The sequence below is a fragment of the Procambarus clarkii genome, chromosome 87, assembly GCF_040958095.1.
Source record: "Procambarus clarkii isolate CNS0578487 chromosome 87, FALCON_Pclarkii_2.0, whole genome shotgun sequence".
Lineage (NCBI taxonomy): Eukaryota > Metazoa > Arthropoda > Malacostraca > Decapoda > Cambaridae > Procambarus > Procambarus clarkii.
The window spans coordinates 22,517,843-22,589,931 of NC_091236.1; positions in this window are offsets into that span (position 1 = coordinate 22,517,843).

Genomic DNA, 72,089 nt, shown 5'->3' on the forward strand with positions numbered 1-72,089 from the left:
GAGAGCCAGAATTTGGCTCCAAAATATGGCTGACGCCTCGAAATTGGGATGTTTGGGATATTTTGAAAACTGCAGGGGGGATTGTGCAAAATGTGACTCACTGCCTCTTTCAGTACTTGGCATATGTTGGGTATAAAAAGTCGTAATTTAAAACTGCGAATACGTGCAGAGATCCAGAATTTGGCTCCAAAATATGGCTCAGGCCTCGAAATTGGGTCTTTTGGGATATTTTGAAAACTGGAGGGATGTTTGGAACAAATGTGACAAAACGCCGCTTTCAGTACTTGGCATATGTTGGGTATAAAAAGATATAATTTCAAACTGCGAATACGTGCAGAGATCCAGAATTTGGCTCCAAAATATGACTCAGGCCTAGAAATTGAGATATTTGGGATATTTCGAAAACTGCAGGGGAGTTTGTGCAAAATGTGACCCACTGCCGCTTTCAGGACTTGGCATATGTTGGGTAAAAAAAGTCGCAATATCAAACTGCGAATACGTGCATAGAGCCAGAATTTGGCTCCAAATTATGGCTCAGGCCTCGAAATCGGGATGTTTAGGATATTTTGAAAACTGCAGGGAGGTTTGGGACAAATGTGACCAAACGCCGCTTTCAGTACTTGGCATATGTTGGTATAAAAAGTCGCAATATCAAACTGCGAATACGTGCAAAGAGCAAGAATTTGGCTCCATAATATGGCTCAGGCCTCGAAATTGGGATATTTGGGATATTTTGAAAACTGCAAGGGAGTTTGGGCAAAATGTGACTAATTGCCGCTTTCAGGACTTGGCATATGTTGGGTATAAAAAGCCGTAATTTAAAACTGCGAATACGTGCAGAGAGCCAGAATTTAGCTCCATAATACGGCTCAGGTCTCGAAATTGGGATATTTGGGATATTTTAAAAACTGCAAGGGAGTTTGTTCAAAATGTGACTCACTGCCTGTTTCAGTACTTTGCATATGTTGGGTATAAAAAGTCGTAATATCAAACTGCGCATCCGTGCAGAGTGACAGAATTTGGCTCCAAAATATGGCTCAGGCCTCGAAATTGGGATATTTGGGATATTTTGAAAACTGCAGGGATGTTTGGAACAAATGTGACCAAACGCCGCTTTCAGTACTTGGCATATGTTGGGTATAAAAAAATATAATTTCAAACTGCGAATACGTGCAGAGAGCCAGAATTGGGCTCCAAAATATGGCTCAGGCCTCGAAATTGGGATATTTGCTTTATTTTGAAAAGTGGAGGGGAGTTTGGGCAAAATTTGACTCACTGCCGCTTTCAGTACTTGGCATATATTGGGTATAAAAAAGTCGCAATTTCAAACTGCGAATACGTGCAGAAATCCAGAATTTGGCTCCAAAATATTGCTCAGGTCTCGAAATTGAGATATTTGGGAAATGTCGAAAACTGCAGGGGAGTTTGGGACAAATGTGACCAAATGCCGCTTACAAGTACTTGGCATATGTTGGTATAAAAAATTCGCAATTTCAAACTGCGAATATGTGCAAAGAGCCAGAATTTGGCTCCATAATATGGCTCAGGCCTCGATATTGGGATATTTGGGATATTTTGAAAAATGCAGGGGAGTTTGTGCAAAATGTGACTCTCTGCCGCTTTCAGGACTTGGCATAAGTTGGGTATAAAAAAGTCGCAATTTCAAACTGCGAATACGCGCAGAGAGCCAGAATTTGGCTCCAAAATATGACTCAGGCCTCGAAATTGGGAAGTTTGGGATATTTTCAAAACTGCAGGGGAGTTTAAGACAAATATGACAAAACGTCGCTTTCAGTACTTGACATATGTTGGGTATAAAAAATTCGCAATTTCAAACTGCGAATACTTGCAGAGAGCCAGAATTAGGCTCCAAAATTTGGCTTAGGCCTCGAAATTGGGATGTTTGGGATATTTTGAAAACTGCAGGGGACTTTGGGACAAATATGACCAAACGCCGCTCTCAGTACTTGGATATGTTGAGTATAAAAAGTCGTAATATCAAACTGCGAATACATGCAGAGAGCCTGAATTTGGCTCCAAAATATGGCTCAGGCCTCGAAATTGGGATATTTGGGATATTTTGAAAACTGCAGGGAGGTTTGGGACAAATGTGACCAAACGCCGCTTTCAGTACTTCGCATATGTTGGGTATAAAAAGTCGTAATTTCAAACTGCGAATACGTGCAGAGAGCCAGAATTTGGCTCCAAAATATGACTCAGGCCTCGAAATTGGTTTGTTTGGGATATTTTGAAAACTGGAGGGAGGTTTGGGACAAATGTGACCAAACGCCGCTTTCAGTACTTGGCATATGTTGGGTATAAAAAGTCGTAATTTCACACTGCGAGTACGTGCAGAGAGCCAGAATTTGGCTCCAAAATATGGCTCAAGGCTCGAAATTGGGATATTTGGGATATTTCGAAAATTGCAGGGGAGTTTGTGCAAAATGTGACTCTCTGCCGATTTCAGGACTTGGCATATGTTGGGTATAAAAAGTCATAATATCAAACTGCGAATACGTGCAGAGAGCCAGAATTTGGCTCCAAAATATGGCTCAGGCCTCGAAATTGATATATTTGGGATATTTTGAAAACTGGAGGGAGGTTTGGGACAAATGTGACCAAACGCTGCTTTCAGTACGTGGCGTATGTTGGGTATAAAAAAGTCGCAATTTCAAACTGCGAATACGTGCAGAAAGCCAGAATTTGGCTCCAAAATATGGCTCAGGCCTCGATTTTGGGATGTTTATGATATTTTGAAAACTGCAGGGGGGGATTGGGACAAATGTGACCAAACGCCACTTTCAGTACTTGGCATATGTTGGGTATAAAATTCGTTATTTCAAACTGTGAATACGTGCACAGAGCCTTAATTTGGCTCTAAAATATGGCTCAGGCCTCGAAATTGGGATGTTTGGGATATTTTGAAAACTGCAGGGGAGTTTGTGCAAAATGTGACTTATTGCCGCTTTCAGTACTTGGCATATGTTGGGTATAATAAGTTGTAATTTCAAACTGCGAATACGTGCAGAGAGCCAGAATTTGGCTCCAAAATATGACTCAGGCCTCGAAATTGGGATATTTAGGATATTTTGAAAACTGCAGGGAGATTTGGGACAAATGTGACCTAACGCCACTTTCAGTACTTGGCATATGTTGGGTATAAAAAAGTCGCAATTTCAAACTGTGAATACGTGCAGAGAGCCAGAATTTGGCTCTAAAATATGGCTCAGGCCTCGAAATTGGGATGTTTGGGATATTTTGAAAACTGCAGGGGAGTTTGTGCAAAATGTGACTTATTGCCGCTTTCAGTACTTGGCATATGTTGGGTATAATAAGTTGTAATTTCAAACAGCGAATACGTGCAGAGAGCCAGAATTTGGCTCCAAAATATGGCTCAGGCCTCGATATTGAGATATTTGGGATATTTTGAAAACTGCAGGGGGGATTGGGACAAATGTGACCAAACACCGCTTTCAGTACTTGGCATATGTTGGGTATAAAAAGTCGTAATATCAAACTGCGAATACGTGCTGAGAGCCAGAATTTGGCTCCAAAATATGGCTCAGGCCTCGAAATTGGGATATTTGGGATATTTTGAAAATTGCAGTGAGGTTTGGGACAAATGTGACCAAATGCCGCTTTCAGTACTTGGCATATGTTGGGTATAAAAAAAGTCGCAATTTCAAACTGCGAATACGTGCAGAGAGCCAGAATTTGGCTCCAAAATATGGCTCAGGCCTCGAAATTGGAATATTTCGAAAACTGCAGGGGAGTTTGTGCAAAATGTAACTCATTGCCGCTTTCAGTACTTGGCATATGTTGGGTATAATAAGTTGTAATTTCAAACTGCGAATACGTGCAGAGAGCCAGAATTTGACTCCAAAATATGGCTCAGGCCTCGAAATTGGGATATTTGGGATATATTGAAAACTGCAGAGGGGATTGGGACATATGTGACCAAACGCCGCTTCCAGCACTTGGCATATGTTGGGTATAGGAAAGTCGCAATTTCAAACTGCGAATACGTGCAGAGAGCCAGAATTTGGCTCCAAAATATGGCTCAGGGCCTCGAAATTGGGATATCTGGGATATTTTGAAACCTACAGGGGAGTTTGACCAAATTGTGACTCTGCCGTTTTCAGGACTTGGCATATGTTGGGTATAAAAAGTCGTAATTTAAAACTGCGAATACTTGCAAAGAGCCAGAATTTGGCTTCAAAATATGGCTCAGGACTCGATATTGGGATATTTGGGATATTTTGAAAACTGCAGGGAGGTTTGAGACAAATGTGACCAAACGCCGCTTTCAGTCCTTTGCATATGTTGGGTATAAAAAAGTCGTAATTTCAAACTGCGAATACGTGCAGAGAGCCAGAATTTGACTCCAAAATATGGCTCAGGCCTCGAAATTGGGTTATTTGGGATATTTTGAAAACTGCAGGGGAGTTAGTGCAAAATGTAACTCATTGCCTCTTTCAGTACTTGGCATATGTTGGGTATAATAAGTTGTAATTTCAAACTGCGAATACGTGCAGAGAGCCAGAATTTGGCTCCAAAATATGGCTCAGTCCTCTATATTGAGATATTTGGGATATTTTGAAAACTGCAGGGGGGATTGGGACAAATGTGACCAAACGCCACTTTCAGTACTTCGCATATGTTGGGTATGAAAAAGTCGTAATTTCAAACTGCGAATACGTTCAGAGAGCCAGAATTTGGCTCTAAAATATGGCTCAGGCGTCGAAATTGGGATGTTTGGGATATTTTGAAAAATGCAGGGGAGTTTGTTCCAAATGTGACTCACTGCCACTTTCAATACTTAGCATATGTTGGGTGTAAAAAGTCGTATTATCAAACTACGAATACGTGCATAGAGCCAGAATTTGGCTCCAAAATATGGCGCAGACCTAGAAATTGGAATGTTTGGGATATATCGGAAACTGCAGGGGAGTTTGTGCAAAATGTGACTCACTGCCGTGTCCAGTACTTGGCATATGTTGGGTATAAAAAGTCGTAATATCAAACTGCGAATACGTGCAGAGAGCCAGAATTTGGCTCCAAAATATGGCTCAGGGCCTCGAAATTGGCATATTTGGGATATATCGGAAACTGCAGGGGAGTTTGTGCAAAATGTGACTCACTGCCGTGTCCAGTACTTGGCATATGTTGGGTATAAAAAGTCGTAATATCAAACTTCGAATACGTGCAGATAGCCAGAATTTGGCTCCAAAATATGGCTTAGGCCTCGAAATTGGGATATTTGGGATATTTTGAAAACTGCAGGGAGGTTTGGGACAAATGTGACCAAAAGCTGCTTTCACTACTTGGCATATGTTGGGTATAAAAAAGTCGCAATTTCAAACTGTGAATACGTGCAGAGAGCCAGAATTTGGCTCCAAAATATGGCTCAGGTCTCGAAATTGGGATGTTTGGGATATTTTAAAAACTGGAGGGAGGTTTGGGACAAATGTGACAAAACGCCGCTTTCAGCACTTGGCATATATTGGGTATATAAAAGTCATAATTTCAAACTGCGAATATTTGCATAGAGCCAAAATTTGGCTCCAAAATATGACTCAGGCCTCGAAATTGGGATATTTGGGATATTTTGAAAACTGCAGGGAGATTTGGGACAAATGTGACCAAATGCCGCTTTCAGTACTTGGCATATGTTGGGTATAAAAAGTCATTATTTTAAACTGCGAATACGTGCAGAGAGCCAGAATTTGGCTCCAAAATATGGCTCAGGCCTCGAAATTGAGATATTTGGGATATTTTGAAAACTGCAGGGATGTTTGGGACAAATGTGACCAAACGCCGCTTTCAGTACTTGGCATATGTTGGGTATAAAAAGATGTAATTTCAAACAGCAAATACGTGCAGAGAGCCAGAATTTGGCTCCAAAATATGGCTCAGGCCTCGAAATTGGGATGTTTGGGATATTTTGAAAACTGCAGGGGAGTTTGTGCAAAATGTGACTCACTGCCGCGTCCAGTACTTGGCATATGTTGGGTATAAAAAGTCATTATTTTAAACTGCGAATACGTGCAGAGAGCCAGAATTTGGCTCCAAAATATGGCTCAGGCCTCGAAATTGAGATATTTGGGATATTTTGAAAACTGCAGGGATGTTTGGGACAAATGTGACCAAACGCCGCTTTCAGTACTTGGCATATGTTGGGTATAAAAAGATGTAATTTCAAACAGCAAATACGTGCAGAGAGCCAGAATTTTTTCTCCAAAATATGGCTCAGGCCTCGAAATTGGGATGTTTGGGATATTTTGAAAACTGCAGGGGAGTTTGTGCAAAATGTGACTCACTGCCGCGTCCAGTACTTGGCATATGTTGGGTATAAAAAGTCGTAATATCAAACTGCGAATACGTGCAGAGAGCCAGAATTTGGCTCCAAAATATGACTCAGGCCTCGAAATTGGGATATTTAGGATATTTTGAAAACTGCAGGGAGATTTGGGACAAATGTGACCTAACGCCACTTTCAGTACTTGGCATATGTTGGGTATAAAAAAGTCGCAATTTCAAACTGTGAATACGTGCAGAGAGCCAGAATTTGGCTCTAAAATATGGCTCAGGCCTCGAAATTGGGATGTTTGGGATATTTTGAAAACTGCAGGGGAGTTTGTGCAAAATGTGACTTATTGCCGCTTTCAGTACTTGGCATATGTTGGGTATAATAAGTTGTAATTTCAAACTGCGAATACGTGCAGAGAGCCAGAATTTGGCTCCAAAATATGGCTCAGGCCTCGATATTGAGATATTTGGGATATTTTGAAAACTGCAGGGGGGATTGGGACAAATGTGACCAAAAGCTGCTTTCACTACTTGGCATATGTTGGGTATAAAAAAGTCGCAATTTCAAACTGTGAATACGTGCAGAGAGCCAGAATTTGGCTCCAAAATATGGCTCAGGTCTCGAAATTGGGATGTTTGGGATATTTTAAAAACTGGAGGGAGGTTTGGGACAAATGTGACAAAACGCCGCTTTCAGCACTTGGCATATATTGGGTATATAAAAGTCATAATTTCAAACTGCGAATATTTGCATAGAGCCAAAATTTGGCTCCAAAATATGACTCAGGCCTCGAAATTGGGATATTTGGGATATTTTGAAAACTGCAGGGAGATTTGGGACAAATGTGACCAAATGCCGCTTTCAGTACTTGGCATATGTTGGGTATAAAAAGTCATTATTTAAAACTGCGAATACGTGCAGAGAGCCAGAATTTGGCTCCAAAATATGGCTCAGGCCTCGAAATTGAGATATTTGGGATATTTTGAAAACTGCAGGGATGTTTGGGACAAATGTGACCAAACGCCGCTTTCAGTACTTGGCATATGTTGGGTATAAAAAGATGTAATTTCAAACAGCAAATACGTGCAGAGAGCCAGAATTTGGCTCCAAAATATGGCTCAGGCCTCGAAATTGGGATGTTTGGGATATTTTGAAAACTGCAGGGGAGTTTGTGCAAAATGTGACTCACTGCCGCGTCCAGTACTTGGCATTTGTTGGGTATAAAAAGTCGTAATATCAAACTGCGAATACGTGCAGAGAGCCAGAATTTGGCTCCAAAATATGACTCAGGCCTCGAAATTGGGATATTTAGGATATTTTGAAAACTGCAGGGAGATTTGGGACAAATGTGACCAAACGCCACTTTCAGTACTTGGCATATGTTGGGTATAAAAAAGTCGCAATTTCAAACTGTGAATACGTGCAGAGAGCCAGAATTTGGCTCCAAAATATGGCTCAGGCCTCGAAATTGGGATATTTGGGATATTTCTAAAACTGCAGGGGAGTTTGTGCAAAATGTGACTCACTGCCGTGTCCAGTACTTGGCATATGTTGGGTATAAAAAGTCGTAATATCAAACTGCGAATACGTGCAGAGAGCCAGAATTTGGCTCCAAAATATGGCTCAGGCCTCGAAATTAGGATATTTGGGATATTTTGAAAACTGCAGGGAGGTTTGGGACAAATGTGACCAAACGCCGCTTTCTGTATTTGGCATATGTTGGGTATAAAAAAGTCGCAATTTCAAACTGTGAATACGTGCAGAAGCCAGAATTTGGCTCCAAAATATGGCTCAGGCCTCGAAATTGGGATATTTGGGATATTTTGAAAACTGTAGGGATGTTTGGAACAAATGTAACCAAACGTCGCTTTCAGTACTTGGCATATGTTGGGTATAAAAAGATGTAATTTCAAACAGCGAATACGTGCAGAGAGCCAGAATTTGGCTCCAAAATATGGCTCAGGCCTCGAAATTGGGATGTTTGGGATATTTTGAAAACTGCAGGGGTTGTTTGTGCAAAATGTGACTCACTGCCGCGTCCAGTACTTGGCATATGTTGGGTATAAAAAGTCGTAATATCAAACTGCGAATACGGGCAGAGAGCCAGAATTTGGCTCCAAAATATGGCTCAGGCCTCGAAATTGGGATATTTGGGATATTTTGAAAACTGCAGGAAGATTTGAGACAAATGTGACCAAACGCCGCTTTCAGGTCTTGGCATATGTTGGGTATAAAAATTCATTATATTAAACTGCGAATACGTGCAGAGAGCCAGAATTAGGCTCCAAAATATGGCTCAGGCCTCGAAATTGGGATATTTGGGATATTTCGAAAACTGCAGGGGAGTTTGTGCAAAATGTAACTCATTGCCGCTTTCAGTACTTGGCATATGTTGGGTATAATAAGTTGTAATTTCAAACTGCGAATACGTGCAGAAAGCCAGAATTTGGCTCCAAAATATGGCTCAGGCCTCGATATAGGGATGTTTGGGATATTTTGAAAACTGCTGGAAGGTTTCGGACAAATGTGACCAAACGCCGCTTTCAGTACTTCGCATATGTTGTGTATAAAAAAGTCGTAATTTCAAACTGCGAATACGTGCAGAGAGCCAGAATTTGGCTCCAAAATATGGCTCAGGCCTTGAAATTGGGATGCTTGGGATATATTGAAAACTGCAGGGGAGTTTGTTCAAAATGTGACTCACTGCTGCGTCTAGTTCTTGGCATATGTTGGGTTTAAAAAGTCGTAATATCAAACTGCGAATACGTGCAGAGAGCCAGAATTTGGCTCCAAAATATGGCTCAGGCCTCGAAATTGGGATATTTGGGATATTTCGAAAACTGCAGGGGTGTTTGTGCAAAATGTGACTCACTGCCGCTTTCAGGACTTGGCATATGTTGGGTATAAAAAGTCGTAATATCAAACTGCGAATACGTGCATAGAGCCAGAATTTGGCTCCAAAATATGGCTCAGGTGTCGAAATTGGGATGTTTGGGATATTTTAAAAACTGGAGGGAGGTTTGGGACAAATGTGACAAAACGCCGCTTTCAGCACTTGGCATATATTGGGTATAAAAAATCGCAATTTCAAACTGCGAAAACGTGCAGAGAGCCTGAATTTGGCTCCAAAATATGGCTCAGGCCTCGAAATTGGGATATTTGGGATATTTTGAAAACTGGAGGGGAGTTTGTGCAAAATGTGACTCACTGCCACTTTCGGTACTTGGCGTATGTTGGGTATAATATTCTTAATATCAAACTGTGAATACTTGCAGAGAGCCAGAATTTGGCTCCAAAATATGGCTCAGGCCTCGATATAGGGATGTTTGGGATATTTTGAAAACTGCAGGAATGTTTGGGACAAATGTGACCAAACGCCGCTTCCAGCACTTGGCATATGTTGGGTATAAAAAATTCGCAATTTCAAACTGCGAATACGTGCAGAGAGCCAGAATTTAGCTCCAAAATATGGCTCAGGCGTCAAAATTGAGATGTTTGGGATATTTTGAAAACTGCAGGGGAGTTTGTGCAAAATGTGACTCACTGCCGCTTTCAGTACTTGGCATATGTTGGGTATAAAAATTCGTAATATCAAACTGCGAATACGTGCAGAGAGCCAGAATTTGGCTCCAAAATATGGCTCAGGCCTCGAAATTGGAATGTTCGGGATATTTTGAAAACTGCAGGGAGGTTTGGGACAAATGTGACAAAACGCCGCTTTCAGCTTTTGGCAAATATTGGGTATAAAAAATTCGCAATTTCAAACTGCGAAAACGTGCAGAGAGCCTGAATTTGGCTCCAAAATATGGCTCAGGCCTCGAAATTGGGATATTTGGGATATTTTGAAAACTGGAGGGGAGTTTGTGCAAAATGTGACTCACTGCCGCTTTCAGTACTTGGCATATGTTGGGTATAAAATTCGTAATATCATACTGTGAATACTTGCAGAGAGCCAGAATTTGGCTCCAAAATATGGCTCAGGGCCTCGATATAGGGATGTTTGGGATTTTTGAAAACTGCAGGAAGGTTTGGGACAAATGTGACCAAACGCCGCTTCCAGCACTTGGCATATGTTGGGTATAAAAAAGTAGCAATTTCAAACTGCGAATACGTGCAGAGAGCCAGAATTTAGCTCCAAAATATGGCTCAGGGCCTCGAAATTGGGATATCTGGGATATTTTGAAAACTACAGGAGAGTTTGTGCAAATTGTGACTCACTGCCGCGTCCAGTACTTGGCATATGTTGGGTATAAAAAGTCATTATATCAAACTGCGAATACGTGCAGAGAGCCAGAATTTGGCTCCAAAATATAGCTCAGGCCTCGAAATTGGGATACTTCGGATATTTTGAAAACTGCAGGGAGGTTTGGGACAAATGTGACCAAACGCCACTTTTAGTCCTTTGCATATGTTGGGTATAAAAAAGTCGTAATTTCAAACTGCGAATACGTGCAGAGAGCCAGAATTTGGCTCCAAAATATTGATCAGGCCTCGAAATTGGGATATTAGGGATTTTTTGAAAACTGCAGGGGAGTTTGTGCAAAATGTGACTCACTGCTACTTTCAGGACTTGGCATATGCTGGGTATAAAAAGTCGTAATATCAAACTGCGAATACGTGCATACAGCCAGAAATTGGGTCCAAAATATGGCTCAGGCCTCGAAATTGAGATATTTGGGATATTTTGAAAACTGCAGGGATGTTTGGGACAAATGTGACCAAACGCCGCTTTCAGTACTTGGCATATGTTGGGTATAAAAAGATGTAATTTCAAACAGCAAATACGTGCAGAGAGCCAGAATTTGGCTCCAAAATATGGCTCAGGCCTCGAAATTGGGATGTTTGGGATATTTTGAAAACTGCAGGGGAGTTTGTGCAAAATGTGACTCACTGCCGCGTCCAGTACTTGGCATTTGTTGGGTATAAAAAGTCGTAATATCAAACTGCGAATACGTGCAGAGAGCCAGAATTTGGCTCCAAAATATGACTCAGGCCTCGAAATTGGGATATTTAGGATATTTTGAAAACTGCAGGGAGATTTGGGACAAATGTGACCAAACGCCACTTTCAGTACTTGGCATATGTTGGGTATAAAAAAGTCGCAATTTCAAACTGTGAATACGTGCAGAGAGCCAAAATTTGGCTCCAAAATATGGCTCAGGCCTCGATATTGAGATATTTGGGATCTTTCGAATACTGCAGGGGAGTTTGTGCAAAATGTGACTCACTGCCGCTTTCAGGACTTGGCATATGTTGGGTATAAAAAGTCGTAATATCAAACTGCAAATACGTGCATAGAGCCAGAATTTGGCTACAAAATATGGCTCAGGTCTCGAAATTGGGATGTTTGGGATATTTTAAAAACTGGAGGGAAGTTTGGGACAAGTGTGACAAAACGCCGCTTTCAGCACTTGGCATATATTGGGTATAAAAAAGTCGCAATTTCAAACTGCGAATACATGCATAGAGCCAGAATTTGGCTCCAAAATATGGCACAGGCCTCGATATTGGGATGTTTGGGATATTTTGAAAACTGCAGGAAGATTTGAGACAAATGTGACCAAACGCCGCTTTCAGGTCTTGGCATATGTTGGGTATAAAAATTCATTATATTAAACTGCGAATACGTGCAGAGAGCCAGAATTAGGCTCCAAAATATGGCTCAGGCCTCGAAATTGGGATATTTGGGATATTTCGAAAACTGCAGGGGAGTTTGTGCAAAATGTAACTCATTGCCGCTTTCAGTACTTGGCATATGTTGGGTATAATAAGTTGTAATTTCAAACTGCGAATACGTGCAGAAAGCCAGAATTTGGCTCCAAAATATGGCTCAGGCCTCGATATAGGGATGTTTGGGATATTTTGAAAACTGCTGGAAGGTTTCGGACAAATGTGACCAAACGCCGCTTTCAGTACTTCGCATATGTTGTGTATAAAAAAGTCGTAATTTCAAACTGCGAATACGTGCAGAGAGCCAGAATTTGGCTCCAAAATATGGCTCAGGCCTTGAAATTGGGATGCTTGGGATATATTGAAAACTGCAGGGGAGTTTGTTCAAAATGTGACTCACTGCTGCGTCTAGTACTTGGCATATGTTGGGTTTAAAAAGTCGTAATATCAAACTGCGAATACGTGCAGAGAGCCAGAATTTGGCTCCAAAATATGGCACAGGCCTCGAAATTGGGATATTTGGGATATTTCGAAAACTGCAGGGGAGTTTGTGCAAAATGTGACTCACTGCCGCTTTCAGGACTTGGCATATGTTGGGTATAAAAAGTCGTAATATCAAACTGCGAATACGTGCATAGAGCCAGAATTTGGCTCCAAAATATGGCTCAGGTCTCGAAATTGGGGTGTTTGGGATATTTTAAAAACTGGAGGGAGGTTTGGGACAAATGTGACAAAACGCCGCTTTCAGCACTTGGCATATATTGGGTATAAAAAATCGCAATTTCAAACTGCGAAAACGTGCAGAGAGCCTGAATTTGGCTCCAAAATATGGCTCAGGCCTCGAAATTGGGATATTTGGGATATTTTGAAAACTGGATGGGAGTTTGTGCAAAATGTGACTCACTGCCGCTTTCGGTACTTGGCGTATGTTGGGTATAATATTCTTAATATCAAACTGTGAATACTTGCAGAGAGCCAGAATTTGGCTCCAAAATATGGCTCAGGCCTCGATATAGGGATGTTTGGGATATTTTGAAAACTGCAGGAAGGTTTGGGACAAATGTGACCAAACGCCGCTTCCAGCACTTGGCATATGTTGGGTATAAAAAATTCGCAATTTCAAACTGCGAATACGTGCAGAGAGCCAGAATTTAGCTCCAAAATATGGCTCAGGGCCTCGAAATTGGGATATCTGGGATATTTTGAAAACTACAGGAGAGTTTGTGCAAATTGTGACTCACTGCCGCGTCCAGTACTTGGCATATGTTGGGTATAAAAAGTCATTATATCAAACTGCGAATACGTGCAGAGAGCCAGAATTTGGCTCCAAAATATAGCTCAGGCCTCGAAATTGGGATACTTCGGATATTTTGAAAACTGCAGGGAGGTTTGGGACAAATGTGACCAAACGCCACTTTTAGTCCTTTGCATATGTTGGGTATAAAAAAGTCGTAATTTCAAACTGCGAATACGTGCAGAGAGCCAGAATTTGGCTCCAAAATATTGATCAGGCCTCGAAATTGGGATATTAGGGATTTTTTGAAAACTGCAGGGGAGTTTGTGCAAAATGTGACTCACTGCTACTTTCAGGACTTGGCATATGCTGGGTATAAAAAGTCGTAATATCAAACTGCGAATACGTGCATACAGCCAGAAATTGGGTCCAAAATATAGCTCAGGCCTCGAAATTGGGATGTTTGGGATATTTTGAAAACTGGAGGGGAGTTTGTGCAAAATGTGACTCACTGCCGCTTTCAGTACTTGGCATATGTTGGGTATAAAATTCGTAATATCAAACTGCGAATACTTGCAGAGAGCCAGAATTTGGCTCCAAAATATGGCTCAGGCCTCGATATAGGGATGTTTGGTATATTTTGAAAACTGCTGGAAGGTTTCGGACAAATGTGACCAAACGCCGCTTTCAGTACTTCGCATATGTTGGGTATAAAAAAGTCGTAATTTCAAACTGCGAATACGTGCAGAGAGCCGGAATTTGGCTCCAAAATATGGCTCAGGCCTCGAAATTGGGATTCTTGGGGTATATTGAAAACTGCAGGGGAGTTTGTTCAAAATGTGACTCACTGCTGCGTCCAGTACTTGGCATATGTTGGGTTTAAAAAGTCGTAATATCAAATTGCGAATACGTGCAGAGAGAAAAAATTTGGCTACAAAATATGGCTCAGGCCTCGTAATTAGGATATTTGGGTTATTTTGAAAACTGCAGGGAGGTTTGGGACAAATGTGACCAAACGTCGCATTCAGTACTTGGCATATGTTGGGTATAAAAAAGTCGCAATTTCAAACTGCGAATACGTGCAGAGAGCCAGAATTGGCTCCAAAATATGGCTGAGGCCTCGAAATTGGGATATTTTGGATATTTCGAAAACTGCAGGGGAGTTTGTGCAAAATGTGACTCACTGCCGCTTTCAGTACTTGGCATATGTTGCGTATAAAAAGTCGTAATATCAAACTGCGAATACGTGCATAGAGCCAGAATTTGGCTCCAAAATATGGCTCAGGCCTCGAAATTGGAATGTTTGGGATATTTTGAAAACTGGAGGAAGGTTTGGGACAAATGTGACCAAACTCCGCTTTCAGGACTTGGCATATGTTAAGTATAAAAAAGTCGCAATTTCAAACTGCGAATACGTGCAGAGAGCCAGAATTTGGCTCCAAAATATGGCTCAGGGCCTCGAAATTGGGATATCTGGGATATTTTGAAAACTACAGGGGAGTTTGTGCAAATTGTGACTCTGCCGTTTTCAGGACTTGGCATATGTTGGGTATAAAAAGTCGTAATTTAAAACTGCAAATACATGCAAAAAGCCAGAATTTGGCTTCAAAATATGGCTCAGGCCTCGATATTGGGATATTTGGGATATTTTGAAAACTGCAGGGAGGTTTGGGACAAATGTGACCAAACGCCGCTTTCAGTCCTTTGCATATGTTGAGTATAAAAAATTCGTAATTTCAAACTGCGAATACGTGCAGAGAGCCAGAATTTGACTCCAAAATATGGCTGAGGCCTCGAAATTGGGATATTTGAGATATTTTGAAAACTGCAGGGATGTTTGGGACAAATGTGACCAAACGCCGCTTTCAGTACTTGGCATCTGTTGGGTATAAAAAGATGTAATTTCAAACAGCGAATACGTGCAGAGAGCCAGAATTTGGCTCCAAAATATGGCTCAGGCCTCGAAATTGGGATATCTGGGATATTTTGAAAACTGCAGGGGAGTTTGTGCAAAATGTGACTCACTGCCACGTCCAGTACTTGGTATATGTTGGGTATAAAAAGTCGAAATATCAAACTGCGAATACGTGCAGAGAGCCAGAATTTGGCTCCAAAATATGGCTCAGGCCTCGAAATTGGGATATTTGGGATATTTTGAAAACTGCAGGGAGGTTTGGGACAAATGTGACCAAACGCCGCTTTCAGTACTTGGCATATGTTGGGTATAAAAAAGTCGCAATTTCAAACTGTGAATACGTGCAGAGAGCCAGAATTTGGCTCCAAAATATGGCTCAGGCCTCGAAATTGTGATATTTGGGATATTTTGAAAACTGGAGGGGAGTTTGTGCAAAATGTGACTCACTGCCGCTTTCAGTACTTGGCATATGTTGGGTATAATATTCGTAATATCAAACTGTGAATACTTGCAGAGAGCCAGAATTTGGCTCCAAAATATGGCTCAGGCCTCGATATAGGGATGTTTGGGATATTTTGAAAACTGCAGGAAGGTTTGGGACAAATGTGACCAAACGCCGCTTCCAGCACTTGGCATATGTTGGGTATAAAAAAGTCGCAATTTCAAACTGCGAATACGTGCAGAGAGCCAGAATTTAGCTCCAAAATATGGCTCAGGGCCTCGAAATTGGGATATCTGTTATATTTTGAAAACTACAGGGGAGTTTGAGCAAATTTTGACTCACTGCCGCGTCCAGTACTTGGCATATGTTGGGTATAAAAAGTCGTAATATCAAACTGCGAATACGTGCAGAGAGCCAGAATTTGGCTCCAAAATATAACTCAGGCCTCGAAATTGGGATATTTGGGATATTTTGAAAACTGCAGGGAGGTTTGGGACAAATGTGACCAAACGCCGCTTTCAGTACTTGGCATATGTTGGGTATAAAAAAGTCGCAATTTCAAACTGTGAATACGTGCAGAGAGCAAGAATATGGCTCTAAAATATGGCTCAGGCCTCGAAATTGGGATATTTGGGATATTTTGAAAACTGCAGGGGAGTTTGTGCAAAATGTGACTCACTGCCACTTTCAGGACTTGGCATATGTTGGGTATAAAAAGTCGTAATATCAAACTGCGAATACGTGCATAGAGCCAGAATTTGGGTCCAAAATATGGCTCAGGCCTTGAAATTGGGATGTTTGGGATATTTTGAAAACTGGAGGGGAGTTTGTGCAAAATGTGACTCACTGCCTCTTTCAGTACTTGGCATATGTTGGGTATAAAATTCGTAATATCAAACTGCGAATACTTGCAGAGAGCCAGAATTTGGCTCCAAAATATGGCTCAGGCCTCGATATAGGGATGTTTGGGATATTTTGAAAACTGCAGGAAGGTTTGGGACAAATGTGACCAAACGCCGCTTTCAGTACTTCGCATATGTTGGGTATAAATAAGTCGTAATTTCAAACTGCGAATACGTGCAGAGAGCCAGAATTTGGCTCCAAAATATGGCTCAGGCCTCGAAATTAGGATGCTTGGGATATTTTGAAAACTGCAGGGGAGTTTGTTCAAAATGTGACTCACTGCTGCGTCCAGTACTTGGCATATGTTGGGTTTAAAAAGTCGTAATATCAAACTGCGAATACGTGCAGAGAGCCAAAATTTGGCTACAAAATATGGCTCAGGCCTCGTAATTAGGATATTTGGGTTATTTTGAAAACTGCAGGGAGGTTTGGGACAAATGTGACCAAACGTCGCTTTCAGTACTTGGCATATGTTGGGTATAAAAAAGTCGCAATTTCAAACTGCGAATACGTGCAGAGAGCCAGAATTTGGCTCCAAAATATGGCGGAGGCCTCGAAATTGGGATATTTTGGATATTTCGAAAACTGCAGGGGAGTTTGTGCAAAATGTGACTCACTGCCGCTTTCAGTACTTGGCATATGTTGCGTATAAAAAGTCGTAATTTCAACCTGCGAATACGTGCAGAGAGCCAGAATTTGGCTCCAAAATATGGCTCAGGCCTCGATATTAGGATGTTTGGGATATTTTGAAAACTGCAGAGGGGAGTAGGACAAATGTGACCAAACGTTGCTTTCAGTACTTGGCATATGTTGGGTATAAAAAGACGTAATTTCGAACTGCGAATACGTGCAGAGAGCCAAAATTAGGGTCCAAAATATGGCTCTGGCCTCGAAATTGGGATATTTGGGATATTTTGAAAACTGCAGGGATGTTTGGGACAAATGTGACCAAACGCCGCTTTCAGTACTTGGCATATGTTGGGTATAAAAAAGTCGCAATTTCAAACTGCGAATACGTGCAGAGAGCCTGAATTTGGCTCCAAAATATGGCTTAGGCCTCGAAATTGGGATGTTTGGGATATTTTGAAAACTGCAGGGGGGATTGGGACAAATGTGACCAAACGCCGCTTTCAGTACTTGGCATATGTTGGGCATAAAAAGATGTAATTTCAAACTGCGAATACGTGCAGAGAGGCAGAATTTTGCTCCAAAATATGGCTCAGGGCCTCGAAATTGGGATATCCGGGATATTTTGAAAACTACAGGGGAGTTTGTGCAAAATGTGTCTCACTGCCGTTTTCAGGACTTGGCATATGTTGGGAATAAAAAGTCGTAATTTAAAACTACGAATACATGCAGAGAGCCAGAAATTGGCTCCAAAATATGGCTCAGGCCTCGAAATTGGGATATTTGGGATATTTTGAAAACAGTGGGGAGGTTTGGGACAAATGTGACCAAATGCCGCTTTCAGTACTTGGCATATGTTGGGTATAAAAAGACATAATTTCGAACTGCAAATACGTGCAGAGAGCCAGAAATTGGCTCCAAAATATGACTCAGGCCTCGAAATTGGGAAGTTTGGAATATTTTGAAAACTGCTGGGGAGTTTGGGACAAATATGACCAAACGCCGCTTTCAGTACTTGGCATATGTTGGGTATAAAAAAGTCGCAATTTCAAACTACGAATACGTGCAGAGAGCCAGAATTTGGCTCCAAAATATGGCTCAGGCCTCGAAATTGGTATGTTTGGGATATTTTGAAAACTGCAGGGGACTTTGGGACAAATATGACCAAACGCCGCTTTCAGTACTTTGCATATGTTTGGTATAAAAAGTCGTAATTTCAAACTGCGAATACCTGCATAGAGCCAGAATTTGGCTCCAAAATATAGCTCAGGCCTCGAAATTGGAATGTTTGGCATATTTTAAAAACTGGAGGAAGGTTTGGGACAAATGTGACCAAACGCCGCTTTCTGCACTTGGCATATGTTGGGTATAAAAAAATCGTAATTTCTAACTGCGAATACGTACAGAGAGCCTGAATTTGGCTCCAAAATATGGCTCATGCCTCGAAATTGGGATATTTGGGATATTTCGAAAACTGCAGGGGAGTTTGAGCAAAATGTGACTCACTGCCGCTTTCAGGACTTGGCATATGTTGGGAATAAAAATTCGTAATATTAAACTGCGAATACTTGCATAGAGCCAGAATTTGGCTCCAAATTATGGCTCAGGCCACGAAATTGGGATGTTTGGGATATTTGGAAACTGCAGGGAGGTTTGGGACAAATGTGACCAAACGCCGCTCTCAGTACTTGGCATATGTTGGGTATAAAAAGTGGTAATTTCAAACTGCGAATACGTGCAGAGAGCCAGAATTTGGCTCCAAAATATGGCTCAGGCCTCGAAATTGGGATATTTTGAAAACTGGAGGGAGGTTTGGGATAAATGTGGGATAAATGTGACCAAACGCCGCTTTCATTACTTGGCATATGTTGGGTATAAAAAGTCGTAATTTCAAACTGCGAATACGTGCAGAGAGCCAGAATTTGGCTCCAAAATATGGCTCAGGCCTCGATATTGGGATATTTGGGATATTTGGAAAACTGCAGGGGGGATTGGGACAAATGTGACCAAACGCCGCTTTCAGTACTTCGCATGTGTTGGGTATAAAAAATTCGTAATTTCAAACTGTGAATACGTGCAGAGAGCCAGAATTTGGCTCCAAAATATGGCTCAGGCCTCGAAATTTGGATGTTTGGGATATTTTGAAAACTGCAGGGGAGTTTGTGCAAAATGTGACTCACTGCCGCGTCTAGTACTTGGCATATGTTGGGTATAAAAATTCGTAATATCAAACTGCGAATACGTGCAGAGAGCCAGATTTTGGCTCCAAAATATGGCTCAGGCCTCGAAATTGGGATGTTTGGGATATTTTGAAAACTGCAGGGATGTTTGGGACAAATGTGACCAAACGCCGCTTTCAGTACTTGTCATATGTTGGGTATAAAAAGATGCAATTTCAAACTACGAATACGTGCAGAGAGCCAGAATTTGGCTCCAAAATATGGCTCAGGCCTCGAAATTGGGATATTTGCGTTATTTTGAAAACTGGAGGGGAGTTTGTTCAAAATGTGACTCACTGCCACTTTCAGTACTTGGCATATGTTGGGTATAAAAAGTCGTAATATCAAACTGCGAATACGTGCAGAGAGCCAGAATTTGGCTCCAAAATATGGCTCATGCCTCGATATTGGGATATTTGAGATATTTTGAAAACTGCAGGGAGGTTTGGGACAAATGTGACCAAACGCCGCTTTCAGTACTTGGCATATGTTGGGTATAAAAAGTCGTAATATCAAACTGCGAATACGTGCAGAGAGCCAGAATTTGGCTCCAAAATATTGATCAGGCCTCGAAATTGGGATATTTGCGATATTTTGAAAACTAAAGGGGAGTTTGTTCAAAATGTGACTCACTGCCGCTTTCAGTACTTGGCATATGTTGGGTATAAAAAAGTCGTAATTTCAAACTGCGAATACGTGCAGAGAGCCTGAATTTGGTTCCAAAATATGGCTCAGGCCTCGAAATTTGGATGTTTGGGATGTTTTAAAAACTGCAGAGGGGATTGGGAGAAATGTGACTAAACGCCGTTTCCAGCACTTGGCATATGTTGGGTATAAAAAAGTCGCAATTTCCAACTGCGAATACGTGCAGAGCGCCAGAATTTGGCTCCAAAATATGACTCAGGCCTCGAAATTGGGAAGTTTGGGATATTTTGAAAACTGCAGGGGACTTTGGAACAAATATGACCAAACGCCGCTTTCAGTACTTTGCATATGTTTGGTATAAAAAGTCGTAATTTCAAACTGCGAATACCTGCAGAGAGCCAGAATTTGGCTCCAAAATATGACTCAGGCCTCGATATTGGGATGTTTGTGATATTTTGAAAACTGCAGGAAGATTTGGGACAAATGTGACCAAACGCCGCTATCAGGAGTTGGCATATGTTGGGTATAAAAAGTCGTAATATCAAACTGCGAATACGTGCATAGAGCCAGAATTTGGCTCCAAAATATAGCTCAGTCCTCGAAATTGGAATGTTTAGCATATTTTAAAAACTGGAGGAAGGTTTGGGACAAATGGGACCAAACGCCGCTTTCAGGACTTGGCATATGTTGGGAATAAAAATTGGTAATATCAAACTGCAAATACCTGCATAGAGCCAGAATTTGGCTCCAAATTATGGCTCAGGCCACGAAATTGGGATTTTTGGGATATTTTGAAAACTGCAGGGAGGTTTGTGACAAATGTGACCAAACGCCGCTCTCAGTACTTGGCATATGTTGGGTATAAAAAGTCGTAATATCAAACTGCGAATACGTGCAGAGAGCCAGAATTTGGCTCCAAAATATGGCTCAGGGCCTCGTAATTGGGATATTTGGGATATTTTGAAAACTTCAGGGAGGTTTGGGACAAATGTGACCAAACGCCGCTCTCAGTACTTTGCATATGTTGGGTATAAAAAGTGGTAATTTCAAACTGCGAATACGTGCAGAGAGCCAGACTTTGGCTGCAAAATATGACTCAGGCCTCGAAATTGGGAAGTTTGGAATATTTTGAAAACTGCAGGGGAGTTTGGGACAAATATGATCAAACGCCGCTTTCAGTACTTGACATATGTTGGGTATAAAAAATTCGGAATTTCAACCTGCGAATACGTGCAGAGAGCCAGAATTTGGCTCCAAAATATGGCTCAGGCCTCGAAATTGGGATATTTTGAAAACTGGAGGGAGGTTTGGGATAAATGTGACCAAACGCCGCTTTCATTACTTCGCATATGTTGGGTATAAAAATTCGTAATTTCAAACTGCGAATACGTGCAGAGAGCCAGAATTTGGCTCCAAAATATGGCTCAGGGCCTCGTAATTGGGATATTTGGGATATTTTGAAAACTGCAGGGAGGTTTGGGACAAACGTGACCAAACGTCGTTTTCAGTACTTGGCATATATTGGGTATAAAAAAGTCGTAATTTCAAACTGCGAATACGTGCAGAGAGCCAGAATTTGGCTCCAAAATATGGTTCAGGCCTCGAAATTGGGATATTTGGGATATTTTGAAAACTGCAGGGAGGTTTGTTCAAAATGTGACTCACTGCCGCTTTCAGTATTTGGCATACGTTGGGTATAAAAAAGTCGCAATTTCAAACTGCTAATACGTGCAGATATCGAGAATTTGGCTCCACAATATGGCTCAGGCCTCGAAATTTTGATATTTGGGATATTTAGAAAACTACAGGGCAGTTTGTGCAAAATGTGACTCACTGCCGCTTTCAGGACTTGGCATATGTTGGGTATAAAAAAGTCGCATTTTCAAACTGCGAATACGTGCAGAGAACCAGAACTTGGCTCCAAAATATGGCTCAGGGCCTCGAAATTGGGATAGCTGGGATATTTTGAAAACTACAGGGGAGTTTGTGCAAAATGTGACTCACTGCCGTTTTCAGGACTTAGCATGTATTGGGTATAAAAATTCGTAATATCAAACTGCGAATACGTGCATAGAGCCAGAATTTGGCTCCAAATTATGGCTCAGGCCTCGAAATTGGGATGTTTGGGATATTTTGAAAACTGCATGTTGAGTTTGTGCAAAATGTGACTCACTGCCGCTTTCAGTAATTGGCATATGTTGGGTACAAAAAGATGTAATTTCAAACTGCGAATACGTGCAGAGAGCCAGAATTTGGCTCCAAAATATTGCTCAGGCCTCGAAATTGGGATATTTGCGTTATTTTGAAAACTAGAGGGGAGTTTGTTCAAAATGTGACTCACTGCCGCTTTCAGTACTTGGCATATGTTGGGTATAAAAAAGTCGCAATTTCAAACTGCGAATACGTGCAGATATCCAGAATTTGGTTCCAAAATATGGCTCAGGCCTCGAAATTTTGATATTTGGGATATTTCGAAAACTACAGGGCAGTTTGTGCAAAATGTGACTCACTGCCGCTTTCAGTACTTGGCATATGTTGGGTATAAAAAAGTCACAATTTCAAACTGCAAATACGTGCAGAGATCCAAAATTTGGCTCCAAAATATGGCTCATGCCTCGAAATTAGGATATTTGGGATATTTCGAAAACTGCAAGGGAGTTTGTGCAAAATGTGACTCACTGCCGCTTTCAGGACTTGGCATATGTTAGGAATAAAAATTCGTAATATCAAACTGCGAATACGTGCATAGAGCCAGAATTTGGCTCCAAATTATGGCTCAGGCCACGAAATTGGGATGTTTGGGATATTTTGAAAACAGCAGGGGAGTTTGTCCAAAATGTGACTCACTGCCGCTTTCAGGACTTGGCATATGTTGGGTATAAAAAGTAGTAATTTAAAACTGCGAATACGTGCAGAGAGCCAGAATTTGGCTCCAAAATAATGCTCAGGCCTCGAAATTGGGATGTTTAGGATATTTTGAAAACTGCAGGGGAGTTTGTGCAAAATGTGACTCTCTGCCGCTTTCAGGACTTGGCATATGTTGGGTATAAAAAGTGGTAATTTCAAACTGCGAATACGCGCAGAGAGCCAGAATTTGGCTCCAAAATAGGATTCAGGCCTCGAAATTGGGATGTTTGGGATATTTTGAAAACTGCAGGGGACTTTGGGACAAATATGACCAAACGGCGCTTACATTACTTGGCATATGTTGGGTATAAAAAGTCGTAATTTCAAACTGCGAATACGTGCAGGGAGCCTGAATTTGGCTCCAAAATATGGTTCAGGCCTCGAAATTGGGATATTTGGGATATTTTGAAAACTGCAGGGAGGTTTGTGCAAAATGTGACCAAACGCCGCTTTCAGTACTTGTCATATGTTGGGTATAAAAAGTCGTAATTTCAAACTGCGAATACGTGCAGAGAGCCAGAATTTGGCTCCAAAACATGGCTCAAGGCTCGAAATGGGGATATTTGGGATATTTCGAAAACTGCAGGGGAGTTTGTGCAAAATGTGACTCACTGCCGCTTTCAGGACTTGGCATATGTTGGGTATAAAAAGTCGTAATATCAAACTGCGAATACGTGCAGAGAGCAAGAATTTGGCTCCAAAATATGGCTCAGGCCTCGATATTGGGATGTTTGGGATATTTTGAAAACTGCAGGTAGATTTGAGACAAATGTGACCAAACGCCACTTTCAGTACTTGGCATATGTTGGGTATAAAAAGTCGTTATTTCAAACTGCGAATACGTGCAGAGAGCCTGAATTTGGCTCCAAAATATGGCTCAGGCCTCGAAATTGGGATGTTTGGGATATTTTGAAAACTGCAGGGGAGTTTGTGCAAAATGTGACTCATTGCCGCTTTCAGTACTTGGCATATGTTGGGTATAATAAGTTGTAATTTCAAACTGTGAATACGTGCAGAGAGCCAGAATTTGGCTCCAAAATATGGCTCAGGCCTCGATATTGGTATATTTGGGATATTTTGAAAATTGCAGGGATGTTTGGGACAAATGTGACCAAACGCCGCTTTCAGTACTTGGCATATGTTGGGTATAAAAAGTCGTAATATCAAACTGCGAATACGTGCAGAGAGCCAGAATTTGGCTCCAAAATATTGATCAGGCCTCGAAATTGGGATATTTGCGATATTTTGAAAACTAAAGGGGAGTTTGTTCAAAATGTGACTCACTGCCGCTTTCAGTACTTGGCATATGTTGGGTATAAAAAAGTCGTAATTTCAAACTGCGAATACGTGCAGAGAGCCTGAATTTGGTTCCAAAATATGGCTCAGGCCTCGAAATTTGGATGTTTGGGATATTTAGAAAAATGCAGGGGAGTTTGTTCAAAATGTGACTCATTGCCGCTTTCAGTACTTGGCATATGCTGGGTATAATAAGTCGTAATATCAACCTGCGAATACGTGCAGAGAGCCAGAATTTGGCTCCAAAATATGGCTCAGGCCTCGATATTAGGATGTTTGGGATGTTTTGAAAACTGCAGAGGGGATTGGGAGAAATGTGACTAAACGCCGTTTCCAGCACTTGGCATATGTTGGGTATAAAAAAGTCGCAATTTCCAACTGCGAATACGTGCAGAGCGCCAGAATTTGGCTCCAAAATATGACTCAGGCCTCGAAATTGGGAAGTTTGGGATATTTTGAAAACTGCAGGGGACTTTGGAACAAATATGACCAAACGCCGCTTTCAGTACTTTGCATATGTTTGGTATAAAAAGTCGTAATTTCAAACTGCGAATACCTGCAGAGAGCCAGAATTTGGCTCCAAAATATGACTCAGGCCTCGATATTGGGATGTTTGTGATATTTTGAAAACTGCAGGAAGATTTGGGACAAATGTGACCAAACGCCGCTATCAGGAGTTGGCATATGTTGGGTATAAAAAGTCGTAATATCAAACTGCGAATACGTGCATAGAGCCAGAATTTGGCTCCAAAATATAGCTCAGTCCTCGAAATTGGAATGTTTGGCATATTTTAAAAACTGGAGGAAGGTTTGGGACAAATGGGACCAAACGCCGCTTTCAGGACTTGGCATATGTTGGGAATAAAAATTGGTAATATCAAACTGCAAATACCTGCATAGAGCCAGAATTTGGCTCCAAATTATGGCTCAGGCCACGAAATTGGGATTTTTGGGATATTTTGAAAACTGCAGGGAGGTTTGTGACAAATGTGACCAAACGCCGCTCTCAGTACTTGGCATATGTTGGGTATAAAAAGTCGTAATATCAAACTGCGAATACGTGCAGAGAGCCAGAATTTGGCTCCAAAATATGGCTCAGGGCCTCGTAATTGGGATATTTGGGATATTTTGAAAACTTCAGGGAGGTTTGGGACAAATGTGACCAAACGCCGCTCTCAGTACTTTGCATATGTTGGGTATAAAAAGTGGTAATTTCAAACTGCGAATACGTGCAGAGAGCCAGACTTTGGCTGCAAAATATGACTCAGGCCTCGAAATTGGGAAGTTTGGAATATTTTGAAAACTGCAGGGGAGTTTGGGACAAATATGATCAAACGCCGCTTTCAGTACTTGACATATGTTGGGTATAAAAAATTCGGAATTTCAACCTGCGAATACGTGCAGAGAGCCAGAATTTGGCTCCAAAATATGGCTCAGGCCTCGAAATTGGGATATTTTGAAAACTGGAGGGAGGTTTGGGATAAATGTGACCAAACGCCGCTTTCATTACTTCGCATATGTTGGGTATAAAAATTCGTAATTTCAAACTGCGAATACGTGCAGAGAGCCAGAATTTGGCTCCAAAATATGGCTCAGGGCCTCGTAATTGGGATATTTGGGATATTTTGAAAACTGCAGGGAGGTTTGGGACAAACGTGACCAAACGTCGTTTTCAGTACTTGGCATATATTGGGTATAAAAAAGTCGTAATTTCAAACTGCGAATACGTGCAGAGAGCCAGAATTTGGCTCCAAAATATGGTTCAGGCCTCGAAATTGGGATATTTGGGATATTTTGAAAACTGCAGGGAGGTTTGTTCAAAATGTGACTCACTGCCGCTTTCAGTATTTGGCATACGTTGGGTATAAAAAAGTCGCAATTTCAAACTGCTAATACGTGCAGATATCGAGAATTTGGCTCCACAATATGGCTCAGGCCTCGAAATTTTGATATTTGGGATATTTAGAAAACTACAGGGCAGTTTGTGCAAAATGTGACTCACTGCCGCTTTCAGGACTTGGCATATGTTGGGTATAAAAAAGTCGCAATTTCAAACTGCGAATACGTGCAGAGAACCAGAACTTGGCTCCAAAATATGGCTCAGGGCCTCGAAATTGGGATAGCTGGGATATTTTGAAAACTACAGGGGAGTTTGTGCAAAATGTGACTCACTGCCGTTTTCAGGACTTAGCATGTATTGGGTATAAAAATTCGTAATATCAAACTGCGAATACGTGCATAGAGCCAGAATTTGGCTCCAAATTATGGCTCAGGCCTCGAAATTGGGATGTTTGGGATATTTTGAAAACTGCATGTTGAGTTTGTGCAAAATGTGACTCACTGCCGCTTTCAGTAATTGGCATATGTTGGGTACAAAAAGATGTAATTTCAAACTGCGAATACGTGCAGAGAGCCAGAATTTGGCTCCAAAATATTGCTCAGGCCTCGAAATTGGGATATTTGCGTTATTTTGAAAACTAGAGGGGAGTTTGTTCAAAATGTGACTCACTGCCGCTTTCAGTACTTGGCATATGTTGGGTATAAAAAAGTCGCAATTTCAAACTGCGAATACGTGCAGATATCCAGAATTTGGTTCCAAAATATGGCTCAGGCCTCGAAATTTTGATATTTGGGATATTTCGAAAACTACAGGGCAGTTTGTGCAAAATGTGACTCACTGCCGCTTTCAGTACTTGGCATATGTTGGGTATAAAAAAGTCACAATTTCAAACTGCAAATACGTGCAGAGATCCAAAATTTGGCTCCAAAATATGGCTCATGCCTCGAAATTAGGATATTTGGGATATTTCGAAAACTGCAAGGGAGTTTGTGCAAAATGTGACTCACTGCCGCTTTCAGGACTTGGCATATGTTAGGAATAAAAATTCGTAATATCAAACTGCGAATACGTGCATAGAGCCAGAATTTGGCTCCAAATTATGGCTCAGGCCACGAAATTGGGATGTTTGGGATATTTTGAAAACAGCAGGGGAGTTTGTCCAAAATGTGACTCACTGCCGCTTTCAGGACTTGGCATATGTTGGGTATAAAAAGTGGTAATTTAAAACTGCGAATACGTGCAGAGAGCCAGAATTTGGCTCCAAAATAATGCTCAGGCCTCGAAATTGGGATGTTTAGGATATTTTGAAAACTGCAGGGGAGTTTGTGCAAAATGTGACTCTCTGCCGCTTTCAGGACTTGGCATATGTTGGGTATAAAAAGTGGTAATTTCAAACTGCGAATACGCGCAGAGAGCCAGAATTTGGCTCCAAAATAGGATTCAGGCCTCGAAATTGGGATGTTTGGGATATTTTGAAAACTGCAGGGGACTTTGGGACAAATATGACCAAACGGCGCTTACATTACTTGGCATATGTTGGGTATAAAAAGTCGTAATTTCAAACTGCGAATACGTGCAGAGAGCCTGAATTTGGCTCCAAAATATGGTTCAGGCCTCGAAATTGGGATATTTGGGATATTTTGAAAACTGCAGGGAGGTTTGTGCAAAATGTGACCAAACGCCGCTTTCAGTACTTGTCATATGTTGGGTATAAAAAGTCGTAATTTCAAACTGCGAATACGTGCAGAGAGCCAGAATTTGGCTCCAAAACATGGCTCAAGGCTCGAAATGGGGATATTTGGGATATTTCGAAAACTGCAGGGGAGTTTGTGCAAAATGTGACTCACTGCCGCTTTCAGGACTTGGCATATGTTGGGTATAAAAAGTCGTAATATCAAACTGCGAATACGTGCAGAGAGCAAGAATTTGGCTCCAAAATATGGCTCAGGCCTCGATATTGGGATGTTTGGGATATTTTGAAAACTGCAGGTAGATTTGAGACAAATGTGACCAAACGCCACTTTCAGTACTTGGCATATGTTGGGTATAAAAAGTCGTTATTTCAAACTGCGAATACGTGCAGAGAGCCTGAATTTGGCTCCAAAATATGGCTCAGGCCTCGAAATTGGGATGTTTGGGATATTTTGAAAACTGCAGGGGAGTTTGTGCAAAATGTGACTCATTGCCGCTTTCAGTACTTGGCATATGTTGGGTATAATAAGTTGTAATTTCAAACTGTGAATACGTGCAGAGAGCCAGAATTTGGCTCCAAAATATGGCTCAGGCCTCGATATTGGTATATTTGGGATATTTTGAAAATTGCAGGGATGTTTGGGACAAATGTGACCAAACGCAGTTTTCAGTACTTGGCATATATTGGGTATAAAAAAGTCGCAATTTCAGACTGCGAATACGTGCAGAGAGCAAGAATTTGGCTCCAAAATATGGCTCAGGCCTCGAAATTGGGATATTTGGGATATTTTGAAAACTGGAGGGAGGTTTGGGACAAATGTGACCAAACGCCGTTTTCAGTACTTGGCATATATTTGGTATAAAAAAGTCGCAATTTCAAACTGCGAATACGTGCAGAGAGCCAGAATTAGGCTCCAAAATATGGCTCATGCCTCGAAATTGGGATATTTGGGATATTTTGAAAACTGCAGGGAGGTTTGGGACAAATGTGACCAAACGCCGTTTTCAGTACTTGGCATATATTGGGTATAAAAAAGTCGCAATTTCAAACTGCGAATACGTGCAGAGAGCCAGAATTTGGCTCCAAAATATGGCTCAGGCCTCGAAATTGGGATATTTGGGATATTTTGAAAACTGCAGGGAGGTTTGGGACAAATGTGACCAAACACCGTTTTCAGTACTTGGCATGTATTGGGTATAAAAAAGTCGCAATTTCAGACTGCGAATACGTGCAGAGAGCCAGAATTTGGCTCCAAAATATGGCTCAGGCCTCGAAATTGGGATATTTGGGATATTTTGAAAACTGGAGGGAGGTTTGGGACAAATGTGACCAAACGCCGTTTTCAGTACTTGGCATATATTGGGCATAAAAATTTCGCAATTTCAAACTGCGAATACGTGCAGAGAGCCAGAATTTGGCTCCAAAATAATGCTCAGGCCACGAAATTGGGATGTTTGGGATATTTTGAGAACTGCAGGGGGGATTGTGCAAAATGTGACTCACTGCAGCTTTCAGTACTTGGCATATGTTGAGTATAAAAAGTCGTAATTTAAAACTGCGAATACGTGCAGAGAGCCAGAATTTGGCTCCAAAATAATGCTCAGGCCTCGAAATTGGGATGTTTAGGATATTTTGAAAACTGCAGGGAAGTTTGTGCAAAATGTGACTAACTGCCGCTTTCAGTACTTAGCATATGTTTAGTATAAAAATCGTTATATCAAACTGCTAATACATGTAGAGAGCCAGAATTTGGCTCCAAAATATGGCTCAGGCCTCGAAATTGGGTCTTTTGGGATATTTTGAAAACTGGAGGGATGTTTGGAACAAATGTGACCAAACGCCGCTTTCAGTACTTGGCATATGTTGGGTATAAAAATATATAATTTCAAACTGGAAAAAGGTGCAGAGATCCAGAATTTGGCTCCAAAATATGGCTCAGGCCTCGAAATGGAGATATTTGGGATATTTCGAAAACAGCAGGGGAGTTTGTGCAAAATGTTACTAATTGCCGCTTTCAGGACTTGGCATATGTTGGGTATAAAAAGTCGTAATATCAAACTGCGAATACGTGCAGAGAGCAAGAATTTGGCTCCAAAATATGGCTCAGGCCTCGATATTGGGATGTTTGGGATATTTTGAAAACTGCAGGTAGATTTGAGACAAATGTGACCAAACGCCACTTTCAGTACTTGGCATATGTTGGGTATAAAAAGTCGTTATTTCAAACTGCGAATACGTGCAGAGAGCCTGAATTTGGCTCCAAAATATGGCTCAGGCCACGAAATTGGGATGTTTGGGATATTTTGAAAACTGCAGGGGAGTTTGTGCAAAATGTGACTCATTGCCGCTTTCAGTACTTGGCATATGTTGGGTATAATAAGTTGTAATTTCAAACTGTGAATACGTGCAGAGAGCCAGAATTTGGCTCCAAAATATGGCTCAGGCCTCGATATTGGTATATTTGGGATATTTTGAAAACTGCAGGGATGTTTGGGACAAATGTGACCAAACGCAGTTTTCAGTACTTGGCATATATTGGGTATAAAAAAGTCGCAATTTCAGACTGCGAATACGTGCAGAGAGCAAGAATTTGGCTCCAAAATATGGCTCAGGCCTCGAAATTGGGATATTTGGGATATTTTGAAAACTGGAGGGAGGTTTGGGACAAATGTGACCAAACGCCGTTTTCAGTACTTGGCATATATTTGGTATAAAAAAGTCGCAATTTCAAACTGCGAATACGTGCAGAGAGCCAGAATTAGGCTCCAAAATATGGCTCATGCCTCGAAATTGGGATATTTGGGATATTTTGAAAACTGCAGGGAGGTTTGGGACAAATGTGACCAAAAGCCGTTTTCAGTACTTGGCATATATTGGGTATAAAAAAGTCGCAATTTCAAACTGCGAATACGTGCAGAGAGCCAGAATTTGGCTCCAAAATATGGCTCAGGCCTCGAAATTGGGATATTTGGGATATTTTGAAAACTGCAGGGAGGTTTGGGACAAATGTGACCAAACACCGTTTTCAGTACTTGGCATATATTGGGTATAAAAAAGTCGCAATTTCAGACTGCGAATACGTGCAGAGAGCCAGAATTTGGCTCCAAAATATGGCTCAGGCCTCGAAATTGGGATATTTGGGATATTTTGAAAACTGGAGGGAGGTTTGGGACAAATGTGACCAAACGCCGTTTTCAGTACTTGGCATATATTGGGTATAAAAAAGTCGCAATTTCAAACTGCGAATACTTGCAGAGAGCCAGAATTTGGCTCCAAAATAATGCTCAGGCCACGAAATTGGGATGTTTGGGATATTTTGAGAACTGCAGGGGGGATTGTGCAAAATGTGACTCACTGCAGCTTTCAGTACTTGGCATATGTTGAGTATAAAAAGTCGTAATTTAAAACTGCGAATACGTGCAGAGAGCCAGAATTTGGCTCCAAAATAATGCTCAGGCCTCGAAATTGGGATGTTTAGGATATTTTGAAAACTGCAGGGAAGTTTGTGCAAAATGTGACTAACTGCCGCTTTCAGTACTTAGCATATGTTTAGTATAAAAATCGTTATATCAAACTGCTAATACATGTAGAGAGCCAGAATTTGGCTCCAAAATATGGCTCAGGCCTCGAAATTGGGTCTTTTGGGATATTTTGAAAACTGGAGGGATGTTTGGAACAAATGTGACCAAACGCCGCTTTCAGTACTTGGCATATGTTGGGTATAAAAAGATATAATTTCAAACTGGAAATAGGTGCAGAGATCCAGAATTTGGCTTCAAAATATGGCTCAGGCCTCGAAATGGAGATATTTGGGATATTTCGAAAACAGCAGGGGAGTTTGTGCAAAATGTGACTAATTGCCGCTTTCAGGACTTGGCATATGTTGGGTATAAAAAGCCATAATTTAAAACTGCGAATAAGTACAGAGAGCCAGAATTTGGCTTTAAAATAATGCTCAGGCCTCGAAATTGGGATATTTGGGATATTTAGAAAACTGCAGGGATGTTTGGAACAAATGTGACCAAACGCCGCTTTCTGTACTTGGTATATGTTGGGTATAAAAAGATATAATTTCAAACTGCGAATACGTGCAGAGAGCCGAATTGGGCTCCAAAATATAGCTCAGGCCTCGAAATTGGGATATTTGCGTTATTTTGAAAACTGGAGGGGAGTTTGGGCAAAATGTGACTCACTGCAGCTTTCAGTACTTGGCATATATTGGGTATAAAATTCGCAATTTCAAACTGCGAATACGTGCAGAGATCCAGTATTTGGCTCCAAAATATTGCTCAGGCCTCGAAATTAAGATATTTGGGATATTTCGAAAACTGCAGGGGAGTTTGTGCAAAATGTGACTCACTGCTGCTTTCAGGACTTGGCATATGTTGGGTATAAAAAGTCGTAATATCAAACTGCGAATACGTGCATAGAGCCAGAATTTGGCTCCAAAATATGCCTCAGGCCTCGATATTGGGATATTTGGGATATTTTGAAAACTGCTGGGGAGTTTGTGCAAAATGTGACTCTCTGCCGCTTTCAGGACTTGGCATATGTTGGGAATAAAAAGTGGTAATTTCAAACTGCGAATACGCGCAGAGAGCCAGAATTTGGCTCTAAAATACGACTCAGGCCTCGAAATTGGGATATTTGGGATATTTTGAAAACTGCAGGGAGGTTTGGGACAAATGTGACAAAACGCCGCTTTCAGTACTTGTCATATGTTGGGTATAAAAAGTCGTAATTTCAAACTGCGAATACGTGCAGAGAGCCAGAATTTGGCTCAAAAATATGGCTCAGGCCTCGAAATTGGGATGTTTGGGATATTTTGAAAACTGCAGGGGAGTTTGTGCAAAATGTGACTCATTGCCGCTTTCAGTACTTGGCATATGTTGGGTATAATAAGTTGTAATTTCAAACTGTGAATACGTGCAGAGAGCCAGAATTTGGCTCCAAAATATGGCTCAGGCCTCGATATTGGGATATTTTGAAAACTGCAGGGATGTTTGGGACAAATGTGACCAAACGCCGTTTTCAGTACTTGGCATATATTGGGTATAAAAAAGTCGCAATTTCAGACTGCGAATACGTGCAGAGAGCCAGCATTTGGCTCCAAAATATGGCTCAGGCCTCGAAATTGGGATATTTGGGATATTTTGAAAACTGGAGGGAGGTTTGGGACAAATGTGACCAAACGCCGTTTTCAGTACTTGGCATATATTGGGTATAAAAAAGTCGCAATTTCAAACTGCGAATACGTGCAGAGAGCCAGAATTTGGCTCCAAAATATGGCACATGCCTCGAAATTGGGATATTTGGGATATTTTGAAAACTGCAGGGAGGTTTGGGACAAATGTGACCAAACACCGTTTTCAGTACTTGGCATATATTGGGTATAAAAAAGTCGCAATTTCAGACTGCGAATACGTGCAGAGAGCCAGAATTTGGCTCCAAAATATGGCTCAGGCCTCGAAATTGGGATATTTGGGATATTTTGAAAACTGGAGGGAGGTTTGGGACAAATGTGACCAAACGCCGTTTTCAGTACTTGGCATATATTGGGTATAAAAAAGTCGCAATTTCAAACTGCGAATACGTGCAGAGAGCCAGAATTTGGCTCCAAAATAATGCTCAGGCCACGAAATTGGGATGTTTGGGATATTTTGAGAACTGCAGGGGGGATTGTGCAAAATGTGACTCACTGCAGCTTTCAGTACTTGGCATATGTTGAGTATAAAAAGTCGTAATTTAAAACTGCGAATACGTGCAGAGAGCCAGAATTTGGCTCCAAAATAATGCTCAGGCCTCGAAATTGGGATGTTTAGGATATTTTGAAAACTGCAGGGAAGTTTGTGCAAAATGTGACTAACTGCCGCTTTCAGTACTTAGCATATGTTTAGTATAAAAATCGTTATATCAAACTGCTAATACATGTAGAGAGCCAGAATTTGGCTCCAAAATATGGCTCAGGCCTCGAAATTGGGTCTTTTGGGATATTTTGAAAATTGGAGGGATGTTTGGAACAAATGTGACCAAACGCCGCTTTCAGTACTTGGCATATGTTGGGTATAAAAAGATATAATTTCAAACTGGAAATAGGTGCAGAGATCCAGAATTTGGCTCCAAAATATGGCTCAGGCCTCGAAATGGAGATATTTGGGATATTTCGAAAACAGCAGGGGAGTTTGTGCAAAATGTGACTAATTGCCGCTTTCAGGACTTGGCATATGTTGGGTATAAAAAGCCATAATTTAAAACTGCGAATAAGTGCAGAGAGCCAGAATTTGGCTTTAAAATAATGCTCAGGCCTCGAAATTGGGATATTTGGGATATTTAGAAAACTGCAGGGATGTTTGGAACAAATGTGACCAAACGCCGCTTTCTGTACTTGGTATATGTTGGGTATAAAAAGATATAATTTCAAACTGCGAATACGTGCATAGAGCCAGAATTGGGCTCCAAAATATAGCTCAGGCCTCGAAATTGGGATATTTGCGTTATTTTGAAAACTGGAGGGGAGTTTGGGCAAAATGTGACTCACTGCAGCTTTCAGTACTTGGCATATATTGGGTATAAAAAAGTCGCAATTTCAAACTGCGAATACGTGCAGAGATCCAGTATTTGGTTCCAAAATATTGCTCAGGCCTCGAAATTGAGATATTTGGAATATTTCGAAAACTGCAGGGGAGTTTGTGCAAAATGTGACTCACTGCTGCTTTCAGGACTTGGCATATGTTGGGTATAAAAATTCGTGATATCAAACTGCGAATACGTGCATAGAGCCAGAATTTGGCTCCAAAATATGCCTCAGGCCTCGATATTAAGATATTTGGGATATTTTGAAAACTGCTGGGGAGTTTGTGCAAAATGTGACTCTCTGCCGCTTTCAGGACTTGGCATATGTTGGGCATAAAAAGTGGTAATTTCAAACTGCGAATACGCGCAGAGAGCCAGAATTTGGCTCCAAAATACGACTCAGGCCTCGAAATTGGGATATTTGGGATATTTTGAAAACTGCAGGGAGGTTTGGGACAAATGTGACAAAACGCCGCTTTCAGTACTTGTCATATGTTGGGTATAAAAAGTCGTAATTTCAAACTGCGAATACGTGCAGAGAGCCAGAATTTGGCTCAAAAATATGGCTCAGGCCTCGAAATTGGGATGTTTGGGATATTTTGAAAACTGCAGGGGAGTTTGTGCAAAATGTGACTCATTGCCGCTTTCAGTACTTGGCATATGTTGGGTATAATAAGTTGTAATTTCAAACTGTGAATACGTGCAGAGAGCCAGAATTTGGCTCCAAAATATGGCTCAGGCCTCGATATTGGGATATTTGGGATATTTTGAAAACTGCAGGGATGTTTGGGACAAATGTGACCAAACGCCGTTTTCAGTACTTGGCATATATTGGGTATAAAAAAGTCGCAATTTCAGACTGCGAATACGTGCAGAGAGCCAGCATTTGGCTCCAAAATATGGCTCAGGCCTCGAAATTGGGATATTTGGGATATTTTGAAAACTGCAGGAGAGTTTGTGCAAAATGTGACTCATTGCCGCTTTCAGTACTTGGCATATGTTGGGTATAATAAGTTGTAATTTCAAACTGTGAATACGTGCAGAGAGCCAGAATTTGGCTCCAAAATATGGCTCAGGCCTCGATATTGGGATATTTGGGATATTTTGAAAACTGCAGGGATGTTTGGGACAAATGTGACCAAACGCCGTTTTCAGTACTTGGCATATATTGGGTATAAAAAAGTCGCAATTTCAGACTGCGAATACGTGCAGAGAGCCAGCATTTGGCTCCAAAATATGGCTCAGGCCTCGAAATTGGGATATTTGGGATATTTTGAAAACTGGAGGGAGGTTTGGGACAAATGTGACCAAACGCCGTTTTCAGTACTTGGCATATATTGGGTACAAAAAAGTCGCAATTTCAAACTGCGAATACGTGCAGAGAGCCAGAATTTGGCTCCAAAATAATGCTCAGGCCACGAAATTGGGATGTTTGGGATATTTTGAGAACTGCAGGGGGGATTGTGCAAAATGTGACTCACTGCAGCTTTCAGTACTTGGCATATGTTGAGTATAAAAAGTCGTAATTTAAAACTGCGAATACGTGCAGAGAGCCAGAATTTGGCTCCAAAATAATGCTCAGGCCTCGAAATTGGGATGTTTAGGATATTTTGAAAACTGCAGGGAAGTTTGTGCAAAATGTGACTAACTGCCGCTTTCAGTACTTAGCATATGTTTAGTATAAAAATCGTTATATCAAACTGCTAATACATGTAGAGAGCCAGAATTTGGCTCCAAAATATGGCTCAGGCCTCGAAATTGGGTCTTTTGGGATATTTTGAAAACTGGAGGGATGTTTGGAACAAATGTGACCAAACGCAGCTTTCAGCACTTGCCATATATTGGGTATAAAAAAGTTGCAATTTCAAACTGCGAATACGTGCAGAGAGCCAGAATTTAGCTCCATAATACGGCTCAGGTCTGGAACTCTGGATATTAGAGGTATTTAGAAAACTGCAGTGGAATTTGTGCAAAATGTGACTCACTGCCTCTTTCAGTACTTGGCATATGTTGGGTATAAAAATTCGTAATATCAAACTGCGAATCCGTGCAGAGAGCCAGAATTTGGCTCCAAAATATGGCTCAGGCCTTGAAATTGGGTCTTTTGGGATATTTTGAAAACTGCAGGGATGTTTGCAACAAATGTGACCAAACGTCGCTTTCAGTACTTGGCATATGTTGGGTATAAAAAGATATAATTTCAAACTGCGAATACGTGCAGAGAGCGAGAATTGGTCTCCAAAATATGGCTCAGGCCTCGAAATTGGGATATTTGCGTTATTTTGAAAACTGGAGGGGAGTTTGGTCAAAATGTGACTCACTGCCGCTTTCAGTACTTGGCATATACTGGTATAAAAAAGTCGCAATTTCAAACTGCGAATTCGTGCAGAGATCCAGAATTTGGCTCCAAAATATTGCTCAGGCCTCGAAATTGAGATATTTGGGATATTTCGAAAACTGCAGGGGAGTTTGTGCAAAATGTGACTCACTGCCGCTTTCAGGACTTGGCATATGTTGGGTATAAAAAGTCGTAATATCAAACTGCGAATACGTGCATAGAGCCAGAATTTGGCTCCAAATTAAGGCTCAGGCCTCGAAATTGGGATGTTTGGGATATTTTGAAAACTGCAGGGAGGTTTGGGACAAATGTGACCAAACGCCGCTTTCAGTACTTGGCATATGTTGGTATAAAAAAGTCGCAATTTCAAACTGCGAATACGTGCAAAGAGCCAGAATTTGGCTCCATAATATGGCTCAGGCCTCGATATTGGGATATTTGGGATATTTTGAAAACTGCAGCGGAGTTTGTGCAAAATGTGACTCTCTTCCGCTTTCAGGACTTGGCATATGTTGGGTATAAAAAGTGGTAATTTCAAACTGCGAATACGCGCAGATAGCCAGAATTTGGCTCCAAAATATGACTCAGGCCTCGAAATTGGGAAGTTTAGGATATTTTGAAAACTGCAGGGGAGTTTAAGAAAAATATGACCAAACGCCGCTTTCAGTACTTGACATATGTTGGGTATAAAAAATTCACAATTTCAAACTGCGATTACATGCAGAGAGCCAGAATTTGGCTCCAAAATATGGCTCAGGCCTCGAAATTGGGATGTTTGGGATATTTTGAAAACTGCAAGGGACTTTGGGATAAATATGACCAAACGCCGCTCTCAGTACTTGGCATATGTTGGGTATAAAAATCGTAATTTCAAACTGCGAATACGTTCAGAGAGCCTGAATTTGAATCCAAAATATGGCTCCGGCCTCGAAATTGGGATGTTTGGGATATTTTGAAAACTGGAGGGAGGTTAGGGACAAATGTGACCAAACGCCGCTTTCAGTACTTGTCATATGTTGGGTATAACAAGTCGTTATTTCAAACTGCGAATACGTGCAGAGAGCCTGAATTTGGCTCCAAAATATGGCTCAGGCCTCGAAATTAGGATGTTTGGGATATTTTGAAAACTGCAGGGGACTTTGGGACAAATATGACCAAACGCCGCTTTCGGTACTTTACATATGTTGGGTATAAAAAGTCGTAATTTCAAACTGCGAATACTTGCAGAGATCCAGAATTTGGCTCCAAAATATGAATCAGGCCTCGAAATTGGAATGTTTGGGATATTTTGAAAATAGGAGGGAGGATAGGGAAAAATGTGACCAAACGCCGCTTTCAGGACTTGGCATATGTTAGGTATAAAAAGTCGTAATATCAAACTGCGAACAAGTGCAGAGAGCCAAAACTTGGCTCCAAAATATGGCTCAGGCCTCGAAATTGGGATATTTGCGTTATTTTGAAAACTGGAGGGGAGTTTGGGCAAAATGTGACTCACTGCTGCTTTCAGTACTTGGCATATGTTGGGTATAAAAAATAGCAATTTCAAACTGCGAATACGTGCAGAGATCTAGAATTTGGCTCCAAAATATGGCTCAGGCCTCGAAATTGAGAAATTTGGAATATTTCGAAAACTGCAGGGGAGTTTGTGCAAAATGTGACTCACTGCCACTTTCAGGACTTGGCATATGTTAGGTATAAAAAGTCGTAATATCAAACTGCGAATACGTGCCGAGAGCCAGAATTTGGCTCCAAAATATGGCTCAGGCTTCTATATTGGGATGTTTGGGATATTTTGAAAACTGCAGGAAGATTTGGGACAAATGTGACCAAACGCCACTTTCAGTACTTGGCATATGTTGGGTATAATAAGTCGTAATTTCAAACTGCGAATATGCGCAGAGAGCCAGAATTTGTCTCCAAAATATGACTCAGGCCTCGAAATTGGGAAGTTTGGGATATTTGGGATATTTTGACAACTGCAGGGGACTTTGGGACAAATATGACCAAACGCCACTTTCGGTACTTGACATATGTTGGGTATAAAAAGTCGTAATTTCAAACTGCGAATACGTGCAGGGAGCCAGAATTTGGCTCAAAAATATAGCTCAGGCCTCGAAATTGGGATGTTTGGGATATTTTGAAAACTGCAAAGGAGTTTGTTCAAAATGTGACTCACTGCTGCGTCCAGTACTTGGCATATGTTGGGTTTAAAAAGTCGTAATATCAAACTGCGAATACGTGCAGAGAGCCAGAATTTGGCTCCAAAATATGGCTCAGGCCTCGAAATTGGTTTGTTTGGGATATTTTGAAAACCGGAGGGAGGTTTTGGACAAATGTGACTAAACGCCGCTTTCAGTACTTCGCATATGTTGGGTATAAAAAAGTCGTAATTTCAAACTGCGAATACGTGCAGAGAGCCAGAATTTGGCTCAAAAATATAGCTTAGGCCTCGAAATTGGGATGTTTGGGATATTTTGAAAACTGCAGGGGAGTTTGTGCAAAATGTGACTCACTGCCGCTTTCAGTACTTAGCATATGTTGGGTATAAAAAGTCGTAATATCAAACTGCGAATACGTGTAGAGAGCCAGAATTTGGCTCCAAAATATGGCTCAGGCCTCGAAATTGGGATGTTTGGAATATTTTGAAAACTGCAGGGGACTTTGGGACAAATATGACCAAACGCCGCTTTCAGTACTTGACATATGTTGGGTATAAAAAAGTCGCAATTTCAAACTGCAAATACGTGCAGAGAGCCAGAATTTGGCTCCAAAATATGGCTCAGGCCTCGAAATTGGGATATTTGGGATATTTTGAACACTGCAAGGAGGTTTGGGACAAATGTGACCAAACGCCGCTTTCAGTACTTCGCATATGTTAGGTATAAAAATTCGTAATTTCAAACTGCGAATACGTGCAGAGTGCCAGAATTTGGCTCCAAAATATGGCTCAGGCCTCGAAATTGGTTTGTTTGGGATATTTTGAAAACTGGAGGGAGGTTTGGGACAAATGTGACCAAATGCCGCTTTCAGTACTTGGCATATGTTGGGTATAAAAAGTTGTAATTTCAAACTGCGAATACGTGCAAAGAGCCAGAATTTGGCTCCAAAATATGGCTCAGGCCTCGAAATTGGGTCTTTTGGGATATTTTGACAACTGCAGGGGACTTTGTGGCAAATATGACCAAACACCGCTTTCGGTACTTGACATATGTTGGGTATAAAAAGTCGTAATTTCAAACTGCGAATACTTGCAGAGAGCCAGAATTTGGCTCCAAAATATGACTCAGGCCTCGAAATTGGGATGTTTGGGATATTTTGAAAACTGGAGGGAGGTTAGGGAAAAATGTGACCAAACGCCGCTTTCAGGACTTGGCATATGTTAGGTATAAAAATTCGTAATATCAAACTGCGAATACGTGCAGAGAGCCAGAATTTGGCTCTAAAATATGGCTCAGGCCTCGAAATTGGGATATTTGCGTAATTTTGAAAACTGGAGGGGAGTTTGGGCAAAATGTGACTCACTGCCGCTTTCAGTACTTGGCATATGTTGGGTATAAAAAATTAGCAATTTCAAACTGCGAATACGTGCAGAGAGCCTGAATTTGGCTCCAAAATATGGCTCAGGCCTCGAAATTGGGATATTTGGGATATTTTGAAAACTGCAAGGAGGTTTGGGACAAATGTGACGAAACGCCGCTTTCAGTACTTCACATATGTTGGGTATAAAAATTCGTAATTTCAAACTGCGAATACGTGCAGAGTGCCAGAATTTGGCTCCAAAATATGGCTCAGGCCTCGAAATTGGTTTGTTTGGGATATTTTGAAAACTGGAGGGAGGTTTGGGACAAATGTGACCAAATGCCGCTTCAGTACTAGGCATATGTTGGGTATAAAAAGTCGTAATTTCAAACTGCGAATACGTGCAGAGAGCCAGAATTTGGCTCCAAAATATGGCTCAGGCCTCGAAATTGGGTCTTTTGGGATATTTTGAAAACTGCAGGGATGTTTGGAACAAATGTGACCAAACGCCGCTTTCAGTACATGGCATATGTTGGGTATAAAAAGATATAATTTCAAACTGCGAATACGTGCAGAGATCCAGAATTTGGCTCCAAAATATGGCTCAGGCCTCGAAATTGGGATGTTTGGGATATTTTGACAACTGCAGGGGACTTTGTGGCAAATATGACCAAACACCGCTTTCGGTACTTGACATATGTTGGGTATAAAAAGTCGTAATTTCAAACTGCGAATACTTGCAGAGAGCCAGAATTTGGCTTCAAAATATGACTCAGGCCTCGAAATTGGGATGTTTGGGATATTTTGAAAACTGGAGGGAGGTTAGGGAAAAATGTGACCAAACGCCGCTTTCAGGACTTGGCATATGTTAGGTATAAAAATTCGTAATATCAAACTGCGAATACGTGCAGAGAGCCAGAATTTGGCTCCAAAATATGGCTCAGGCCTCGAAATTGGGATATTTGCGTTATTTTGAAAACTGGAGGGGAGTTTGGGCAAAATGTGACTCACTGCCGCTTTCAGTACTTGGCATATGTTGGGTATAAAAAGTAGCAATTTCAAACTGCGAATACGTGCAGAGAGCCTGAATTTGGCTCCAAAATATGGCTCAGGCCTCGAAATTGGGATATTTGGGATATTTTGAAAACTGCAAGGAGGTTTGGGACAAATGTGACCAAACGCCGCTTTCAGTACTTCGCATATGTTGGGTATAAAAATTCGTAATTTCAAACTGCGAATACGTGCAGAGTGCCAGAATTTGGCTCCAAAATATGGCCCAGGCCTCGAAATTGGTTTGTTTGGGATATTTTGAAAACTGGAGGGAGGTTTGGGACAAATGTGACCAAATGCCGCTTTCAGTACTTGGCATATGTTTTGTATAAAAAGTCGTAATTTCAAACTGCGAATACGTGCAGAAGAGCCAGAATTTGGCTCCAAAATATGGCTCAGGCCTCGAAATTGGGTCTTTTGGGATATTTTGAAAACTGCAGGGATGTTGGAACAAATGTGACCAAACGCCGCTTTCAGTACATGGCATATGTTGGGTATAAAAAGATATAATTTCAAACTGCGAATACGTGCAGAGATCCAGAATTTGGCTCCAAAATATGGCTCAGGCCTCGAAATTGGGATGTTTGGGATATTTTGACAAACTGCAGGGGACTTTGTGGCAAATATGACCAAACGCTGCTTTCGGTACTTGACATATGTTGGGTATAAAAAGTCGTAATTTCAAACTGCGAATACTTGCAGAGAGCCAGAATTTGGCTCCAAAATATGACTCAGGCCTCGAAATTGGGATGTTTGGGATATTTTGAAAACTGGAGGGAGGTTAGGGAAAAATGTGACCAAACGCCGCTTTCAGGACTTGGCATATGTTAGGTATAAAAATTCGTAATATCAAACTGCGAATACGTGCAGAGAGCCAGAATTTGGCTCCAAAATATGGCTCAGGCCTCGAAATTGGGATATTTGCGTTATTTTGAAAACTGGAGGGGTGTTTGGGCAAAATGTGACTCACTGCCGCTTTCAGTACTTGGCATATGTTGGGTATAAAAAATTAGCAATTTCAAACTGCGAATACGTGCAGAGAGCCTGAATTTGGCTCCAAAATATGGCTCAGGCCTCGAAATTGGGATATTTGGGATATTTTGAAAACTGCAAGGAGGTTTGGGACAAATGTGACGAAACGCCGCTTTCAGTACTTCTCATATGTTGGGTATAAAAATTCGTAATTTCAAACTGCGAATACGTGGAGAGTGCCAGAATTTGGCTGTAAAATATGGCTCAGGCCTCGAAATTGGTTTGTTTTGGATATTTTGAAAACTGGAGGCAGGTTTGGGACAAATGTGACCAAATGCCACTTTCAGTACTTGGCATATGTTGGGTATAAAAAGTCGTAATTTCAAACTGCGAATACGTGCAGAGAGCCAGAATTTGGCTCCAAAATATGGCTCAGGCCTCGAAATTGGGTCTTTTGGGATATTTTGAAAACTGCAGGGATGTTTGGAACAAATGTGACCAAACGCCGCTTTCAGTACATGTCATATGTTGGGTATAAAAAGATATAATTTCAAACTGCGAATACGTGCAGAGATCCAGAATTTGGCTCCAAAATATGGCTCAGGCCTCGAAATTGAGATATTTGTGATATTTCGAAAACTGCATGGGAGTTTGTGCAAAATGTGACTCTCTGCCGCTTTCAGGACTTGGCATATGTTGGGTATAAAAAGTCGTAATATCAAACTGCGAATACGTGCAGAGAGGAAGAATTTGGCTCCAAAATAATGCTCAGGCCCCGAAATTGGGATGTTTGGGACATTTTGAAAACTTGAGGGAGGTTTGGGACAAATGTGACCAAACGCCGCTTTCAGCACTTGGCATATATTGGGTATAAAAAAGTCGCAATTTCAAACTGCGAATACGTGCAGAGAGCCAGAATTTTGCTCCATAATATGGATCAGGTCTCGAAATTGGGATATTTGGGATATTTTGAAAACTGCAGGGGAGTTTGTGCAAAATGTGACTCTCTGCCACTTTCAGGACTTGGCATATGTTGGGTATAAAAAGTGGTAATTTCAAACTGCGAATATGCGCAGAGAGCCAGAATTTGTCTCCAAAATATGACTCAGGCCTCGAAATTGGGAAGTTTGGGATGTTTTGAAAACTGCAGGGGAGTTTAAGACAAATATGACCAAACGCCGCTTTCAGTACTTGACATATATTGGGTATAAAAAATTCGCAACTTCAAACTGCGAATACGTGCAGAGAGCCAGAATTTGGTTCCAAAACATGGCTCAGGCCTCGAAATTTGGATATTTGCGTTATTTTGAAAACTGGAGGGGAGTTTGGGCAAAATGTGACTCACTGCCGCTTTCAGGACTTGGCATATATTGGGTATAAAAATTCGTAATATCAAACTGCGAATAAGTGCATAGAGCCAGAGTTTGGCTCCAAATTATGGCTCAGGCCTCGAAATTGGGATGTTTGGGATTTTGAAAACTGCAGGGAGGTTTGGGACAAATATGACCAAACGCCGCTTTCAGTACTTCGCATATGTTGGGTATAAAAAAGTCGTAATTTCAAACTGCGAATACGTGCAGAGAGCCAGAATTTGGCTCCAAAATATGGCTGAGGCCTCGAAATTGGGTTTGTTTGGAAATTTAGAAAACTGCAGGGGAGTTGGTGCAAAATGTGACTCACTGCTGTTTTCAGGACTTGGCATATGTTGGGTTTAAAAAGTCGTAATTTAAAACTGCGAATACATGCAAAGAGCCAGAATTTGGCTTCAAAATATGGCTCAGGCCTCGATATTGGGATATTTGGGATATTTTGAAAACTGCAGGGAGGTTTGGGACAAATGTGACCAAACGTCGCTTTCAGTACTTGGCTTATGTTGGGTATAAAAAAATCGCAATTTCAAACTGCGAATACGTGCAGAGAGCCAGAATTTGGCTCCAAAATATGGCTGAGGCCTCGAAATTGGGTTTGTTTGGATATTTAGAAAACTGCAGGGGAGTTGGTGCAAAATGTGACTCACTGCTGTTTTCAGGACTTGGCATATGTTGGGTTTAAAAAGTCGTAATTTAAAACTGCGAATACATGCAAAGAGCCAGAATTTGGCTTCAAAATATGGCTCAGGCCTCGATATTGGGATATTTGGGATATTTTGAAAACTGCAGGGAGGTTTGGGACAAATGTGACCAAACGCCGCTTTTAGTCCTTTGCATATGTTGGGTATAAAAAAGTTGTAATATCAAACTGCGAATACGTGCAGAGAGCCAGAATTTGACTCCAAAATATTGCTCAGGCATCGAAATTTGGATGTTTGGGATATTTTGAAAACTGCAGCGGAGTTTGTGCAAAATGTGACTCACTGCCGCTTTCAGTACTTGGCATATGTTGGGTATAAAAAGTAGTAATATCAACTGCGAATACATGCAGAGAGCCAGAAATTGGCTCCAAAATATGGCTCAGGCCTCGAAATTGGTATATTGGGATATTTTGAAAACAGCGAGGAGGTTTGGGACAAATGTGACCAAACGCCGCTTTCAGTACTTGGCATTTGTTGGGTATAAAAAGACGTAATTTCGAACTGCGAATACGTGCAGAGAGCCAGAATTTGGCTCCAAAATATGGCTCAGTCCTCGATATTGGGATATTGGGATATTTTGAAAACTGCAGGGGGGATTGGGACAAATGTGACCAAACGCCACTTTCAGTACTTCGCATATGTTGGGTATAAAAAAGTTGTAATATCAAACTGCGAATACGTGCAGAGAGCCAGAATTTGGCTCCAAAATATGGCTCAGGCGTCGAAATTGGGATGTTTGGGATATTTTGAAAACTGCAGGGGTTTTGCAAAATGTGACTCACTGCCGCTTCCAGTACTTGGCATATGTTGGGTATAAAAAGTAGAATTCAAACTGCGAATACGTGCATAGAGCCAGAATTTGCTCCAAAATATGGCTCAGGCCTCGAAATTGGATATCTGGGATATTTTGAAAACTACAGGAGAGTTTGTGCAAATGTGACCACGCCGCTTTCCAGTACTTGGCATATGTTGGGTATAAAAAGTCATATATCAAACTGCGAATACGTGCAGAGAGCCAGAATTTGGCTCCAAATATGCTCAGGCCTCGAATTGGATACTTTGGATATTTTGAAAACTGCAGGGAGGTTTGGGACAAATGTGACCAAACGCCACTTTTAGTCCTTGCATATGTTGGGTATAAAAAAGTCGTAATTTCAAACTGCGAATACGTGCAGAGAGCCAGAATTTGGCTCCAAAATATGATCAGGCCTCGAAATTGGGATATTAGGGATTTTTGAAAACTGCAGGGGAGTTTGTGCAAATGTGACTCACTGCTACTTTCAGGACTGGCATATGTGGGTATAAAAAGTCGTAATTCAAACTGCGAATACGTGCAAGCCAGAAATTTGGGTCCAAAATATGGCTCAGGCCTCGAATTGGATATTTGGGATATTTTGAAAACTGCAGGGATGTTTGGGACAAATGTGACCAAACGCCGCTTTCAGTACTTGGCATATGTTGGGTATAAAAAGATGTAATTTCAAACAGCAAATACGTGCAGAGAGCCAGAATTTGGCTCCAAAATATGGCTCAGGCCTCGAAATTGGGATGTTTGGGATATTTTGAAAACTGCAGGGGAGTTTGTGCAAAATGTGACTCACTGCCGCGTCCAGTACTTGGCATTGTTGGGTATAAAAAGTCGTAATATCAAACTGCGAATACGTGCAGAGAGCCAGAATTTGGCTCCAAAATATGCTCAGGCCTCGAAATTGGGATATTTGGATATTTTGAAAACTGCAGGGAGTTTGGGACAAATGTGACCACGCCACTTTCAGTACTTGGCATATGTTGGGTATAAAAAGTCGCAATTTCAAACTGTGAATACGTGCAGAGAGCCAAAATTTGGCTCCAAAATATGGCTCAGGCCTCGATATTGAGATATTTGGGATCTTTCGAATACTGCAGGGGAGTTTGTGCAAAATGTGACTCACTGCCGCTTTCAGGACTTGGCATATGTTGGGTATAAAAAGTCGTAATATCAAACTGCAAATACGTGCATAGAGCCAGAATTGGCTACAAAATATGGCTCAGGTCTCGAAATTGGGATGTTTGGGATATTTTAAAAACTGGAGGGAAGTTTGGGACAAGTGTGACAAACGCCGCTTTCAGCACTTGGCATATATTGGGTATAAAAAGTCGCAATTTCAAACTGCGAATACATGCATAGAGCCAGAATTTGGCTCCAAAATATGGCACAGGCCTCGATATTGGGATGTTTGGGATATTTTGAAAACTGCAGGAGATTTGAGACAAATGTGACCAAACGCCGCTTTCAGGTCTTGGCATATGTTGGGTATAAAAATTCATTATATTAAACTGCGAATACGTGCAGAGAGCCAGAATTAGGCTCCAAATATGGCTCAGGCCTCGAAATTGGGATATTTGGGATATTTCGAAAACTGCAGGGGAGTTTGTGCAAAATGTAACTCATTGCCGCTTTCAGTACTTGGCATATGTTGGGTATAATAAGTTGTAATTTCAAACTGCGAATACGTGCAGAAAGCCAGAATTTGCTCCAAAATATGGCTCAGGCCTCGATATAGGGATGTTTGGGATATTTTGAAAACTGCTGGAAGGTTTCGGACAAATGTGACCAAACGCCGCTTTCAGTACTTCGCATATGTTGTGTATAAAAAAGTCGTAATTTCAAACTGCGAATACGTGCAGAGAGCCAGAATTTGGCTCCAAAATATGGCTCAGGCCTTGAAATTGGATGCTTGGATATATTGAAAACTGCAGGGGAGTTTGTTCAAAATGTGACTCACTGCTGCGTCTAGTACTTGGCATATGTTGGGTTTAAAAAGTCGTAATATCAAACTGCGAATACGTGCAGAGAGCCAGAATTTGGCTCCAAAATATGGCTCAGGCCTCGAAATTGGGATATTTGGGATATTTCGAAAACTGCAGGGGAGTTTGTGCAAAATGTGACTCACTGCCGCTTTCAGGACTTGGCATATGTTGGGTATAAAAAGTCGTAATATCAAACTGCGAATACGTGCATAGAGCCAGAATTTGGCTCCAAAATATGGCTCAGGTCTCGAAATTGGGGTGTTTGGGATATTTTAAAAACTGGAGGGAGGTTTGGGACAAATGTGACAAAACGCCGCTTTCAGCACTTGGCATATATTGGGTATAAAAAATCGCAATTTCAAACTGCGAAAACGTGCAGAGAGCCTGAATTTGGCTCCAAAATATGGCTCAGGCCTCGAAATTGGGATATTTGGGATATTTTGAAAACTGGATGGGAGTTTGTGCAAAATGTGACTCACTGCGCTTTCGGTACTTGGCGTATGTTGGGTATAATATTCTTAATATCAAACTGTGAATACTTGCAGAGAGCCAGAATTTGGCTCCAAAATATGGCTCAGGCCTCGATATAGGGATGTTTGGGATATTTTGAAAACTGCAGGAAGGTTTGGGACAAATGTGACCAAACGCCGCTTCCAGCACTTGGCATATGTTGGGTATAAAAATTCGCAATTTCAAACTGCGAATACGTGCAGAGAGCCAGAATTTAGCTCCAAAATATGGCTCAGGGCCTCGAAATTGGGATATCTGGGATATTTTGAAACTACAGGAGAGTTTGTGCAAATTGTGACTCACTGCCGCGTCCAGTACTTGGCATATGTTGGGTATAAAAAGTCATTATATCAAACTGCGAATACGTGCAGAGAGCCAGAATTTGGCTCCAAAATATAGCTCAGGCCTCGAAATTGGGATACTTCGGATATTTTGAAAACTGCAGGGAGGTTTGGGACAAATGTGACCAAACGCCACTTTTAGTCCTTGCATATGTTGGGTATAAAAAGTCGTAATTTCAAACTGCGAATACGTGCAGAGAGCCAGAATTTGGCTCCAAAATATTGATCAGGCCTCGAATTGGGATATTAGGGATTTTTGAAAACTGCAGGGAGTTTGTGCAAAATGTGACTCACTGCTACTTCAGGACTTGGCATATGCTGGGTATAAAAAGTCGTAATATCAAACTGCGAATACGTGCATACAGCCAGAAATTGGGTCCAAAATATAGCTCAGGCCTCGAAATTGGGATGTTTGGGATATTTTGAAAACTGGAGGGGAGTTTGTGCAAAATGTGACTCACTGCCGCTTTCAGTACTTGGCATATGTTGGGTATAAAATTCGTAATATCAAACTGCGAATACTTGCAGAGAGCCAGAATTTGGCTCCAAAATATGGCTCAGGCCTCGATATAGGGATGTTTGGTATATTTTGAAAACTGCTGGAAGGTTTCGGACAAATGTGACCAAACGCCGCTTTCAGTACTTCGCATATGTTGGGTATAAAAAAGTCGTAATTTCAAACTGCGAATACGTGCAGAGAGCCGGAATTTGGCTCCAAAATATGGCTCAGGCCTCGAAATTGGGATTCTTGGGGTATATTGAAAACTGCAGGGGAGTTTGTTCAAAATGTGACTCACTGCTGCGTCCAGTACTTGGCATATGTTGGGTTTAAAAAGTCGTAATATCAAATGCGAATACGTGCAGAGAGAAAAAATTTGGCTACAAATATGGCTCAGGCCTCGTAATTAGGATATTTGGGTTATTTTGAAAACTGCAGGGAGGTTTGGGACAAATGTGACCAAACGTCGCATTCAGTACTTGGCATATGTTGGGTATAAAAAAGTCGCAATTTCAAACTGCGAATACGTGCAGAGAGCCAGAATTGGCTCCAAAATATGGCTGAGGCCTCGAAATTGGGATATTTTGGATATTTCGAAAACTGCAGGGGAGTTTGTGCAAAATGTGACTCACTGCCGCTTTCAGTACTTGGCATATGTTGCGTATAAAAAGTCGTAATATCAAACTGCGAATACGTGCATAGAGCCAGAATTTGGCTCCAAAATATGGCTCAGGCCTCGAAATTGGAATGTTTGGGATATTTTGAAAACTGGAGGAAGGTTTGGGACAAATGTGACCAAACTCCGCTTTCAGGACTTGGCATATGTTAAGTATAAAAAAGTCGCAATTTCAAACTGCGAATACGTGCAGAGAGCCAGAATTTGGCTCCAAAATATGGCTCAGGGCCTCGAAATTGGGATATCTGGGATATTTTGAAAACTACAGGGGAGTTTGTGCAAATTGTGACTCTGCCGTTTTCAGGACTTGGCATATGTTGGGTATAAAAAGTCGTAATTTAAAACTGCAAATACATGCAAAAAGCCAGAATTTGGCTTCAAAATATGCTCAGGCCTCGATATTGGGATATTTGGGATATTTTGAAAACTGCAGGGAGGTTTGGGACAAATGTGACCAAACGCCGCTTTCAGTCCTTTGCATATGTTGAGTATAAAAAATTCGTAATTTCAAACTGCGAATACGTGCAGAGAGCCAGAATTTGACTCCAAATATGGCTGAGGCCTCGAAATTGGGATATTTGAGATATTTTGAAAACTGCAGGGATGTTTGGGACAAATGTGACCAACGCCGCTTTCAGTACTTGGCATCTGTTGGGTATAAAAAGATGTAATTTCAAACAGCGAATACGTGCAGAGAGCCAGAATTTGGCTCCAAAATATGGCTCAGGCCTCGAATTGGGATATCTGGGATATTTTGAAAACTGCAGGGGAGTTTGTGCAAAATGTGACTCACTGCCACGTCCAGTACTTGGTATATGTTGGGTATAAAAGTCGAAATATCAAACTGCGAATACGTGCAGAGAGCCAGAATTTGGCTCCAAAATATGGCTCAGGCCTCGAAATTGGGATATTTGGGATATTTTGAAAACTGCAGGGAGGTTTGGGACAAATGTGACCAAACGCCGCTTTCAGTACTTGGCATATGTTGGGTATAAAAAAGTCGCAATTTCAAACTGTGAATACGTGCAGAGAGCCAGAATTTGGCTCCAAAATATGGCTCAGGCCTCGAAATTGTGATATTTGGGATATTTTGAAAACTGGAGGGGAGTTTGTGCAAATGTGACTCACTGCCGCTTTCAGTACTTGGCATATGTTGGGTATAATATTCGTAATATCAAACTGTGAATACTTGCAGAGAGCCAGAATTTGGCTCCAAAATATGGCTCAGGCCTCGATATAGGGATGTTTGGGATATTTTGAAAACTGCAGGAAGGTTTGGGACAAATGTGACCAAACGCCGCTTCCAGCACTTGGCATATGTTGGGTATAAAAAAGTCGCAATTTCAAACTGCGAATACGTGCAGAGAGCCAGAATTTAGCTCCAAAATATGGCTCAGGGCCTCGAAATTGGGATATCTGTTATATTTGAAAACTACAGGGGAGTTTGAGCAAATTTTGACTCACTGCCGCGTCCAGTACTTGGCATATGTTGGGTATAAAAAGTCGTAATATCAAACTGCGAATACGTGCAGAGAGCCAGAATTTGGCTCCAAAATATACTCAGGCCTCGAAATTGGGATATTTGGGATATTTTGAAAACTGCAGGGAGGTTTGGGACAAATGTGACCAAACGCCGCTTTCAGTACTTGGCATATGTTGGGTATAAAAAAGTCGCAATTTCAAACTGTGAATACGTGCAGAGAGCAAGAATATGGCTCTAAAATATGGCTCAGGCCTCGAAATTGGGATATTTGGGATATTTTGAAAACTGCAGGGGAGTTTGTGCAAAATGTGACTCACTGCCACTTTCAGGACTTGGCATATGTTGGGTATAAAAGTCGTAATATCAAACTGCGAATACGTGCATAGAGCCAGAATTTGGGTCCAAAATATGGCTCAGGCCTTGAAATTGGGATGTTTGGGATATTTTGAAAACTGGAGGGAGTTTGTGCAAAATGTGACTCACTGCCTCTTTCAGTACTTGGCATATGTTGGGTATAAAATTCGTAATATCAAACTGCGAATACTTGCAGAGAGCCAGAATTTGGCTCCAAAATATGGCTCAGGCCTCGATATAGGGATGTTTGGGATATTTTGAAAACTGCAGGAAGGTTTGGGACAATGTGACCAAACGCCGCTTTCAGTACTTCGCATATGTTGGGTATAAATAAGTCGTAATTTCAAACTGCGAATACGTGCAGAGAGCCAGAATTTGGCTCCAAAATATGGCTCAGGCCTCGAAATTAGGATGCTTGGGATATTTTGAAAACTGCAGGGAGTTTGTTCAAAATGTGACTCACTGCTGCGTCCAGTACTTGGCATATGTTGGGTTTAAAAAGTCGTAATATCAAACTGCGAATACGTGCAGAGAGCCAAAATTTGGCTACAAAATATGGCTCAGGCCTCGTAATTAGGATATTTGGGTTATTTTGAAAACTGCAGGGAGGTTTGGGACAAATGTGACCAAACGTCGCTTTCAGTACTTGGCATATGTTGGGTATAAAAAAGTCGCAATTTCAAACTGCGAATACGTGCAGAGAGCCAGAATTTGGCTCCAAAATATGGCGGAGGCCTCGAAATTGGGATATTTTGGATATTTCGAAAACTGCAGGGGAGTTTGTGCAAAATGTGACTCACTGCCGCTTTCAGTACTTGGCATATGTTGCGTATAAAAAGTCGTAATTTCAACCTGCGAATACGTGCAGAGAGCCAGAATTTGGCTCCAAAATATGGCTCAGGCCTCGATATTAGGATGTTTGGGATATTTGAAAACTGCAGAGGGGAGTAGGACAAATGTGACCAAACGTTGCTTTCAGTACTTGGCATATGTTGGGTATAAAAAGACGTAATTTCGAACTGCGAATACGTGCAGAGAGCCAAAATTAGGGTCCAAATATGGCTCTGGCCTCGAAATTGGGATATTTGGGATATTTTGAAAACTGCAGGGATGTTTGGGACAAATGTGACCAAACGCCGCTTTCAGTACTTGGCATATGTTGGGTATAAAAAAGTCGCAATTTCAAACTGCGAATACGTGCAGAGAGCCTGAATTTGGCTCCAAAATATGGCTTAGGCCTCGAAATTGGGATGTTTGGGATATTTTGAAAACTGCAGGGGGGATTGGGACAAATGTGACCAAACGCCGCTTTCAGTACTTGGCATATGTTGGGCATAAAAAGATGTAATTTCAAACTGCGAATACGTGCAGAGAGGCAGAATTTTGCTCCAAAATATGGCTCAGGGCCTCGAAATTGGGATATCCGGGATATTTTGAAAACTACAGGGGTTTGTGCAAAATGTGTCTCACTGCCGTTTTCAGGACTTGGCATATGTTGGGAATAAAAAGTCGTAATTTAAAACTACGAATACATGCAGAGAGCCAGAAATTGGCTCCAAAATATGGCTCAGGCCTCGAAATTGGGATATTTGGGATATTTTGAAAACAGTGGGGAGGTTTGGGACAAATGTGACCAAATGCCGCTTTCAGTACTTGGCATATGTTGGGTATAAAAAGACATAATTTCGAACTGCAAATACGTGCAGAGAGCCAGAAATTGGCTCCAAAATATGACTCAGGCCTCGAAATTGGGAAGTTTGGAATATTTTGAAAACTGCTGGGGAGTTTGGGACAAATATGACCAAACGCCGCTTTCAGTACTTGGCATATGTTGGGTATAAAAAAGTCGCAATTTCAAACTACGAATACGTGCAGAGAGCCAGAATTTGGCTCCAAAATATGGCTCAGGCCTCGAATTGGTATGTTTGGGATATTTTGAAAACTGCAGGGGACTTTGGGACAAATATGACCAAACGCCGCTTTCAGTACTTTGCATATGTTTGGTATAAAAAGTCGTAATTTCAAACTGCGAATACCTGCATAGAGCCAGAATTTGGCTCCAAAATATAGCTCAGGCCTCGAAATTGGAATGTTTGGCATATTTTAAAAACTGGAGGAAGGTTTGGGACAAATGTGACCAAACGCCGCTTTCTGCACTTGGCATATGTTGGGTATAAAAAATCGTAATTTCTAACTGCGAATACGTACAGAGAGCCTGAATTTGGCTCCAAAATATGGCTCATGCCTCGAAATTGGGATATTTGGGATATTTCGAAAACTGCAGGGAGTTTGAGCAAAATGTGACTCACTGCCGCTTTCAGGACTTGGCATATGTTGGGAATAAAAATTCGTAATATTAAACTGCGAATACTTGCATAGAGCCAGAATTTGGCTCCAAATTATGGCTCAGGCCACGAAATTGGGATGTTTGGGATATTTGGAAACTGCAGGGAGGTTTGGGACAAATGTGACCAAACGCCGCTCTCAGTACTTGGCATATGTTGGGTATAAAAAGTGGTAATTTCAAACTGCGAATACGTGCAGAGAGCCAGAATTTGGCTCCAAAATATGGCTCAGGCCTCGAAATTGGGATATTTTGAAAACTGGAGGGAGGTTTGGGATAAATGTGGGATAAATGTGACCAAACGCCGCTTTCATTACTTGGCATATGTTGGGTATAAAAAGTCGTAATTTCAAACTGCGAATACGTGCAGAGAGCCAGAATTTGGCTCCAAAATATGGCTCAGGCCTCGATATTGGGATATTTGGGATATTTGGAAAACTGCAGGGGGATTGGGACAAATGTGACCAAACGCCGCTTTCAGTACTTCGCATGTGTTGGGTATAAAAAATTCGTAATTTCAAACTGTGAATACGTGCAGAGAGCCAGAATTTGGCTCCAAAATATGGCTCAGGCCTCGAAATTTGGATGTTTGGGATATTTTGAAAACTGCAGGGGAGTTTGTGCAAAATGTGACTCACTGCCGCGTCTAGTACTTGGCATATGTTGGGTATAAAAATTCGTAATATCAAACTGCGAATACGTGCAGAGAGCCAGATTTTGGCTCCAAAATATGGCTCAGGCCTCGAAATTGGGATGTTTGGGATATTTTGAAAACTGCAGGGATGTTTGGGACAAATGTGACCAAACGCCGCTTTCAGTACTTGTCATATGTTGGGTATAAAAAGATGCAATTTCAAACTACGAATACGTGCAGAGAGCCAGAATTTGGCTCCAAAATATGGCTCAGGCCTCGAAATTGGGATATTTGCGTTATTTTGAAAACTGGAGGGGAGTTTGTTCAAAATGTGACTCACTGCCACTTTCAGTACTTGGCATATGTTGGGTATAAAAGTCGTAATATCAAACTGCGAATACGTGCAGAGAGCCAGAATTTGGCTCCAAAATATGGCTCATGCCTCGATATTGGGATATTTGAGATATTTGAAAACTGCAGGGAGGTTTGGGACAAATGTGACCAAACGCCGCTTTCAGTACTTGGCATATGTTGGGTATAAAAAGTCGTAATATCAAACTGCGAATACGTGCAGAGAGCCAGAATTTGGCTCCAAAATATTGATCAGGCCTCGAAATTGGGATATTTGCGATATTTTGAAAACTAAGGGGAGTTTGTTCAAAATGTGACTCACTGCCGCTTTCAGTACTTGGCATATGTTGGGTATAAAAAAGTCGTAATTTCAAACTGCGAATACGTGCAGAGAGCCTGAATTTGGTTCCAAAATATGGCTCAGGCCTCGAAATTTGGATGTTTGGGATGTTTTAAAAACTGCAGAGGGGATTGGGAGAAATGTGACTAAACGCCGTTTCAGCACTTGGCATATGTTGGGTATAAAAAAGTCGCAATTTCCAACTGCGAATACGTGCAGAGCGCAGAATTTGGCTCCAAAATATGACTCAGGCCTCGAAATTGGGAAGTTTGGGATATTTTGAAAACTGCAGGGGACTTTGGAACAATATGACCAAACGCCGCTTTCAGTACTTTGCATATGTTTGGTATAAAAAGTCGTAATTTCAAACTGCGAATACTGCAGAGAGCCAGAATTTGGCTCCAAAATATGACTCAGGCCTCGATATTGGGATGTTTGTGATATTTTGAAAACTGCAGGAAGATTTGGGACAAATGTGACCAAACGCCGCTATCAGGAGTTGGCATATGTTGGGTATAAAAAGTCGTAATATCAAACTGCGAATACGTGCATAGAGCCAGAATTTGGCTCCAAAATATAGCTCAGTCCTCGAAATTGGAATGTTTAGCATATTTTAAAAACTGGAGGAAGGTTTGGGACAAATGGGACCAAACGCCGCTTTCAGGACTTGGCATATGTTGGGAATAAAAATTGGTAATATCAAACTGCAAATACCTGCATAGAGCCAGAATTTGGCTCCAAATTATGGCTCAGGCCACGAAATTGGGATTTTTGGGATATTTTGAAAACTGCAGGAGGTTTGTGACAAATGTGACCAAACGCCGCTCTCAGTACTTGGCATATGTTGGGTATAAAAAGTCGTAATATCAAACTGCGAATACGTGCAGAGAGCCAGAATTTGGCTCCAAAATATGGCTCAGGGCCTCGTAATTGGGATATTTGGGATATTTTGAAAACTTCAGGGAGGTTTGGGACAAATGTGACCAAACGCCGCTCTCAGTACTTTGCATATGTTGGGTATAAAAAGTGGTAATTTCAAACTGCGAATACGTGCAGAGAGCCAGACTTTGGCTGCAAAATATGACTCAGGCCTCGAAATTGGGAAGTTTGGAATATTTTGAAAACTGCAGGGGAGTTTGGGACAAATATGATCAAACGCCGCTTTCAGTACTTGACATATGTTGGGTATAAAAAATTCGGAATTTCAACCTGCGAATACGTGCAGAGAGCCAGAATTTGGCTCCAAAATATGGCTCAGGCCTCGAAATTGGGATATTTTGAAAACTGGAGGGAGGTTTGGGATAAATGTGACCAAACGCCGCTTTCATTACTTCGCATATGTTGGGTATAAAAATTCGTAATTTCAAACTGCGAATACGTGCAGAGAGCCAGAATTTGGCTCCAAAATATGGCTCAGGGCCTCGTAATTGGGATATTTGGGATATTTTGAAAACTGCAGGGAGGTTTGGGACAAACGTGACCAAACGTCGTTTTCAGTACTTGGCATATATTGGGTATAAAAAAGTCGTAATTTCAAACTGCGAATACGTGCAGAGAGCCAGAATTTGGCTCCAAAATATGGTTCAGGCCTCGAAATTGGGATATTTGGGATATTTTGAAAACTGCAGGGAGGTTTGTTCAAAATGTGACTCACTGCGCTTTCAGTATTGGCATACGTTGGGTATAAAAAGTCGCAATTTCAAACTGCTAATACGTGCAGATATCGAGAATTTGGCTCCACAATATGGCTCAGGCCTCGAATTTTGATATTTGGGATATTTAGAAAACTACAGGGCAGTTTGTGCAAAATGTGACTCACTGCCGCTTTCAGGACTTGGCATATGTTGGGTATAAAAAAGTCGCATTTTCAAACTGCGAATACGTGCAGAGAACCAGAACTTGGCTCCAAATATGGCTCAGGGCCTCGAAATTGGGATAGCTGGGATATTTTGAAAACTACAGGGGAGTTTGTGCAAAATGTGACTCACTGCCGTTTTCAGGACTTAGCATGTATTGGGTATAAAAATTCGTAATATCAAACTGCGAATACGTGCATAGAGCCAGAATTTGGCTCCAAATTATGGCTCAGGCCTCGAAATTGGGATGTTTGGGATATTTTGAAAACTGCATGTTGAGTTTGTGCAAAATGTGACTCACTGCCGCTTTCAGTAATTGGCATATGTTGGGTACAAAAAGATGTAATTTCAAACTGCGAATACGTGCAGAGAGCCAGAATTTGGCTCCAAAATATTGCTCAGGCCTCGAAATTGGGATATTTGCGTTATTTTGAAAACTAGAGGGGAGTTTGTTCAAAATGTGACTCACTGCCGCTTTCAGTACTTGGCATATGTTGGGTATAAAAAAGTCGCAATTTCAAACTGCGAATACGTGCAGATATCCAGAATTTGGTTCCAAAATATGGCTCAGGCCTCGAAATTTTGATATTTGGGATATTTCGAAAACTACAGGGCAGTTTGTGCAAAATGTGACTCACTGCCGCTTTCAGTACTTGGCATATGTTGGGTATAAAAAAGTCACAATTTCAAACTGCAAATACGTGCAGAGATCCAAATTTGGCTCCAAAATATGGCTCATGCCTCGAAATTAGGATATTTGGGATATTTCGAAAACTGCAAGGGAGTTTGTGCAAAATGTGACTCACTGCCGCTTCAGGACTTGGCATATGTTAGGAATAAAAATTCGTAATATCAAACTGCGAATACGTGCATAGAGCCAGAATTTGGCTCCAAATTATGGCTCAGGCCCGAAATTGGGATGTTTGGGATATTTGAAAACAGCAGGGGAGTTTGTCCAAAATGTGACTCACTGCCGCTTTCAGGACTTGGCATATGTTGGGTATAAAAAGTAGTAATTTAAACTGCGAATACGTGCAGAGAGCCAGAATTTGGCTCCAAATAATGCTCAGGCCTCGAAATTGGGATGTTTAGGATATTTGAAAACTGCAGGGGAGTTTGTGCAAAATGTGACTCTCTGCCGCTTTCAGGACTTGGCATATGTTGGGTATAAAAAGTGGTAATTTCAAACTGCGAATACGCGCAGAGAGCCAGAATTTGGCTCCAAAATAGGATTCAGGCCTCGAAATTGGGATGTTTGGGATATTTTGAAAACTGCAGGGGACTTTGGGACAAATATGACCAAACGGCGCTTACATTACTTGGCATATGTTGGGTATAAAAAGTCGTAATTTCAAACTGCGAATACGTGCAGGAGCCTGAATTTGGCTCCAAAATATGGTTCAGGCCTCGAAATTGGGATATTTGGGATATTTTGAAAACTGCAGGGAGGTTTGTGCAAAATGTGACCAAACGCCGCTTTCAGTACTTGTCATATGTTGGGTATAAAAGTCGTAATTTCAAACTGCGAATACGTGCAGAGAGCCAGAATTTGGCTCCAAAACATGGCTCAAGGCTCGAAATGGGGATATTTGGGATATTTCGAAAACTGCAGGGGAGTTTGTGCAAAATGTGACTCACTGCCGCTTTCAGGACTTGGCATATGTTGGGTATAAAAAGTCGTAATATCAAACTGCGAATACGTGCAGAGAGCAAGAATTTGGCTCCAAAATATGGCTCAGGCCTCGATATTGGGATGTTTGGGATATTTTGAAAACTGCAGGTAGATTTGAGACAAATGTGACCAAACGCCACTTTCAGTACTTGGCATATGTTGGGTATAAAAAGTCGTTATTTCAAACTGCGAATACGTGCAGAGAGCCTGAATTTGGCTCCAAAATATGGCTCAGGCCTCGAAATTGGGATGTTTGGGATATTTTGAAAACTGCAGGGGAGTTTGTGCAAAATGTGACTCATTGCCGCTTTCAGTACTTGGCATATGTTGGTATAATAAGTTGTAATTTCAAACTGTGAATACGTGCAGAGAGCCAGAATTTGGCTCCAAAATATGGCTCAGGCCTCGATATTGGTATATTTGGGATATTTTGAAAATTGCAGGGATGTTTGGGAAATGTGACCAAACGCCGCTTTCAGTACTTGGCATATGTTGGGTATAAAAAGTCGTAATATCAAACTGCGAATACGTGCAGAGAGCCAGAATTTGGCTCCAAAATATTGATCAGGCCTCGAAATTGGGATATTTGCGATATTTTGAAAACTAAAGGGGAGTTTGTTCAAAATGTGACTCCTGCCGCTTTCAGTACTTGGCATATGTTGGGTATAAAAAAGTCGTAATTTCAAACTGCGAATACGTGCAGAGAGCCTGAATTTGGTTCCAAATATGCTCAGGCCTCGAAATTTGGATGTTTGGGATATTTAGAAAAATGCAGGGGTTTGTTCAAAATGTGACTCATTGCCGCTTTCAGTACTTGGCATATGCTGGGTATAATAAGTCGTAATATCAACCTGCGAATACGTGCAGAGAGCCAGAATTTGGCTCCAAAATATGGCTCAGGCCTCGATATTAGGATGTTTGGGATGTTTTGAAAACTGCAGAGGGGATTGGGAGAAATGTGACTAAACGCCGTTTCCAGCACTTGGCATATGTTGGGTATAAAAAAGTCGCAATTTCCAACTGCGAATACGTGCAGAGCGCCAGAATTTGGCTCCAAAATATGACTCAGGCCTCGAAATTGGGAAGTTTGGGATATTTTGAAAACTGCAGGGGACTTTGGAACAAATATGACCAAACGCCGCTTTCAGTACTTTGCATATGTTTGGTATAAAAAGTCGTAATTTCAAACTGCGAATACCTGCAGAGAGCCAGAATTTGGCTCCAAAATATGACTCAGGCCTCGATATTGGGATGTTTGTGATATTTGAAAACTGCAGGAAGATTGGGACAAATGTGACCAAACGCCGCTATCAGGAGTTGGCATATGTTGGGTATAAAAAGTCGTAATATCAAACTGCGAATACGTGCATAGAGCCAGAATTTGGCTCCAAAATATAGCTCAGTCCTCGAAATTGGAATGTTTTGGCATATTTTAAAAACTGGAGGAAGGTTTGGGACAAATGGGACCAAACGCCGCTTTCAGGACTTGGCATATGTTGGGAATAAAAATTGGTAATATCAAACTGCAAATACCTGCATAGAGCCAGAATTTGGCTCCAAATTATGGCTCAGGCCACGAAATTGGGATTTTTGGGATATTTTGAAAACTGCAGGGAGGTTTGTGACAATGTGACCAAACGCCGCTCTCAGTACTTGGCATATGTGGGTATAAAAAGTCGTAATATCAAACTGCGAATACGTGCAGAGAGCCAGAATTTGGCTCCAAAATATGGCTCAGGGCCTCGTAATTGGGATATTTGGGATATTTTGAAAACTTCAGGGAGGTTTGGGACAAATGTGACCAAACGCCGCTCTCAGTACTTTGCATATGTTGGGTATAAAAAGTGGTAATTTCAAACTGCGAATACGTGCAGAGAGCCAGACTTGGCTGCAAATATGACTCAGGCCTCGAAATTGGGAAGTTTGGAATATTTTGAAAACTGCAGGGGAGTTTGGGACAAATATGATCAAACGCCGCTTTCAGTACTTGACATATGTTGGGTATAAAAAAATTCGGAATTTCAACCTGCGAATACGTGCAGAGAGCCAGAATTTGGCTCCAAAATATGGCTCAGGCCTCGAAATGGATATTTTGAAAACTGGAGGGAGGTTTGGGATAAATGTGACCAAACGCCGCTTTCATTACTTCGCATATGTTGGGTATAAAAATTCGTAATTTCAAACTGCGAATACGTGCAAGAGCCAGAATTTGGCTCCAAAATATGGCTCAGGGCCTCGTAATTGGGATATTTGGGATATTTGAAAACTGCAGGGAGGTTTGGGACAAACGTGACCAAACGTCGTTTTCAGTACTTGGCATATATTGGGTATAAAAAAGTCGTAATTTCAAACTGCGAATACGTGCAGAGAGCCAGAATTTGGCTCCAAAATATGGTTCAGGCCTCGAAATTGGGATATTTGGGATATTTTGAAAACTGCAGGGAGGTTTGTTCAAAATGTGACTCACTGCCGCTTTCAGTATTTGGCATACGTTGGGTATAAAAAAGTCGCAATTTCAAACTGCTAATACGTGCAGATATCGAGAATTTGGCTCCACAATATGGCTCAGGCCTCGAAATTTTGATATTTGGGATATTTAGAAAACTACAGGGCAGTTTGTGCAAAATGTGACTCACTGCCGCTTTCAGGACTTGGCATATGTTGGGTATAAAAAAGTCGCAATTTCAAACTGCGAATACGTGCAGAGAACCAGAACTTGGCTCCAAAATATGGCTCAGGGCCTCGAAATTGGATAGCTGGGATATTTGAAAACTACAGGGGAGTTTGTGCAAAATGTGACTCACTGCCGTTTTCAGGACTTAGCATGTATTGGGTATAAAATTCGTAATATCAAACTGCGAATACGTGCATAGAGCCAGAATTTGGCTCCAAATTATGGCTCAGGCCTCGAAATTGGGATGTTTGGGATATTTTAAAACTGCATGTTGAGTTTGTGCAAAATGTGAACTCACTGCCGCTTTCAGTAATTGGCATATGTTGGGTACAAAAAGATGTAATTTCAAACTGCGAATACGTGCAGAGAGCCAGAATTTGGCTCCAAAATATTGCTCAGGCCTCGAAATTGGATATTTGCGTTATTTGAAAACTAGAGGGGAGTTTGTTCAAAATGTGACTCACTGCCGCTTCAGTACTTGGCATATGTTGGGTATAAAAAAGTCGCAATTTCAAACTGCGAATACGTGCAGATATCCAGAATTTGGTTCCAAAATATGGCTCAGGCCTCGAAATTTGATATTTGGGATATTTCGAAAACTACAGGGCAGTTTGTGCAAATGTGACTCACTGCCGCTTCAGTACTTGGCATATGTTGGGTATAAAAAAGTCCAATTTCAAACTGCAAATACGTGCAGAGATCCAAAATTTGGCTCCAAAATAGGCTCATGCCTCGAAATTAGGATATTTGGGATATTTCGAAAACTGCAAGGGAGTTTGTGCAAAATGTGACTCACTGCCGCTTTCAGGACTTGGCATATGTTAGGAATAAAAATTCGTAATATCAAACTGCGAATACGTGCATAGAGCCAGAATTTGGCTCCAAATTATGGCTCAGGCCACGAAATTGGGATGTTTGGGATATTTTGAAAACAGCAGGGGAGTTTGTCCAAAATGTGACTCACTGCCGCTTTCAGGACTTGGCATATGTTGGGTATAAAAAGTGGTAATTTAAAACTGCGAATACGTGCAGAGAGCCAGAATTTGCTCCAAAATAATGCTCAGGCCTCGAAATTGGATGTTTAGGATATTTTGAAAACTGCAGGGGAGTTTGTGCAAAATGTGACTCTCTGCCGCTTTCAGGACTTGGCATATGTTGGGTATAAAAGTGGTAATTTCAAACTGCGAATACGCGCAGAGAGCCAGAATTTGGCTCCAAAATAGGATTCAGGCCTCGAAATTGGGATGTTTGGGATATTTTGAAAACTGCAGGGGACTTTGGGACAAATATGACCAAACGGCGCTTACATTACTTGGCATATGTTGGGTATAAAAAGTCGTAATTTCAAACTGCGAATACGTGCAGAGAGCCTGAATTTGGCTCCAAAATATGGTTCAGGCCTCGAAATTGGGATATTTGGGATATTTGAAAACTGCAGGGAGGTTTGTGCAAAATGTGACCAAACGCCGCTTTCAGTACTTGTCATATGTTGGGTATAAAAGTCGTAATTTCAAACTGCGAATACGTGCAGAGAGCCAGAATTTGGCTCCAAAACATGGCTCAAGGCTCGAAATGGGGATATTTGGGATATTTCGAAAACTGCAGGGGAGTTTGTGCAAAATGTGACTCACTGCCGCTTTCAGGACTTGGCATATGTTGGGTATAAAAAGTCGTAATATCAAACTGCGAATACGTGCAGAGAGCAAGAATTTGGCTCCAAATATGGCTCAGGCCTCGATATTGGGATGTTTGGGATATTTTGAAAACTGCAGGTAGATTTGAGACAAATGTGACCAAACGCCACTTTCAGTACTTGGCATATGTTGGGTATAAAAAGTCGTTATTTCAAACTGCGAATACGTGCAGAGAGCCTGAATTGGCTCCAAAATATGGCTCAGGCCTCGAAATTGGGATGTTTGGGATATTTTGAAAACTGCAGGGGAGTTTGTGCAAAATGTGACTCATTGCCGCTTTCAGTACTTGGCATATGTTGGGTATAATAAGTTGTAATTTCAAACTGTGAATACGTGCAGAGAGCCAGAATTTGGCTCCAAAATATGGCTCAGGCCTCGATATTGGTATATTTGGGATATTTTGAAAATTGCAGGGATGTTTGGGACAAATGTGACCAAACGCAGTTTTCAGTACTTGCATATATTGGGTATAAAAAAGTCGCAATTTCAGACTGCGAATACGTGCAGAGAGCAGAATTTGGCTCCAAAATATGGCTCAGGCCTCGAAATTGGGATATTTGGGATATTTTGAAAACTGGAGGGAGGTTTGGGACAAATGTGACCAAACGCCGTTTTCAGTACTTGGCATATATTTGGTATAAAAAAAGTCGCAATTTCAAACTGCGAATACGTGCAGAGAGCCAGAATTAGGCTCCAAAATATGGCTCATGCCTCGAAATTGGGATATTTGGGATATTTTGAAAACTGCAGGGAGGTTTGGGACAAATGTGACCAAACCCGTTTTCAGTACTTGGCATATATTGGGTATAAAAAAGTCGCAATTTCAAACTGCGAATACGTGCAGAGAGCCAGAATTTGGCTCCAAAATATGGCTCAGGCCTCGAAATTGGGATATTTGGGATATTTTGAAAACTGCAGGGAGGTTTGGGACAAATGTGACCAAACACCGTTTTCAGTACTTGGCATGTATTGGGTATAAAAAAGTCGCAATTTCAGACTGCGAATACGTGCAGAGAGCCAGAATTTGGCTCCAAAATATGGCTCAGGCCTCGAAATTGGGATATTTGGATATTTTGAAAACTGGAGGAGGTTTGGGACAAATGTGACCAAACGCCGTTTTCAGTACTTGGCATATATTGGGCATAAAAATTCGCAATTTCAAACTGCGAATACGTGCAGAGAGCCAGAATTTGGCTCCAAAATAATGCTCAGGCCACGAAATTGGGATGTTGGGATATTTTGAGAACTGCAGGGGGATTGTGCAAAATGTGACTCACTGCAGCTTTCAGTACTTGCATATGTTGAGTATAAAAAGTCGTAATTTAAACTGCGAATACGTGCAGAGAGCCAGAATTTGGCTCCAAAAATAATGCTCAGGCCTCGAAATTGGGATGTTTAGGATATTTTGAAAACTGCAGGGAAGTTTGTGCAAAATGTGACTAACTGCCGCTTTCAGTACTTAGCATATGTTTAGTATAAAAATCGTTATATCAAACTGCTAATACATGTAGAGAGCCAGAATTTGGCTCCAAAATATGGCTCAGGCCTCGAAATTGGGTCTTTTGGGATATTTTGAAAACTGGAGGGATGTTTGGAACAAATGTGACCAAACGCCGCTTTCAGTACTTGGCATATGTTGGGTATAAAAATATATAATTTCAAACTGGAAAAAGGTGCAGAGATCCAGAATTTGGCTCCAAAATATGGCTCAGGCCTCGAAATGGAGATATTTGGGATATTCGAAAACAGCAGGGGAGTTTGTGCAAAATGTTACTAATTGCCGCTTTCAGGACTTGGCATATGTTGGGTATAAAAAAGTCGTAATATCAAACTGCGAATACGTGCAGAGAGCAAGAATTTGGCTCCAAAATATGGCTCAGGCCTCGATATTGGGATGTTTGGGATATTTTGAAAACTGCAGGTAGATTTGAGACAAATGTGACCAAACGCCACTTTCAGTACTTGGCATATGTTGGGTATAAAAAGTCGTTATTTCAAACTGCGAATACGTGCAGAGAGCCTGAATTTGGCTCCAAAATATGGCTCAGGCCACGAAATTGGGATGTTTGGGATATTTTGAAAACTGCAGGGGAGTTTGTGCAAAATGTGACTCATTGCCGCTTTCAGTACTTGGCATATGTTGGGTATAATAAGTTGTAATTTCAAACTGTGAATACGTGCAGAGAGCCAGAATTTGGCTCCAAAATATGGCTCAGGCCTCGATATTGGTATATTTGGGATATTTTGAAAACTGCAGGGATGTTTGGGACAAATGTGACCAAACGCAGTTTTCAGTACTTGGCATATATTGGGTATAAAAAAGTCGCAATTTCAGACTGCGAATACGTGCAGAGAGCAAGAATTTGGCTCCAAAATATGGCTCAGGCCTCGAAATTGGGATATTTGGGATATTTTGAAAACTGGAGGGAGGTTTGGGACAAATGTGACCAAACGCCGTTTTCAGTACTTGGCATATATTTGGTATAAAAAAGTCGCAATTTCAAACTGCGAATACGTGCAGAGAGCCAGAATTAGGCTCCAAAATATGGCTCATGCCTCGAAATTGGGATATTTGGGATATTTGAAAACTGCAGGGAGGTTTGGGACAAATGTGACCAAAAGCCGTTTCAGTACTTGGCATATATTGGGTATAAAAAAGTCGCAATTTCAAACTGCGAATACGTGCAGAGAGCCAGAATTTGGCTCCAAAATATGGCTCAGGCCTCGAAATTGGGATATTTGGGATATTTTGAAAACTGCAGGGAGGTTTGGGACAAATGTGACCAAACACCGTTTTCAGTACTTGGCATATATTGGGTATAAAAAAGTCGCAATTTCAGACTGCGAATACGTGCAGAGAGCCAGAATTTGGCTCCAAAATATGGCTCAGGCCTCGAAATTGGGATATTTGGGATATTTTGAAAACTGGAGGGAGGTTTGGGACAAATGTGACCAAACGCCGTTTTCAGTACTTGGCATATATTGGGTATAAAAATCGCAATTTCAAACTGCGAATACTTGCAGAGAGCCAGAATTTGGCTCCAAAATAATGCTCAGGCCACGAAATTGGGATGTTTGGGATATTTTGAGAACTGCAGGGGGATTGTGCAAAATGTGACTCACTGCAGCTTTCAGTACTTGGCATATGTTGAGTATAAAAGTCGTAATTTAAAACTGCGAATACGTGCAGAGAGCCAGAATTTGGCTCCAAAATAATGCCAGGCCTCGAAATTGGGATGTTTAGGATATTTTGAAAACTGCAGGGAAGTTTGTGCAAAATGTGACTAACTGCCGCTTTCAGTACTTAGCATATGTTTAGTATAAAAATCGTTATATCAAACTGCTAATACATGTAGAGAGCCAGAATTTGGCTCCAAAATATGGCTCAGGCCTCGAAATTGGGTCTTTTGGGATATTTTGAAAACTGGAGGGATGTTTGGAACAAATGTGACCAAACGCCGCTTCAGTACTTGGCATATGTTGGGTATAAAAAGATATTTCAAACTGGAAATAGGTGCAGAGATCCAGAATTTGGCTTCAAAATATGGCTCAGGCCTCGAAATGGAGATATTTGGGATATTTCGAAACAGCAGGGGAGTTTGTGCAAAATGTGACTAATTGCCGCTTTCAGGACTTGGCATATGTTGGGTATAAAAAGCCATAATTTAAAACTGCGAATAAGTACAGAGAGCCAGAATTTGGCTTTAAAATAATGCTCAGGCCTCGAAATTGGGATATTTGGATATTTAGAAAACTGCAGGGATGTTTGGAACAAATGTGACCAACGCCGCTTTCTGTACTTGGTATATGTTGGGTATAAAAAGATATAATTTCAAACTGCGAATACGTGCAGAGAGCCGAATTGGGCTCCAAAATATAGCTCAGGCCTCGAAATTGGGATATTTGCGTTATTTTGAAAACTGGAGGGGAGTTTGGGCAAAATGTGACTCACTGCAGCTTTCAGTACTTGGCATATATTGGGTATAAAATTCGCAATTTCAAACTGCGAATACGTGCAGAGATCCAGTATTTGGCTCCAAAATATTGCTCAGGCCTCGAAATTAAGATATTTGGGATATTTCGAAAACTGCAGGGGAGTTTGTGCAAAATGTGACTCACTGCTGCTTTCAGGACTTGGCATATGTTGGGTATAAAAAGTCGTAATATCAAACTGCGAATACGTGCATAGAGCCAGAATTTGGCTCCAAAATATGCCTCAGGCCTCGATATTGGATATTTGGGATATTTTGAAAACTGCTGGGGAGTTTGTGCAAAATGTGACTCTCTGCCGCTTTCAGGACTTGGCATAGTTGGGAATAAAAAGTGGTAATTTCAAACTGCGAATACGCGCAGAGAGCCAGAATTTGGCTCTAAATACGACTCAGGCCTCGAAATTGGGATATTTGGGATATTTTGAAACTGCAGGGAGGTTTGGGACAAATGTGACAAAACGCCGCTTTCAGTACTTGTCATATGTTGGGTATAAAAAGTCGTAATTTCAAACTGCGAATACGTGCAGAGAGCCAGAATTTGGCTCAAAAATATGGCTCAGGCCTCGAAATTGGGATGTTTGGGATATTTTGAAAACTGCAGGGGAGTTTGTGCAAAATGTGACTCATTGCCGCTTTCAGTACTTGGCATATGTTGGGTATAATAAGTTGTAATTTCAAACTGTGAATACGTGCAGAGAGCCAGAATTTGGCTCCAAAATATGGCTCAGGCCTCGATATTGGGATATTTGAAAACTGCAGGGATGTTTGGGACAAATGTGACCAAACGCCGTTTTCAGTACTTGGCATATATTGGGTATAAAAAAGTCGCAATTTCAGACTGCGAATACGTGCAGAGAGCCAGCATTTGGCTCCAAAATATGGCTCAGGCCTCGAAATTGGGATATTTGGGATATTTTGAAAACTGGAGGGAGGTTTGGGACAAATGTGACCAAACGCCGTTTTCAGTACTTGGCATATATTGGGTATAAAAAAGTCGCAATTTCAAACTGCGAATACGTGCAGAGAGCCAGAATTTGGCTCCAAAATATGGCACATGCCTCGAAATTGGGATATTTGGGATATTTTGAAAACTGCAGGGAGGTTTGGGACAAATGTGACCAAACACCGTTTTCAGTACTTGGCATATATTGGGTATAAAAAAGTCGCAATTTCAGACTGCGAATACGTGCAGAGAGCCAGAATTTGGCTCCAAAATATGGCTCAGGCCTCGAAATTGGGATATTTGGGATATTTTGAAAACTGGAGGGAGGTTTGGGACAAATGTGACCAAACGCCGTTTTCAGTACTTGGCATATATTGGGTATAAAAAAGTCGCAATTTCAAACTGCGAATACGTGCAGAGAGCCAGAATTTGGCTCCAAAATAATGCTCAGGCCACGAAATTGGGATGTTTGGGATATTTTGAGAACTGCAGGGGGGATTGTGCAAAATGTGACTCACTGCAGCTTTCAGTACTTGGCATATGTTAGTATAAAAAGTCGTAATTTAAAACTGCGAATACGTGCAGAGAGCCAGAATTTGGCTCCAAAATAATGCTCAGGCCTCGAAATTGGGATGTTTAGGATATTTTGAAAACTGCAGGGAAGTTTGTGCAAAATGTGACTAACTGCCGCTTTCAGTACTTAGCATATGTTTAGTATAAAAATCGTTATATCAAACTGCTAATACATGTAGAGAGCCAGAATTTGGCTCCAAAATATGGCTCAGGCCTCGAAATTGGGTCTTTTGGGATATTTTGAAAATTGGAGGGTTTGGAACAAATGTGACCAAACGCCGCTTTCAGTACTTGGCATATGTTGGGTATAAAAAGATATAATTTCAAACTGGAAATAGGTGCAGAGATCCAGAATTTGGCTCCAAAATATGGCTCAGGCCTCGAAATGGAGATATTTGGGATATTTCGAAAACAGCAGGGGAGTTTGTGCAAAATGTGACTAATTGCCGCTTTCAGGACTTGGCATATGTTGGGTATAAAAAGCCATAATTTAAAACTGCGAATAAGTGCAGAGAGCCAGAATTTGGCTTTAAAATAATGCTCAGGCCTCGAAATTGGGATATTTGGGATATTTAGAAAACTGCAGGGATGTTTGGAACAAATGTGACCAAACGCCGCTTTCTGTACTTGGTATATGTTGGGTATAAAAAGATATAATTTCAAACTGCGAATACGTGCATAGAGCCAGAATTGGGCTCCAAAATATAGCTCAGGCCTCGAAATTGGATATTTGCGTTATTTTGAAAACTGGAGGGGAGTTTGGGCAAATGTGACTCACTGCAGCTTTCAGTACTTGGCATATATTGGGTATAAAAAAGTCGCAATTTCAAACTGCGAATACGTGCAGAGATCCAGTATTTGGTTCCAAAATATTGCTCAGGCCTCGAAATTGAGATATTTGGAATATTTCGAAAACTGCAGGGGAGTTTGTGCAAAATGTGACTCACTGCTGCTTTCAGGACTTGGCATATGTTGGGTATAAAAATTCGTGATATCAAACTGCGAATACGTGCATAGAGCCAGAATTTGGCTCCAAAATATGCCTCAGGCCTCGATATTAAGATATTGGGATATTTTGAAAACTGCTGGGGAGTTTGTGCAAAATGTGACTCTCTGCCGCTTTCAGGACTTGGCATATGTTGGCATAAAAAGTGGTAATTTCAAACTGCGAATACGCGCAGAGAGCCAGAATTTGGCTCCAAAATACGACTCAGGCCTCGAAATTGGGATATTTGGGATATTTTGAAACTGCAGGGAGGTTTGGGACAAATGTGACAAAACGCCGCTTTCAGTACTTGTCATATGTTGGGTATAAAAAGTCGTAATTTCAAACTGCGAATACGTGCAGAGAGCCAGAATTTGGCTCAAAAATATGGCTCAGGCCTCGAAATTGGGATGTTTGGGATATTTTGAAAACTGCAGGGGAGTTTGTGCAAAATGTGACTCATTGCCGCTTTCAGTACTTGGCATATGTTGGGTATAATAAGTTGTAATTTCAAACTGTGAATACGTGCAGAGAGCCAGAATTTGGCTCCAAAATATGGCTCAGGCCTCGATATTGGGATATTGTGGGATATTTTGAAAACTGCAGGGATGTTTGGGACAAATGTGACCAAACGCCGTTTTCAGTACTTGGCATATATTGGGTATAAAAAAGTCGCAATTTCAGACTGCGAATACGTGCAGAGAGCCAGCATTTGGCTCCAAAATATGGCTCAGGCCTCGAAATTGGGATATTTGGGATATTTTGAAAACTGCAGGAGAGTTTGTGCAAAATGTGACTCATTGCCGCTTTCAGTACTTGGCATATGTTGGGTATAATAAGTTGTAATTTCAAACTGTGAATACGTGCAGAGAGCCAGAATTTGGCTCCAAAATATGGCTCAGGCCTCGATATTGGGATATTTGGGATATTTTAAAACTGCAGGGATGTTTGGGACAAATGTGACCAAACGCCGTTTTCAGTACTTGGCATATATTGGGTATAAAAAAGTCGCAATTTCAGACTGCGAATACGTGCAGAGAGCCAGCATTTGGCTCCAAAATATGGCTCAGGCCTCGAAATTGGGATATTTGGGATATTTTGAAAACTGGAGGGAGGTTTGGGACAAATGTGACCAAACGCCGTTTTCAGTACTTGGCATATATTGGGTACAAAAAAGTCGCAATTTCAAACTGCGAATACGTGCAGAGAGCCAGAATTTGGCTCCAAAATAATGCTCAGGCCACGAAATTGGGATGTTTGGGATATTTTGAGAACTGCAGGGGGGATGTGCAAAATGTGACTCACTGCAGCTTTCAGTACTTGGCATATGTTGAGTATAAAAAGTCGTAATTTAAAACTGCGAATACGTGCAGAGAGCCAGAATTTGGCTCCAAAATAATGCTCAGGCCTCGAAATTGGGATGTTTAGGATATTTTGAAAACTGCAGGGAAGTTTGTGCAAAATGTGACTAACTGCCGCTTTCAGTACTTAGCATATGTTTAGTATAAAAATCGTTATATCAAACTGCTAATACATGTAGAGAGCCAGAATTTGGCTCCAAATATGGCTCAGGCCTCGAAATTGGGTCTTTTGGGATATTTTGAAAACTGAGGGATGTTTGGAACAAATGTGACCAAACGCAGCTTTCAGCACTTGCCATATATTGGGTATAAAAAAGTTGCAATTTCAAACTGCGAATACGTGCAGAGAGCCAGAATTTAGCTCCATAATACGGCTCAGGTCTGGAACTCTGGATATTAGAGGTATTTAGAAAACTGCAGTGGAATTTGTGCAAAATGTGACTCACTGCCTCTTTCAGTACTTGGCATATGTTGGGTATAAAAATTCGTAATATCAAACTGCGAATCCGTGCAGAGAGCCAGAATTTGGCTCCAAAATATGGCTCAGGCCTTGAAATTGGGTCTTTTGGGATATTTTGAAAACTGCAGGATGTTTGCAACAAATGTGACCAAACGTCGCTTTCAGTACTTGGCATATGTTGGGTATAAAAAGATATAATTTCAAACTGCGAATACGTGCAGAGAGCGAGAATTGGTCTCCAAAATATGGCTCAGGCCTCGAAATTGGGATATTTGCGTTATTTTGAAAACTGGAGGGGAGTTTGGTCAAAATGTGACTCACTGCCGCTTTCAGTACTTGGCATATACTGGGTATAAAAAAGTCGCAATTTCAAACTGCGAATTCGTGCAGAGATCCAGAATTTGGCTCCAAAATATTGCTCAGGCCTCGAAATTGAGATATTTGGGATATTTCGAAAACTACTGCAGGGAGTTTGTGCAAAATGTGACTCACTGCCGCTTTCAGGACTTGGCATATGTTGGGTATAAAAAGTCGTAATATCAAACTGCGAATACGTGCATAGAGCCAGAATTTGGCTCCAAATTAAGGCTCAGGCCTCGAAATTGGGATGTTTGGGATATTTTGAAAACTGCAGGAGGTTTGGGACAAATGTGACCAAACGCCGCCGCTTTCAGTACTTGGCATATGTTGGTATAAAAAAGTCGCAATTTCAAACTGCGAATACGTGCAAAGAGCCAGAATTTGGCTCCATAATTGGCTCAGCCTCGATATTGGGATATTTGGGATATTTTGAAAACTGCAGCGGAGTTTGTGCAAAATGTGACTCTCTTCCGCTTTCAGGACTTGGCATATGTTGGGTATAAAAAGTGGTAATTTCAAACTGCGAATACGCGCAGATAGCCAGAATTTGGCTCCAAAATATGACTCAGGCCTCGAAATTGGGAAGTTTAGGATATTTTGAAAACTGCAGGGGAGTTTAAGAAAAATATGACCAAACGCCGCTTTCAGTACTTGACATATGTTGGGTATAAAAAATTCACAATTTCAAACTGCGATTACATGCAGAGCAGGCCAGAATTTGGCTCCAAAATATGGCTCAGGCCTCGAAATTGGGATGTTTGGGATATTTTGAAAACTGCAAGGGACTTTGGGATAAATATGACCAAACGCCGCTCTCAGTACTTGGCATATGTTGGGTATAAAATCGTAATTTCAAACTGCGAATACGTTCAGAGAGCCTGAATTTGAATCCAAAATATGGCTCCGGCCTCGAAATTGGGATGTTTGGGATATTTTGAAAACTGGAGGGAGGTTAGGGACAAATGTGACCAAA